Source organism: Saimiri boliviensis, chromosome 13 (assembly GCF_048565385.1).
Source record: "Saimiri boliviensis isolate mSaiBol1 chromosome 13, mSaiBol1.pri, whole genome shotgun sequence".
NCBI lineage: Eukaryota > Metazoa > Chordata > Mammalia > Primates > Cebidae > Saimiri > Saimiri boliviensis.
In genome coordinates this window covers 9071844-9143932 of record NC_133461.1, presented here as the reverse complement: position 1 = coordinate 9143932, position 72089 = coordinate 9071844, and the positions used below count along the sequence as shown (strand labels likewise).

At 38.0% G+C, this 72089-nt stretch overlaps 1 protein-coding gene across 1 annotated transcript; it reads right to left on the bottom strand.

Moving 5' to 3' along the window:
• Window positions 1-34166: 34166 nt before the first annotated feature.
• Window positions 34167-50392, bottom strand: LOC104651057 (Gilles de la Tourette syndrome chromosome region, candidate 1). Its single transcript, XM_074384225.1, is given in 4 exon segments — window positions 34167-34263; window positions 34265-34288; window positions 43203-43381; window positions 50291-50392. Coding segments are annotated over 4 exon segments (402 nt in total).
• Between the last annotated feature and the right edge of the window lie 21697 nt (window positions 50393-72089).

The window sequence follows — 72089 nt, the reverse complement described above, 5'->3', positions numbered from 1 at the left end:
CAGGCCTTTGATCGATTTTTGAATTAATTTTAGTACGTGGTTTACATTAAGAGTTCAGTTTCATTCTTTTGCATGTGGATATACAGTTTTTTCAACACTATTTATTGAAGAGACTGTTCTTTTTCCATTGAATGGTCTTGGCACTCTTGTTAAAAATCATTGACCATAGATATGAGGATTTATTTCTGTGCACTCTATTTTATTCCACTGGTCTATTTGTCTGCTTTGTGCCAGTACTGCACTATTGTGATTATGGTATTTTTGTAGTAAGTTTTGAAATCACTATATAAGGGACCTCAAACTTTGCTTTTTTTTTTTTTTCATTATTCTTATTATTTTTTTTTTATTGAGACAGGATCTTATTCTGTTGGTCAGGCTGGAGTGTGGTGGTGCAATCACACAGCTAACTGCACCCTTGACCTCCTGGGCTCAAGTGATCCTCCTGCTTCAGCCTCCCAAGTAGGTAAGACTGCAAGTGTGTGCTATCACACTCAGCTATTTTTATTTTTTGTTTTTTGTAGACATAAGGTCTCCTTATGTTGCCCAGGCTGGTCTTGAACTCCTGGGACCAAGTGATTCTCTCACCTCAGCCTCTCAAAGTGCAGGGGTTACAGGCCATGCCTGGCTGATCTTTTCCAATATTGCTTTGACCATTGCATGCCCCTTGAGAGTCCATATTAAAGGTAGATTTTTCTATTTCTATAAAAATGTCATTTGGATTTTGAGTAAAATTCTTTTTTAAAATGAGTATTTACATATGGGATGATTTGGCAGAAAGAAGTTAAACATTTTGACTTTTATATTCCTTATAATGATAGATCATAAGATGTTCCCAATCTCAATAAAAAACATCAGTATTTACAATTTTCCTCATCCAGAGACAAAAAATAAATATTTTAGTTCATGGCTTTTGTCTCCAACTGTGTCTGGGGAGACAGAATAGTGAGTAGTCAAAGAACTTAGAAGTCTTCTGAAGTTCTTTGCACTTGTTTATTTCCATGCATCCTCCAAATTCTGGCTAAATGTGGGTAATAAATGAAAGTATGAATAGCCAGCAGCCCGACAGTGTTGGGGAAAGTACTTAACCTGAGAGACCTGGATGTATTTACTTTTCTTTTAATTTGTTTCATTTTGTCTTCTTAAACTGTGGAATTAAATATGGTTTTTGTTTCAATACACTGAACCATGAATTTACATGAAATTGTTGATAGAGATTCCTAAAAGTTTTCTCAAATATCCACTGTAAAGATTGAGGAGAAAGGGATCGGGAGAGTCCACAGGAGCCGAAAATCTGTCCTTGTTGATATAGATCTCTCCATTTTCTTTCCCCCTCCTATTTGTAAACATTTAATCTTGAATTTGTTTTGGATAATTTTTCATAAACTGTTAGCACTAAAAGGCATCTCGGTATGTGTTTAATCTACCTATCTTAATTATTTTAAATATAAAACAGGCACATGAATTTCAGTATTATTCTGTTCTGAGAGAAGAGAAATATCACAGTTCCTCGATATTTCAAATCAAATTTACAGTGTTCCTTTTGTGCTAGTCCATATTATTTGTGTTTTCTGTATGTCAACCCTGTCTTTCTGTTTATGATACAAGGTTCTGAGGGGTGTGAGCTATGGTCCTTCGGGACCTCAGGTCCCTTTGCACTGAGTGCTTAGTGAATTTTACCGTTCAGCTGACTCCTAGAGTAATGAAATTTAATTAATGTATAATGGAAAAGTACCCTCTGCATTAATTGAATGTGGCTTTTAAATGATTTTGACCTCTGGGGAAAGGACACAAAATAGAGTTTTCTTGTCTTCTAATCCTGATGTAGTTGTGTTAGTCTGTTCTCACACTGCTGATAAAGATATATCCAAGACTGGGTAATTTATAAAAGATGTTTAATGGACTCACAGTTCCACATGGCTGGGGGAGACTTCATAATCATGGTGGATGGTGAAGGAGAATAAAAGTCATGTCTTACATAGTGGCAGGCAAAGAGAGCATATGTAGGGGGACTCCCTTTATAAAATCATCAGATCTTGTGAGTCGTATTCACCATCCTGAGAACAGCATGGGAAAGACCTGCCCCATGATTCAATTACCACATACTAGGTCTCTCCTACAGCACATGGGAATATTGGGAGCTACAATTCAAGATGAGATTTGGGTGGGGACACAGCCAAACCGTATCAGTAGTTAACACCTATTACACTCAGAAAGACACTTGGACATTTTACTCATTACTGAGCTTTTGAACTGAAATTGTGGCACATATGAACTCATATTCTTTTTTTGAGATTGTGATTCTCTCTGTTGTCCAGGCTGGAGCGCAGCGGCTCGATTATAGCTCTCTGCAGCCTTGAGCTCCTGGGCTCAAGCAATCCTACTACCTTAGTACCCTGAGTAGCTAGAACTATAGGTGCTTGCCACCATGTCCAGGTTTTTTTTTTTTTTTTTTTTTTTTTGGTAGAGATGAGGTCTAGCTATCTTGCCTAGGTTGGTCTCAAACTCTTGACCTCAAGCAGCCCTCCCACCTTGGTCTCCCAAAGTGCTGGGATTACTGGTGTGAGTTGCCACGCCTGGCCTGGAATTATTTCTTATGGACGTGCTTTATTATTGAATGATTTGATTAAAACATTTAACATTTTTTTTTTTTTTTTTGAGACAGGGTCTTGCTCTGTTGCTAGGCTGGAGTACCGTGGCATGACCTTGGCTCACTGCAGTCTCTGCTTCCCAGGTTTAAGCAATTCCCCTGCCTTATCCTGAGTAGCTGAGACTACAGGCATGCACAACCATGCCCAGCTAATTTTTTGTATTTTAATAGAGACTGTGTTTCACCATATTGGCTGGGATGGTCTCGATGTCCTGATCTCCTGACCTTGTGATCCACCTGCCTCAGCCTCCTGAAGTCTTGGGATTACAGACCTGGGCCACTGCACCCAGCCATCAGATTTTTTTTTAAAGGTTTATTGTTCCCAGGAAATATTTGCAATCCAAAAGGTAAAATTCCAATGACAAATCAAACTTCCACGGCATAGTGAACTAAGATTATATATACTTCATCTCTACTGCACAGCATGTAAATACTAGATACTGACTGAAAATGTAAGTAGCTATGCTAAAAACTAAAAGAAACCTCCCTAAACAAAACCTGAATTTCTGTATAGTCATTTAGAGATGAGCAGCAGCTTCTATCCCATGTATAGGATAAAAGAAAAATCATATGATTTTTCAACAAATTCATAAAAAGCATTTGACAAAATCTTCTTTGTAATAAAAATACTATCAAAGTAGGGTTAGAAGGGAATTTCTTCTATTAGATAAAAGGCAGCTATTAAAAATATCAGCTAATATTAGCATTGATGGTGAAATATTACTTTCAGGTAAATTGAGCACAAGGTATTGATATTTACCCTCCTCCCTTTGGGGAGAGTATTAACATTGTCCAGGAGATCTCAGCCAGTAAAGTTAAGAAAGAAAAAGAAATAAACAGCATTAATGCCAGGGAGGAAGAAGTAAAAATATTTTCATTCATAGATGACATGATTGTGTCCATAAAAAAATCCAAAGAAATAAAGAAAAAATATTACTAGAGCAAACAGGTAAATTTAATGAGGTTTAAAATAGAAGCTCAATATACAAAATCAATTTGTTTTTCTATGAAGAGAGGGAAACAAAATTTCAAAATACTATTTCCGTTAGAATAAAAACAAAATACACTAAAGAATGAATTTAATGAAATAATGTGCATGACTTCTGCAATAAAAACCATATTACAATAAAAATTAAAATTTAAATAAATTTAGACATACAACATGTTACATGTTTATGAGTCAGAATCCTTAGTATAATGTTAGGACATGGTCTCTGCTTAAATTTGTCTACATATATAATGTAATTCCAGTCAAAATCTCAGCACATTTTTGTTTTTGAAGGAGAAATTGTTAAGCTGATTCTAAAATATATGAAAATACAAAAGAGCTGGCAGAAACATAATGATCTTGAAAAAGAACAAAGTTAGAGAAATTCTAGTACTTAATTTCAAGATAGTAAGGCTAGTTAAATAGATCAATAGAACAGAATAGAGTCCAAAAACAGACTCTCACTAGTGTGACCAATTAATTTTTGAAAAGTTACCAAAGGAATCCAGTGGAGATAAGAATATTTTCAATAATAGGCCTAAAATAAATAGAAAACTATATGGAAAAGAGATGACTTTTACAGTGTACACTAAAATTATTTGAGATTCATTTTAGACCAAATTTCAAATGTGAATCTCATATCTTGTAGGGGAAGACATAGATCATATATTTATATCTTTGGGGTGCCAAAAAAAAAAAAAAAAGGAAAGGAAAAGAAAAAGAAAAGTAGGTGCCAGATGGCCAAATGGAACAGCTCTGGAGTTCAGTTCCCAGAGAGAACAATGCAGAGGGTGAGTGATCACCACATTTCAAAATTAGTTTTTACTGCCCACAGACCAGGAGATTCCTGGGCTGAAAAAAGTCCCATGAGTTTCCAGCATGGCTGTTTCAGCTGATGCTTTGGGCCTCTGCGTAAACACTCACACAAATCTGGGTGGCCGTTTCAACTGGCACCTGGAATGCCTCGGAGACAGACCCACCCATTCAACTGAAAATAAAAATGGGGGGCTGAAACAGGGAGCCAGGTGATCTGGCTCAGCAGGTTTCACCCCAACAAAGACCAGCAATCTGAAATGCTCTGGATTGAGAGTTTTGCAGCAAGCACAGCTGGACCCAGGATGGTTCAGCTGAGTGTGGGGAAGGGAGTCAGCCACTACTGAGGCAGGCCACCACTACTGAGGCAGTCAACCATTACTGAGGCATTCAGCCATTACTGACGCAATCTGCCATTACTGAAGCAGACCACCATTACTGAGGCAGACCACCATTACTGAGGCAGTTCTAAGGGTACCTCTGTAAACAAAACCACAGGGAAGTTCACACAGCAGCTGGTCAGAGCCCATGCTGGCAGACTGTGACTAGACTGCCTTCTTGCTGGGCAGGGCATCTCTGAAAAAAGGCAGCAGCATGTCAGAAATCTATAAATAAAACTCCATTTTCCCAGGACAGACCACTTGGGGGAAAAAGGTGGTTATGAGTTCCACTGTGGCAGATTTAAACATACCTGCCCAGCAGCTCTGAACAGAGCAATGGAGTCCCCAGCTCAGCACTTGAGCTCCTATAAGGGACAGACTGTTTCCTCAAGCAGCTCCCTTACCCTATATATCCAAAGAGACACTTGATAAAGGAAATCTGAGGCTGCCATCTGGTGGGTACCCTTCTGGGATGAAGATAACAGAAGAAGAAACCAGCAGCAACCCTTACTGTTCTGCAGCCACCTCAGGTGATCCCCAGGCAAGCAGTATCTGGTGTGGACATCCAGCAGTCCTACAGCAGAGGGGCCTATTAGAAGGAAAACTAAAACAGAAAGAAATAACTTCAACGTCAACAAAAAATGACCTCCACTCAGGGACCCCATCTGAAAGTCATCAACTACAAAGACCACAGGTACATAAATCCACAAAGATAGGAAGAAACCAGTGCAAAAAGGATGAAAACATCAAAAACCAGAATGCCTCTCCTTCTCCAGGGGATCACAACTCCTCTCCAGCAAGGAAACAAAGCTGGATGGAAAATTTGTCTGAAGAATTTACAGAAACAGGCTTCAGAAGGTGAGTAATAACAAACTTCTCAGCGCTAAAAGGACATGTTCTAACTCAATGCAAAGAAGCTAAGAACCTTGAAAAAAGGTTAGACAAAATGCTAACAAGAAAAAACAGCTTAGAGAAGAATATAAATGACTTGATGGAGCTGAAGAACACAACATGATAACTTTGCAAAGCATACACAAGTTTCAATAGCTGAATTGGCCAAGCAGAAGAAAGGATATCAGAGATTGAAGATCAATTTAATGAAATAAAATGAGAAGGCAAGATTAGAGAACAAAAAGAGTGAAAAGAAATTAACAAAGCCTACAAGAAATATGGGATTATATGAAAAGATCTAATCTACTTTTGATAGGTGTACCTGAATGTGATGGAGAGAATGAATCCAAGCTGGAAAACACTCTTCAGGATATCCAGAAAACTTCCCCAACCTAGCAAGGCAGGCTACCATTCAAGTCCAGGAAATACAGAGAATGCTACAAAGATATTCCTCAAGAAGAGCAACCCCAAGGCACATAATTATCAGATTCACCAGGGTTGAAATGAAGGAAAAAATGCTAAAGGCAGCCAGAGAGAAAGGTCGGGTTACCTACAAAGAGAAGCCCATCAGACTCACAGCAGATCTCTTGGCAGAAACCCTACATGTCAGAAGACAGTGGGGGCCAATGTTCAACATCCCTAAAGAAAAGAACTTTCAACCTAGAATTTCACATCCAGCCAAACTAAGCTTCATAAGCGAAGGAGAAATAAAATGCTTTATGAACAAGCAATTGCTGAGAGATTTCATCACCACCATGCCTGCCTTACAAGAGCTCCTGAAAGAAGCACTAAATATAGAAAGGAACAACCAGTACCAGCCACTCCAAAAACGTACCAAATGTTAAAGACCATCAACACAGTGAAAACTGTGTCAACTAACGGTCAAAAAAACCAGCTAGCTTCAAAATGGCAGGATCAGCTTCACACATAACAATATTAACTTTAAATGTAAATGGGCTAAATGCCCCAATCAAAAGACAACAGACTGGCAAATTGGATAAAAAGTCAAAACCTATTGGTGTGCTATATTCAGGAAACCTGTCTCATGTGCAGGGACACACATAGGCTTAAAACAAAGGGATAGAGGAAGATTTCCAAGCAAATGGAGAAAAAAAAAAAAAAAAAAAAAAAGCAGGGTTGCAATCCTAGTCTCTGATAAAATAGACTTTAAATGAAAAAGATCAAAAGAGACAAAGAAGGGCATTACATAATGGTAAAAGGATCAATGCAACAAGAAGAGGTAACAATCCTAAATATATATGCACCAAATATAAGAGCACCCAGATACATAAAGCAAGTTCTTAATGACCTACAAAGAGACTTAGACTCCCACACAACAATAGTGGGAGACTTTAACACTCCGCTGTCAATATTAGACAGATCAACAAGACCGAAAATTGACAAGGATATCCAGGACTTGAACATAGATCTGGACCAAGCAAGTCTAATAGACATCTACAGAACTCTCCACCCCAAATGCATGGAATGTACATTCTTCTCAGCACCACATCACACCTACTCTAAAATTGACCACAATAAGTGGAAGTAAATCACTCCTCAGCAAATGCAAAAGAATGGAAATCATAACAGTCTGTCAGACCACAGTGCAACCAAATTAGAACTCAGGATTGAAAAAAAAACTCAGAACCGCACAACTTCATGGAAACTGAACAACTGGCTCTTGAATGTTGACTGGATAAACAATGAAATGAAGGCAGAAATAAAGATGTTCTTCAAAACCTGTGAGAATGAATACACAACATATCAGAATCTCTGGGACACATTTAAAGCAGTGGCTAGAGGGAAATTTATAGCAATAAATGCCCACATGAGAAGCAAGGAAAGATCTAAAATCATTACCCTATCATCAAAATTGAAAGAGCTAGAGGAGCAAGATCAAAAAAACTCAAAAGCTAGCAGAAGACAAAAAAATAACTAAGATCAGAGCAGAACTGAAGAGACAGAGACACAAAAAAACTTTCAAAAAAATCAATAAATCCAGGACCTGGTGTTTTGAAAAGACCAATACAATAGACCACTAGCCAGATTAATAAAAAAGAAAAGAGAAGACTCAAATAGATGCAATAAAAAATGACAAAGGGGATATCTCCACTGATTCCACAGAAATACTAACTACCATCAGAGATTACTACAAACAACTCTATGTACACAAGCCAGTAAACCTGGAAGAATTGGATAAATTCCTGGATACTTTCACCCTCCTAAGCCTAAACCAGGAAGAAGTCAAAACACTGAATAGACCAATAATAAGGGCTGCAATTGAGGCAGCAATTAATATAGTACTAACCAAAAAAGCCCAGGTCCAGATGGGTTCACAGCCAAATTCTACCAGACATACAAAGAGGAGCTGGTACCACTCCTTCTGAAACAATTCCAAGCAATCCAAAAAGAGGGAATCCTTCCCAAATCATTTTATGAGACCAGCATCATCCTGATACCAAAACCCGGCAGAGATTCAACAGGAAAAGAAAACTTCAGGCCAATATCCATGATGAATATTGAAGCAAAAATCTTCACTAAAATACTGCTAAACTGATTGCAACAACATGTCAAAAAGCTTATTCATCAAGATCAAGTAGGCTTCACCCTGAGGATGCAAGGCTGGCTTGACATACGCAAATCTGTAAGTGTAATCCACCACATAAACACAACCAAACACAAAAACCATGTGATCATCTCAATAGATGCAGAGAAGTCCTTTGACAAAATTCAATAGCCCTGTATGCTAAAAACTCTCAACAAATTTGGTATCGATGGAGTGTATCTCAAAATAATAAAAGCTATTTATGACAGACCTACAGCCAATATCATACTGAATGGGAATATCATACTTCAAAGGGAAGCATTCCCTTTGAAATCTGGCACTAGACAAGGATGCCCTCTCTCTCCACTCCTATTCAATATAATATTGGAAGTTCTAGCCAGAGCAATCAGTCAAGAAAAAGAAATAAAGGATATTCAATTAGGAAAGGAGGAAGTCACATTGTCTCTATTTGCAGACATGATTATATATTTAGAAGACCCCATCGTCTCAGCCCAAAATCTCCTGAAACTGATAAGCAACTTCAGCAAAGTCTGAGGATACAAAATCAATGTGCAGAAATCACAAGCATTCCTATACACCAATAACAGACTAAAAGAGAACCAAATCAAGAACGAACTCCATTCACAATTGCTACAAAGAGAATAAAATACCTAGGAATACAGCTAACAAAGGTTGTAAAGGACCTCTTCAAGGAGAACTACAAACCACTGCTCAAGGAAATAAGAGAGGACACAAAGAGATAGAAAAACATTCCATGTTCATGGTTAGAAAGAATCAATATTGTGAAAATGGCCATACTGCCCAAAGTAGTTTATAGATTCAACACTATCCCCATCAAGCTACCTATGACCCTCTTCACAGAGCTGGAGAAAACCACTTTAAACTTTACACGGAACCAAAAGAGAGTCCGCATAGCCAAGAGAATCCTAAGCAAAAAGAACAAAGCTGGAGGCATCACCCTACCTGACTTCAAACTATATTACAAGGCTATAGTATCAAAACAGCATGGTACTGGTACCAAAACAGAGATATAGACCAATGGAACAGAACAGAGGTCTCGGAGGCAACACCACACATCTACAACCATCTGATCTTTGACAAACCTCACAAAAACAAACAATGGGGAAAGGATTCCCTATTTAATAAACTGTGTTGGGAAAACTGGCTAACCATGTGTAGAAAGTACCAACTGGATACCTTCCTGACACCTTACACTAAAATTAACTCCAGATGGATTAAAGACTTAAACATAAGACCTAACACCATAAAAACCCTAGAACAAAACCTAGGCAAAACCATTCAGAACATAGGCATAGGCAAGGAATTCATGACTAAAACACCAAAAGCAATGGCAACAAAATCCAAAATAGACAATTGAGTTAGGTGGATTCTAAATCCAGTGACTGAAGTCCTTATGAGAAGGCTATGTGATGACACAGAGAATAAATTTCTATTGTTTTAAGCCACCCAGTTTCTGGTATTTTCTTATGACAGTGCTAGGAAAGCAATACAACCTGGTTCCTGGATTCAGTGGGAAAATGGAGACAGTACTAATAATAATATGGCTAACTAAATATTCAGTAACGAGGCATTATGATGACTCATGTATTTCCCCTATTAGGGCCCAGGTTAGTCACAGAATCCATAGTAGGAGCAAGACTGGAGGCTGAGGTTAAGCAGATTTAGCTGAGGGAGCTGCAGGAAATTTGGAGGCAAGGAATCCGGCAGGTTCAGTTCTAACACTGTTGCTCACACTCACATGGATCCACTGAGTAATAAAATGTACAAACAATTGTCATTATTTATTGGCATGCATCCATATCTCTGCTCTCAACTCCTATTCCTCATTAGGACAAGAAGCTGTCCAACATGCCTAAATAAACAGTGTCATCCCTTGAGTAGAATGTGCTTGGTACTATGCAGAGTTAACCTCATGTAAAATAATTAGATAGCAGGCTTTCTGTTCCACAATTATATAGCTTTTATCCTGATCTACATTAAATTGAAATCCCATAACCATCCTAAGTGTTTTAAGAATCTACAGTTTCCTTTAAACAATTAATGATTGTGAAAATTACAGTTTTTCCCTTTCAGTTCCCCTAGGAACACCAAATGGTACTCTGAATGTCATTAATATAATACGCAAATGATCTGTTTGTCTCCTGCTTCTCCTTTTGGGGTAACCTTGTCAATCAGCCTGTTTGCACTAATGAGCTATCTGATGAAAGCTAGCCCAGCTGCTGAGAAGGTCACCAAAAATCTCGACCTTCCTTTTCTTGCTTAGGCCGACATGTGAATATTTGATGGAAAAGGAAAGAGCTTTGATTGACGTTTATGTAAAGTCACCTGAGTGTTAATAAAGTACTGGCAGAGATCTTGCTGGGCTATTTCCTCAAACACAAAGAGCATCTATGCTTTTCAAATGGGCTCACTGTTCTGTCTATTTAAGGGGTATTATTAGATATGATTTCAGGGTGTTCTTGAAGGGGAAATGAGAAGGCATACTAGATAATAATGGCTGTGTGTAACTATATTTAATTTTTAGAAACATTATTGCAGCATAATATGAAACCTTACTATATATCTGTATTTTTCTTGGTGATTTTCTATTTATATGCTTGTGTTCTGAGAAACTTTCAATTTGTTTAGGGAAAAAAGAAATGGTATTTATTATAACTAATTTACTAAATGAAGGAGACAGAAAAACTTTCTTGAAATATCTCTCAAAAATTCTTAACCATGCAAATAAGAAAAACAAAAAACATGGGGCATTTGGATGGTCATTTGAAATTTTTAAGGGATTTTTTTTCCTATAAGAATTATTGTGGATAGAAAACTTCCTACGAGAAGGACCTTGTTGTGAAACAGAATTAACAGTGACCTTGTATGTCTGACATGAATAATGCACTCTAATAGTTGCTGTACGTGAATGAAAAATAAAAAGAAGATTTATGTTTACTTCATCTATGTGTTGTACAGTTTAATGTTATGTGCATTCATCTAACTGGTACATTTGATTTTGTGTTTTTAGCCGATATAAAAACTCCCACTTGAGATGTGGGCTTGGGTTAAGAATGCTGTACTATTGACCCTCCAGTAGGCTAAATTGATACTAGTCATCCCATCTATCTCTCAATAGATTTTTTTGATTGGTTTCAGGCAGAATCAGGGACACTGGCAACTGGTTGAAATGTAAAACTTATTTAACCTAATAACCTTGTGTATATGGATTTAGTGGAGTAAAATATCTTAGTTTTCTCAAGATCAGTTTCTCTGCAAGTGAACTAATTATTTCTTTTTTAAATTATACTTTAAGTTCTGGGGTACATGTGCAGAACGTGCAAGTTTGTTACATTACACATGCCATGGTGGTTTGCTGTAGCCTTCACTCCGTCATCTACACTGGTTATTTCTCCTAATGCTATCCTTCCCCTAGCTCCCTATCCACCAACAGGCCTTGCTCGTTGTGTGATGTTCCCCTCCCTGTGTCCATGTGTTCTCATTGTTCAACTCCCACTTAGGAGTGAGAACATGCAGTGTTTGGTTTTCTGTTATTGTGTTAGTTTGCTGAGAATGTTGGTTGCCAGCTTCATTCATGTCCCTACAAAGGGCATGAACTCATCATGTTTTATGGCTGCATAGTATTCCATGGTGTATATGTGCCACATTTTCTTTTCTTTTTTCTTTTTTATATTATACTTTAAGTTCTGGGGTACAGGTGCAGATTGTGCAGGTTTGTTACATAGGTATACACCTGCCATGGTGGTGGTTTGCTGCATCCGTTGCCCTGTCATCTACATTAGGTATTTCTCCTAATGATATCCCTCCTCAATATCCCCACCCACTGCTATTCCTTCCCTAAACCCCCAACCCCCAGGCCCAGGTATGTGATGTTCCCCTCTCTGTGTCCATGTGTTCTCATTGTTCAACACCCACTTATGAGTTAGAACACATGGTGTTTTGTTTTCTGTTCTTGGGTCAGTTTGCTGAGAATGATGTTTTCCAGCTTCATGCCCTTGCAAAGGACATGAACTCATCCTTTTTTATGGCTGCATAGTATTCCATAGTGTATATGTGCCACATTTTCTTCATTCAGTCTATCATTGATGGACATTTGGGTTGAGTCCAAGTCTTTGCTAGAACAGTGCCACAATAAACATATGTGTGCATGTGTCTTTATAATAGAATGATTTATAATCGATTGGATATGTACCCAGTAATGGGATTGCTGGGTCAAATGGAATTTCTATTTCCAGGTCCTGAGGAATCGCCACACTGTCTTCCACAATGGTTGAACTAATTACACTCCCAACAACAGTGTAAAAGCATTCCTATTTATCCACATCCTGTCCAGCATCAGTTGTTTCCTGACTTTTTAATGATCACCATTCTACCTGGAGTGAAATGGTATCTCATTGTGGTTTTAATTTATATTTCTCTAATGACCAGTGATGATGGGCTTTTTTTTCATATGTTTGTTGGCTGCATAAATGTCTTATTTTAGAAGTGTCTGTTCATATTCTTCTCCCACTTTTTGATGGGGTTGTTTTTGTCTTGTAAATTTGTTTGTTATTTGTAGATTCTGGATATTAGCCCTTTGTCACATGGGTAGATTGCAAAAATTTTCTCCCATTCTGTAGGTTGCTTGATGAACTAATTATTTCATTCATTCCCTATGATGTGGATTCCTGTTCTCAATATTTGCCCACTGTTGTTAATGGCTTTACTATTCTTCTATGCTCACAATGTTTGAACCTTACAACCAGTAGCAATCTCATAGATTCATTCTTAAAAGTGTACTCCAAATCCAACATTGTTTTTCCTCTTCTTACTATGGAGAACCTAATTCAGTCTGTGGCATCTCCTACCTGGATGACTCCAAAGACTTCTTACCAGTCCTTCCTGTAAGTGTACACATCACTTTCTACACTCATCCCAATGCCATTGTAATCATCCAAAGGTGTTTTCATCATGATTGTCTTTCCCTGAGAGCCTTCAGAAACTCCTACTAAATAGGCTTAACTTCTGCTTAGACTTCAAGATCCCCCTGTAAATTGTCTTCATGTTCTCACTTCCACTACTGTGATATCTTTACTTTAGTGTGTGTCTGTTCATGATGTCTTTCAAACCTCATGTCCTTCTACTGTTGCCGGTCTTTGCTCCTGTGATCACCTGGGCTGGGAGATCCTCTTCATTCCTCTCCCTGAGTTCCACCTCCTCTGACAAACCCTTCCTCAAGTCTGTGGTCCATATTGATCTCTCTTTTCTCTTTTTCTTCATACTTTCTGACTTTTTTGAATAATTATGTTGCCCTACTAATTTGACATTAGGAACAAAAAGAAATGAATTAACCATAATACATGACTGACTTATGACATCCTTTCATCATTGATCCATACATGGCTATCTTTTATTTGTATACTTGGTTATTTTTATTTTACTATTATTTTTTTTTGAGACAGATTTTTGCTCTTGTTGCCCAGGCTGGAGTGCAATGGCATGATCTTGGCTTTCCTCAACCTCTGCCTCCCGGGTTCAAGTGATTCTCCTGCCTCAGCCTTCTGAGTAGCTGGGTTTATAGATATGTGCCACCATGCCTGGCAAGTTTTGTATTTTTAGTAGAGATGGGATTTCTCCATGTTGGTCAGGCTGATCTCAAACTCCTAACAGGTGATCTGCCCACCTCTGCCTCCCAAAGTGCTGGGATTATAGGTGTGAGCCATCGCACCAGGCCTGGTTATTTTAAAAATTGTAAAACAAAATCTTCATCTTATCTCTGAATATTTTAGATCCTCATACATGACAATATCGTTTTCCATCTCTTCTTCCTACCTTTGCCTGCCCAAAGAAACCATCATTCTGATTCCTACATTTATCTGTTTTTCTTCTCTTTTTGACATTTTTATTGCAGCTAGATGTTTTCCTAAATATTATGTTTATATATTTTAGTTATCTTTAATTAAAAGGGTTTGAGTGTTGTATGTAATTTTGGAAACTTTCATAAAGTTATAGTTTATGGCTAAGTTTCAACTATATTGTTTCATAATGTTTTGACTTGATTGTTTGTGCTACTCTATAATATTCCACAATTTATTCATCTCCTTTCCCAGTTGATGAACATTTGGGTTGCTTTTGAGTTTTGCTGGTGGGCATCATTCTGCTGTGACCAGCCTTGTACTTGTCTCCTGTTTTCCATGTAAAAGAATTTCTCAGGTATAAAGGTAGGAATGAATGGCTAGGTCACTGAATAGAAGGTTATGTCAGAATATTTTCTAAAGTGATTGTCAATTTGTGTTGCCAGAAACAGTACGTAAGAAATTCTGGACATGCGCCATGGCTCATGCCTGTAACCCCAGCATTTTGGGAGGCAGAGGCAGGCAGATCACAGGGTCAAGAGATCAAGACTATTCTGGCCAAAATAGTGAAACCCTATCTCTACTAAAAATACAAAAATTAGCTGGGCGTGGTGGTGCGCGCCTGTAGTCCCAGGTACTCACGAGACTGAGGCAGGAGAATGGCTTGAACCCAGGAGGCAGAGGTGGCAATGAGCCAAGATCTTCCCACTGTACTCCAGCCTGGTGACAGAATGAGACTCCATAAAAAAAAAAAAAAAAAAAAAAAAAAAAAAAAAAAAAAGAAAGAAAGAAAAAAAGAAATTAATCATGTGGGCATATATCCCCTCAAATATTTGATATATTTGATATTGTAAATTGTCTTAAAGTGTCCGCAGTTGCATACAATTTTAATTGTGGTCTTGATTTGTTTTTCTTGGATTTCTAATGATGAACATCCCTTCACATGCTTGGTGGCCATAGGTGTTTTCTCTTCTGTGAAATGTTAGTTCAGGTAGTTTGTTTATTATTTATTTCTTTTGGGTTATTTGGAATCTTCTGATTTATTCGTGTTATTATGATATAAATTATTTATTCATATGTAATTATTTATTAATTGTTCATTTTGTGAATATAGTATCCCAGTTTACCACACTTTTATCTTTAAAAGTGTCTTTGGTTAAACAAAATTACCACTTTTAATATAAGCAAATTTATTAATTTTTTAAATCAATTATGTATCTTAACCAATATTTTCCTATGAAGTTATAAATATTTTCTAGTTTTTAATATGACTTAAAGTAAGAATCATATTTAATCTTTTCCTTATAAATCACCATTTTATCCAGCTCCATTGATTGAGCAGGCTGTTCTTTCATTCAGACATGTTACTTCTGTTATGTTCCAAAATCCCATTTCTGTGGAACTCTGTAATTTTTCATCTTTTTCATTGATACATTTGTGCATCTCTGCATTAGTATTACATGGCCTTATTTACTACAGTTTCATAAGAAGTCCTGATAACTTGTAGGATATACTACTCCCTGCATTTGTTTTTCAAAAGTATACTTTTTATAATGGGCCCTTTACAGTTTCTACATGAATGTGTGTGTATGTATATATATGTATGTATATATACAGACATACTCATACTACACACACACACACACACACACACACACACACACAGTCATGTCCTGCTTAATGACAGAGATATGTTCTGAGAAGTGTGTCCTTAGGTGATGTCATTGCTGAGTGAGCATCCTGAAGTGCACTTAACACAAACCTAGATAGCATAGCCTGCTACAAACCTAGACTATATGTTTTAGCTTATTGCTTCTAGGCTACACACCTGTACAGCATGTTACTGTACTGAATGCTGGTAGGTGATTGTAACACAATGGTATATATTTGATCTGGTTTGGTTCTGTGTCCCCACACAAACCTCATTTGGAACTGTAATCCCCAGGTGTCAAGGGAGGGACCTGGAGGTAGGTGATTGGATCATGGGGGAGGACTTTCCCCATGCTGTTCCTCGTGATAGTGAATGAGTTCTCATGGGACCTGATGGTTTAAAAGTATGGCCCCTCCCTGCTTACTCTCTTACTCTCCTATTGCCATGTAAGCCCTTCACCTTCTGCCATGATGGTAAGTTTCCTGATAGCTTTCCAGCCATGTGGAGCTGTAACTTTTTTCTTTATAAATTACCCAATCTCAGGTCATTCTTTATAGCAGTGTGAGAATGGACTAATATAGTATTTGTGTATCTAGACAGAAAACATACAATAAAAATAAGGTATAAAAGATTAAAAAATGGTACACCTGTATAGGGCATTTACCATAAATGCAGGACTGGAGGTTGCTCTGGGTGTCAGTGAGTGTGTAGTGAGAGAATCTAAAGGCCTAGAACATGACTGCACACTTCTATAGTTTATAAACACTATATGGTTGGGCTACGTTAAATTTATTTAAAACAGAATATTTGTTCTACAATGTTATAATGGCTACACAATCACCAGGTGATAGGAATTTTTCAGCTCTGTTATTATCTCATGGGGCCCTATTGTAAATGCAGTACATAATTGACCTAAATGTCATTATTAGGCACATGACTCTGTATGCGTATGTGTTTATTTTTGTATACATTAGGATAAAGTCAGTATCTAGAACTTTGATTAGAATTGCTTTTTTGATTAGAATTACTTTGACTATAATAAATAGTTTGATGATAATCAACAGTTTGTGCAATAATTCTAGTGATTTATGATATCTCTGTATTTATTTAAGGCTTTTAAAAATATCTCTCTCATAAAATTGTATTATTTTGCCATGTAGGCTACTTGTATATTTTTTTGTTAGATTCATTCTTATATTCTCTGATACTACTGTATGTGGAATACTCTCTTTAATTGCATTACACCAGTTTTTTTTTTTTTTAACTTCAAGTTCAGAAGTACACATGCAAGTTTGTTACATAGATAAGCTTGAGTCATGGGATTTTGTTGTAGAGATTATTTCATCACCAAGGTATTGAGCCTAGTATCCTTTAGTTGTTTCTTTGGACCCTCTTCTTCCTCCCATCCTCCAACCCCGGAAAGGCCCCAGTGTGTGTTGTTCCCCTCTGTGTCCATGTGTTCTCATCATTTAACTCCCACTTAATCATGAGGTCAAGAGATCGAGACCATCCTGGTCAACATGATGAAATCCTGTCTCTACTAAAAATACAAAAAATTAGCTGGGCATGGTGGTGCGTGCCTGTAGTCCCAGCTACTCAGGAGGCTGAGGCAGGAGAATTGCCTGAACCCAGGAGGCAGAGGTTGCGGTGAGCCGAGATCGCACCATTGCACTCTAGCCTGGGTAACAAGAGTGAAACTCCGTCTCAAAAAACAAAACAAAACAAAACAAAACAAACAAAACAAAACAAAACAAAACAAAACAAAACAAAACAAAACATTTAACTCCCACTTAGACATGAGAATATACAGTATTTGGTTTTCTGTTCCTCTGTTAGTTTGCCAGGGATAATGGCCTCCAGCTCCATCCATGTTCCTCCAGCTCCATCCATGTTCCTCCAGCTCCATCCATGACCCTGCAAAGGACATGATCTCATTCCTTTTTAAGTAATGAGTTTTATTTTGCCCTTCCAATGCCCTAGTCTTTTCTTTTTCTGGTCCCTTTGTTCTGGGTATGATCACCAATAAGAAGTTGAATAGAAGTGGAGACAGTGGGTATCCTTGACTTGTGCCTGATTTTATAAGAAATGCTTTAAACATTTCTTTTTTAGTCCAGATTTTTTGAATAGGTAATCTTTGTCAGGTTAATGAATTTACTTTACATACCCAACTTATTAACAGCTTTTTATCATGAATGGATGTTGGATTATATCAAATTCTTTTTTGTTACCTACCGCATGTAGTATTATTGTGGAAAAATTTGAACTCAATCTCATTCTTTTATATGTGAGCTCTTCTTTTCTGTAGATTTTAGAATTTGTTTTTCTTTTATAATGTATATAGTTTCAATTAAAAAAAAATCTCTTCTCTTTAGCATTCTTGGTGCCCTTTCAATCTGAGGTCTTTCATTCTCCTCTCCTCCCCCAACTGGGAAATTTATCTTCATTATTTCTTCAAGTGTCTTTTCACCTTCATTAGATTTTTGTCTCTTTCTTAGATTCATATCATCTAGATGTTATTTTTACTTTTCAGATTTTTAAAAATTTTCTTTGAAATGTCATGTCTTTTTACTTTTATTTGAACTTCTTATACTTTACTTCTTCCTTTTGGGAGGTTTCCTATATCTCTGGTTTTCCTGTTTATTAACTCATTCTTCAGCTATATCATTTTGGTAATTCTATAGTCACATATTACCTTAATAATGGCATGTATATAAAATCACTCTCAGTGTGATAAAATAATAAGCATTTATTTTTCAGTCATGAGTTTCTGGGTCAGCTGGATGGCTCTGCTCCAGGTGCCCCTCATTTATTCCTGGGGCTAGTCGCCTACCCGGGGATATATTCTTCTCATGTTGATAGAAAAGACCAAGAACATAAGTTTCACCATGCAAGCATATTTTGAGCCTTGCATTGTGTCTGAAAACATCATACTAGCCGAAACAAGTCTTGTGTGGAGCCACAAGACATGGAGATTTTGTATCTCTTACTTCAGTGATTACATTTCTCATACATAATGTTTCTCCTTGGCTCTCTTTCATCATTTTTATTCTTTCATATTGATAATATTCTTTCACATCTATCTAATTTTTATATTATGTTAAAGTTTTGTTTACCTATTATAATATTGTTGCCTGTTGGAATGTGCATTTTCAGTATGATGCTTTTCTTATGTGATGGTTGTGTTTTCAATTGTCATGTTACTTTGTTTTGTGACAAAGCCCTACTTTATATCAGCTCCAAAGAGCTTTGGGGTAGGGAGTTAATGAACTTTAGAGTGGAGACCCAAGCAGAGCAGACAAAGCCAGTCAATCTTTAGATTGTGATTCACCAGCCCTGAAGGTTTAGTGGGGGAATAGGATGACAGAGAAGTGACCAGTTAATCTGACCTGCTTTCCTTAGCCCTGCACTCACCCTTGACTCTTGTACTGCTCTGACTTTAATCCTTATGGATATTAATCACTTAAATGACAGACGTAAGGCAGCACATCCACCCTGGTGATACTAATGAACAGTGAGAGCTGAGAACCACTGCCTTAGAGATTCTGTACAGCTTCTGACTTGGAATTCTGCTGATCTCTTTTTCCCTTGCTTGTCCTCTGTGAGGATTGTGTTGTACTGGGAATGACCTCAGGTTGTGTATCCTGTGCATTCAAAGACTTAGGGTAGGTGACTCTTAAAAATATGATTTCTCTAAAAATAATTTTTCTATATCATCAATAACATATATATGTGGAGTGGCATTTCTCCCACTAGAATGATAATGAATAGTGTTGAGATATTATTCAATACAATATGCTAAATAAATAAATTTGAAAGCCGTTTAGTGTCAACTGTAGGTTTGTGTATTTAGGATTCAATGGACTTCACCTCTACCACTGGTTGAGGTCCTACTGCAGTTGGAAATGATTTACAGTGACTCATAATGCTATAAATCAGTTTAGTCTCTAAATATAAGGAATCTAGTGAGTAGTGGAGGGAACCTTTTTATATTCTTTTTCCAGCTTCTTCATTGTAATACCAAATGTCATTGTAAAACAAATGAAATGCCATTCTAAAATATTTATTAACTTCTTAAAATGAAATACCAATTGTGCTTCAGGAGAAAGTTTCATAAAATCTTTTAGACACCACTAAAATGATCCTGCCTTTTTGTGCTTGCTGATCATGTAAATCTTGGCTTTGCTGTAAAACATGAGAATAATAATTGACATATTAAATACATGTATCAAAATTATGGGTAGTGTGTACAATTATAGCAGAAATACTGTGTGTTCAAGTCACAGGAAGTCCAGGCTTTGACTTGGAACTCGGAGCCTCATGCAGGGGCAGCTTTCCAAGAATGCTTTTCTTCTGACGACCTGGACACATAGCATTGGTCTGTAGAGAAAGGCTCCAACACTAATCCTTGTTGGTTCTATTAACAGATAAAACATTGAATTGTTTAATGAGGATTTTCTGAATTTGACTGGCAAAACTGCTTTTGTATACAAAAACTTTATCAATCTACTCAGTACTATTAACTGAACATTAAAACATGTGGCAAGGAAGCACAAACATGCAGATGAAGCCACTGTCCTCAGGTAGGTCATATTAATTTCAATCACTGAGAAAAGAGCTCCGTGGTAGTGAAAGCTGATATATAGAGGATGTCCTGTATCAGAAAGACAGTGCGACCTAAGTCCAGCATGTTTCCCTGATCAGATCATTTTTATGTTATAATGCCCAATTGACATAGAGTACATCTATGGTATACTGCAAGTGTTCATAAAGCAGCCCAGCATAGCGCAGCAGGCTGTTCAGGGAAAGCAGAAATGGGCTGGGAAAGGATATGTATGTGTAATTTCTATGAAGACATTTTTTAAATGGAGGATTTTTCTGCCAGAGTCCAGTCAGAAAAGTGGACACCATGTTATGCACTTCAAACAGAGGATACTTAAGATGGGGAAGTCCCAAAAGTGTTGGATGAACCAAAGATTAAAACAGGGCAGTCAATGTCACCCAGAAATAAATATCAGTTCATAGGGCAAAAGGGAAGAAAGTGGTTTTACCAGAATTCAAAAGCACACTTGTTGTATTGCCTGTGCCACGTGATGTACTGAGAATGGCTGGCTAGTGTCAGAACCTATAAGGTCCCAGATTCAGGGAAAAGGTGCTGTGTGGCCAGTGATAACTGTGGAGAGACTACTGCTCATGCTAGGATTGCAGAGAGATGCAAACACTTCAGAGATACTGTCGGAGAAGGGAGGTGGGGAGAATGAGCATAAACAGAGGCTTCTTCATTCCTTCAGCCTTTGGGTATTCTACTAGTTCCAAGAAATGGCAAAATTCACAGCAAGCTAACAGGCAAGGGAGTCTGGGAAATGGTTTTCAGACTTCTAGTGCTAGTGTCATAGAGCCAATTATGTGAGTGCATATGTGTTTGAAAGATAACAGGTACATATTGAAACAACCTACCTTTTTGGGCACTGAGAATGTATACACAGCCTTCTATTCATAAGACAATTTTCATCTTTTACCAATAAAAATATCCTTTTCCTAACAAGGTGCAACTATTCTTCATACAGATGATCTAACTTCTGTCTAGGCCAAAGAGGTGGATTAAATGGAGATGTAAAATTAATGATCAGTACTGCCTCTTTCAAGTCTTTATGGCATTTTAATGGTATGACTAAATTTATAAGTTTTTCCAAGGGCATAATACTGCTTTTGTTTTACTATTTGGTAGCAGACAATGTGGTGATATCTCAGGGCCATCCATTTGTTCCTTCTTAGCTTAGGTCAGGTAACCAAGGTGAGGGTTCTGGCAGCTGCTAAGTGTGTATTACCCCGACACCTTCAGCAACTATACACTTTCTCCCTGGGATAGGTCTGTGGACCTATTTTGAGAAAGACTGGGCCAAAACTCCATTATTATCTAAACTCTACAAGTTTCCCCTGTGACAATAAACGGCCATTAGTTTCCCTAGAGATTAGTGTCAGTGCAGAGCAAGTGCTTAGTAAATTCTAAAATCTGGGCTGTTCTATCTATGCAGTATATAACCACTCAAGAAGATGACACAGGTCCCTTTGAGGAAGCTCATAAGAAGGATTCATAATGGACACCAGTGACAGTGTAGTAGGATTCAATCTCAAAAGGAGTCAGCCTCCCCTCCAATAAAAGGATTCTGCCTCTGTCAGATGGTCTTGTTCTGATACTGGGTAAGAGACTGTGACTTTCTGTTGTCCTGACTCCAGTTAGTTTCTGCTCACCAGACTGATTATCTAATTACATAGGCCAGGTAATGACCCAGTAGGCAGCTCATCTCTCTTTTTCCCAGTCTATTGGGTACCACCAAAGATCCCTGTGAGTTGTGAAAGAAATCAAATATGTTACCACCAAATGTACTTCTTTGACATCTTTTGAGGTGGTTATTTGTTGAGCCAGCAAACAGAAGTGTCTCTGAAAAGCTGTCTTTCTTGGGGAGCGTGGCATCTGTAGAGACTCTGCATTGATGCAGCCAGATCTTGCCTTGTACAGATATTGGAAAGATTAATTGAGATGAGTCTGACACTTTTAAAGGTCGGAAAGAAATATTTACCATCCTTTCTGTCTGAGAGCTGCTACTGTGAGGTTACATTTATGTAACAAGACCATAGCCAGACTTCCTCTTCTATTTCTCCCATAGTTTGTTTTGGCATAATCAAAGCCCCAATTCTCTCTGTAACCTCAAAATGCTATATAGGGTGAAGGGGAGGTTTTCCTTTGGCCCCTATGGCTGAAACATTTGCATTGCCCTTCTGGTTCTGTGGTCTGCTAGGTACCCACCTCTCAAATCTGGACTACAACTTATTATTTAATTTTTAGCATGATCCTCAGCCCTAAATGCACTCTGACTATAAGATGTGAAGTTTTTTTATTTGTTTGTTTTAGAGCTGCCCTAAACAAAAAACCAAATGAAAACCCTTACATCTTCACTGCTGTAGACATTCTTTGATTTTTCTGACCATGACTTGAACTGGGGATTTAACCTCTAACTGTATCCTTTTCTTTGCCTTTATCTCCAATGCATTGAGAAGTAACTTCCCTATGCTGCAGCCCTTTGAATCATCAGTACTAAAAGTTACAGTTAAATGAAGTGGCCACTTGCTTTCTACAAAGCCTTGCCTTTAGTAGAATTTTGATCTCAAGCTACCAGAGGTGATTAAGTCATTATAATGCCACCTCAAGTCTCAGTTTACTAGATACCTATTTTCTACTGCTAATAAGGAAGTCATTCCCTGCAAGCTTGAACAGGCCAGCAGATCAATACTGAAATTCAGTTTTGAGTGATTGTTACTTGGGATCACTACTGGTACTGAGTACTATATATGTCAGGGTCCTTTAAAGGAAGTAAAAACCTAGATATTCTACAAAGGGTGCGTAATCAAGGAAATAGCTTTAAAAACATCAGAGGACAGGGGTGGCACCAAGATGGCCAAGAGAAGGCAATACCAGAATGCAGCTCCCAGTGAATGAGACGCAGAGGGCTAGAGGACTTCACCATTCCAAATGAGGTGCCTGGTTCATTTCAGTGGGACTGATAAGGCACTGAAAATAGCCCAGGAAAGGAGCCGCAGGGCGAGTGAGGCAAACCAAGACAGGGTGGGGTGCATCCCCACCTGGAATGTGCAGCCCACTCGGAGGGTCAGGGGGCTTCACCCCCTTGGTGCTCTGATTGGGATCCTGTGCTTACCTCATCCCTCCTGCAACCTACGGTCCACAACAGCCCTGCCAAACTGAGGGACGCCCTGGGTAGTCAATGCAAATCTGAGCTGGGGCTCCCACTGGATGCAGCAAGTTGTTGCAGGGACCTGGGCAGAAGTTTGGACTAACGCAAGTGGACAGACTGTCCCACAGAAAGAGGCAGAGTTGAAAGCAGGGAAACAGGCCATAAGGCTGGCAGGCTCCACCTCCACAGAACTCAAGACTGAAGCCCTTGCTAGAGAGCTTGGCAGCAAATACACCAGTTTGACCCCAACCAGGCAGATCAAGCTTGGGGAAGGAGAGACACTGTTGGGAAGGTGGGGCTAATCTCACCTGCAAACAAACTCCAGGAAAGGACCACCCACCCAGCAACCTGACTGAACCCGAGAGAGCCCAGCAACGTCCTCTACAGGCCAAAAAAGATACAGCTCCAACAGAGACTCCTCCCAAAATCACCAACCTCAAAGATCAAAGGGAGATAAATCCATGAAGATGGGGGAAAAAAACCAGTGCAAAAAGGATGAGACCATCAAAGAACAGTTCTCCTCCCAGGGACAACTCCTCACCATCAAGGGAACAAAAAAAGACAGAGAATGAATTTGATGAATTGACAGAAGCAGGCTTTAGAAGGTGGGCAATAACAAACTTCTCTGACTTAAAAGACCATGTTCTAAGACAATGCAAAGAAACTAAGAATCTTGGAAAAAGGTTAGATGAAATGCTAACTAGAACAACCAGCTTAGAGAAGAACGTAAATGACCTGATGGAGCTGGAAAACACAGCATGAGAACTTCGCGAGGCATACACAAGTTTCAACAGTCGAAACGATCAGGCAGAAGAAAGGATATCAGAGATAGAAGATCAAATCAATGAAACAAAATGAGATGGCAAGATTCGAGAAAAAAGAGTGAACAAAAATGAACAAAGCCTCTGTGGACTATGGGATTATGCGAAAAGACCTAATCTATGTTTGATCAGCATACCTGAATATAATGGGGAAAACAAATCCAAGTTGGAAAACACTCTTCAAGATATTATCCAAAAGAACTTACCCAACTTAGGAAAGGAGGAAGTGAAATTGTCTCTATTTGCAGACGGCATGATTGTATATTTAGAAGACCCTATCATCTCAGCTCAAATCTCCTTAAACTGATAAGCAACTTTAGCAAAGTCTCAGGATACAAAATCAATGTGCAGAAATCACACTCATTTCTATACATCAATAACAGACTTAAAGAGAGCCAAATCAAGAACGAACTGCCATTCACAATTGCTACAAAGAGAATAAAATACCTAGGAATACAACTAACAAAGGATGTAGATCTCTTCAAGGAAAACTACAAAGCACTGATCAAGAAAATGAGAGAGGACACAAACAGATGGAAAAACATTCCATGCTCATGGTTGAGAAGAATCAGTACTACCCAAAGTAATTTATAGATTGAATGCTATTCCCATCAAGCTACCATTGACCTTCTTCACATAACTGGAGAAAACCACTTTAAAATTTATATGGAACCAAAAGAGGGCCTGCATGGCCAAGACAATCCTAAGCAAAAAGAACAAAGCTGAAGGTATCACTCTAGACCAATGGAACAGAACAGAGGCCACGGATGCAATGCCACACATCTACAACTATCTGATATTTGACAAACCAGATAAAGACAAGCAACGGGGAAAGTATCCCTGTTTAATAAATGGTGTTGGGAAAACTGGCTAGCCATATGCAGGAAGGTGAAACTGGACCCCTTCCTTATGCCTTATACGAAAATTAATTCCAGATGGATTAAAGTTTTAAACATAAGAACTAACACCATAAAGACCCTAGAAGAAAACCTAGGCAACACCATTCAGGACACAGGCGTAGGAAAGGACTTCATGACTAAAACACCAAAAGCAATGGCAACAAAAGCCAAAATAGACAAATGGGATCTAATTAAACTTAATATCTTTTGCACGGCAAAAGAAACAATCATTAGAGTAAACCAGCAACCAACAGAATGGGAAAAAATTTTTGCAATCTACCCATCTGACAAAGGAGTACTATCTAGGATCTACAAAGAACTAAAGCAGATTTACAAGAAAAAAACAAACCCATTCAAAATTGGGTGAAGGATATGAACAGACTGTTTTCAAAAGAAGACAAATATGAGGCCAATAAACATGAAAAAATACTCATCATCACTGGTCATTAGAAAAATGCAAATAAAAACCACATTGAGATACCATCTCACACCAGTTAGAATGGTGATCATTAAAAAAATCTGAAGACTACAGATGCTGGAGAGGATGTGGAGAAATAGGAACACTTTTACACTGTTGGTGGGAGTGTTAAGTTAGTTCAACCATTGTGGAAGACAGTGTGGCGATTCCTCAAGGACCTAAAAATAGAAATTCCATTTGACCCAGCAATCCCATTACTGGATATATACCCAAAAGATTATAAATCATTCTGTTATAAGGACACATGCACACATATGTTCACTGAGGCTCTGTTTACCATAGCAAAGACCTGGAACCAACCCAAATGCCTGTCGGTGATAGACTGGACAGGGCAAATGTGGCTCAAATACACCATGGAATACTATGCAGCCATAAAAAACGATGAGTTCGTCTCCTTTGTAGAGACATGGATAAACCTACAAACTGTCATTCTCAGCAAACTGACACAAGAACAGAAAACCAAACACTGCATGTTTTCACTCATAGGTGGATGTTGAACAATGAGAACACTTGGGCAGAGAGAAGGGAACAGCACTCACAGGGCTAGGTTGGGGGGTGAGGGGAGGGGAGGGAAGGAGAGGGACAGTGCGGGGGCAAGGAGGATGGGGAGGGATAACACTGGGAGAAATGCCTGATGTAGGTGATGGGGGCGGGGGGCGGGGATGGAGACAGCAAATCACCGTGGCATGTGTGAACCTATGCAACAATCCTATAGGATGCAGGATGTGCACATACACCCCAGAGCCCAAATACAAGAAAAAAAAATTAGAGGAGTTAAAAGAGCAGAAAGTGGGTAGCAAGAGCTTGGTATCATCAGGAAGCTGCTACTGCCCACGGATCTCAGGAGGAAAAGGGAGGAGCTAGTGTTATCAGAATCCAAAGCATATGTGCTGCATGCTGCAAGGAGTCCCAAATGGTTGTGAAACTTGCAAGAAGGAGCCCCTGACCACAGGGACACCTTAGCCAGGGCTGGAACCATAGAGGAGGGGCCTCAGAGGAGTTCCAGAAACACTGCAACTTCCAGAGACCCCACCAGAGGCACAGGCAGGCAGAAAGAAGGAGAGAGGGAAGGAAGGAGAAAGGACAAAGATATTGCTCATCTGCTAGCCTTTTGTTTTTGTGCTGCTGCCTCCTATCCAACAGGAGGCCAGATCACGAGGATACCTGGGAAATACTTATGGCTTTCTGGCTCCAGTCTTACTAAGCAGAGAACTGATATGTAGGTGTGAGCTAAGAGATCAGTAAAAACTGGTACAGAGAGATTTATATTGGCAAATGAACAAACAAACAAAAGGTATGAAGATATCCCTATTTGCCATCATGCCTGAAAATATCCATTATTTGTGTTCTAACCCCAGAATAATTTCTTAGAGCATTTTTGGTGGAATTATAATGACATAAAGAATACAGAGGAATAATAATTCAAAGATATATACATATATATCAAATATATGATAGACATAGATGATAGAAATATGTATGTACAACTGCAACAAGCTATGAGGGATCATTTTCCAAATGGTCACATTTTAAATCATTTAGATGCGTATTGCCATGACCACAATGACTGAAGGAACAGGAAATCTTCCTTTATAACTTTTACTCTCTTTTGACCATTACATGTTAGATGTCCAGAAAATGTAGAAGAGTTCTCTACACTCAGACCTTATATGGCATTAAGAACCCATTCAGTCCTTCCCAGTCATCCTCTGCTGACTGGTGTGATTAGAAGCTGGATAATGATCAAGATCACAAGGGAGCCTGTGGGAGGAATAGCATACATTTATGCACACACAAGCATAATGACATCGGACACAGAAGAGACCTGGCAACCAGGGCGCACAGTTCTAAAGACCAACGGTACAGACTTTTTGCTTTAAAAAAAAAATGGAGAAGATCCTTCTAAGAAAGAATTCCCCCTGAGAAAAACAATTCACAGCTTTCGAGGTGAGAAAGTCATGTATCACTGGAGCAGTGTGGAGCCCTGATTGATGAGGTAGTCATCCCAAATCATTCTGAGGAAATCATGTACTTTGGAGATAATGTACATTGCACATCCATACAGACCTTTGCAGATTGCAGATCATTGCCACTCAAATCAGCTGTTTTATGGCTTACAACAATCTCATGGTGTACACATTAGAACTCCCTTTTGCAAGATGCGAGCTGTTAAAGAGACTATGTTCATGTCCCAGATCACAGAATGAGAGGATTGAGTATTTACATTTGGTCTTCTGACACAGGCCCATCATGCCAGTGTTCATCTGTTCTGCTGATGATATCTGTGTCTTTGTGCCTTCCTCTGCTGAGAAGGTCAACCTGTCTTACTGCTCTGCCATGACTACTGCCCAGCTTCCTCACCGATCTCTTCACCTTCAGCTGTGACACCTCCAGTGGTCCGGATAGGGGAAAAATGACTTGATCGTATTACCCACTTGTGTCTGTTGCCTCCAGAAAAAAGGCCCACTCCTTGGTGTGGCTGATACAGGGGTGCATGTCTGTCCCTATGGGGATTTCTAACCTGTCTGCACTCCCTGCCTCTAACAATATGAATGGGCCCTTCCTCCTTGCAAGTACCACATGCTCTTCCTTGCCTCCCTGTTGGGGATGCCTCTGCCCCCCACCGCCTCCCCACTGTTTGCCTGGGACATTGGGCTCATTTGATCAGTGTCCATTCAAGGGCTAGTTCTTCTTTGCCATTTCCCTGAAACTCCTATTGGCAGAGTTTGGGCACTGCTTATCAGTGCCACAGCACTTCTCAGAATGACTTGCTCTGTGTTCCTGCCTCTGAATCTTGTTGAAACTCCTTAACTAACTGTATGATACAAGGAAATAACAATGATGATGAGGACTGCCATTTATGAGGACGGTCATTTGTTTATACCAATGACGGTGAGGACTGTGTTTAAATGTTATGCATGTTGTGTGTCTGAAACTGTTCTCTCTGTTTCGCTTGTATCCAGCCATTTAATTCCCTCAAGGCCTCAAGAGGAAGATAATATTATTACTCTCATTATATGAGTTGTTTCATTCCATCATCAGAACCGCCTGGCCTATGGCATAGGTACTATTATTCTCTATGTGGAATGGAAGAGGAAACGTGGGCAGAGAGGTGAATTACTTGCCCAAGGTGACATAGCTGCTGAATGGTGGAGCTGGGCTTGGAACACTTCCTTTAGAATCACAGCCTGCAGAGGTTCTGGTATATTTATTTTCAGGTCTCTAGCACCTACTCGGTAAATGGTTGCTGATTTGAATGCAGTATAAATTAGAATGGAATATTTATGACAACTGTGCATAATGGGAGACTTTCTCAAGTTAGGATTGGAGAAGTAAGAAGACTCTGTTAAGACAAAACATACGTTCAGACGCAGCCAGGATCTGTTTCAGGACATCCACACATGAAACTTTTAAATTCTTGCATTGGTATTTGTTAAACTTCTAGTTCCTGGTAATAAAAAGACAGGTTTTACTGGAAGGATCGTTTGATCTCTCTCAGGAATGGAGTGGCAGCAGTTTATGCTCCAGTCTCTGAAGTGCTGCCTTTAATTTATGACAGAATTAGAATTGCTTTCTTGTTAAGGCAACCTCTGTGCTCAGTGTTCTCTATAAAAGACCCTACTTTGAGAGTGAAGTCTTGATTTCAAGGTCAGGAAGGGGAGATATGGAATGTCAGGGCATATAATTCACATGTAAAATTTCATAGAAACTGGAATATCTCTGCCACCTATGAACCCTAGTGATTTTGATTTAGAATGAATACAGTGAAAAATATAGCCTGATCCTTTGTGAAACTGATATTTTATTGCTTCTATTTTGACTAATTTTCTGGTTGTACTATTTTCCTGAGGGCCATAGAAAAATAACACATTTGGGAAGCTAATCATTTGGATATGTTGTTCTGTTAAGAATGACAGCCTCATTCTTTTTTTCTAGAAAATCTATGTGATAGAATGATAAAGATACATTCCTAGAATTGGGTGAAGGATGAGTTGTCAAGAAGGATTTGATTTTCAAATACACTGAGGTGATGACTGAGACTAAATCAAGGATGTATTTTCTTAAAGTGTCAGAGAAGACTGTTAGATTGATGATTGGATTTGGGGGAACATGCTCAGATAGAGAATGGGACATGGAATAAGGTCAGTGTGTAAATGTGGAGAAGGAAGCAATTGTGTTTTTGAAGCGGGAAGACTAAGTTGGTGTGTTACACATCAGCCAAGGGAAGCTCTTTGGCAAGGAGAGGGTGGTAAACAGTTTGATATGCCAAAAATATTAAGAAGGATGAGGATAGAAAAACAACATCATTTGATTTGGTGAAAAGTAGGTCATTCCCTTATTTCCCAGGGCATTGTAGTGGGAAAGTCACTTTCCGCTTCTCTCCAGGTAAGCACTGAGGGGCATTTATGATTTAGCCATTATGACTTAACCTTTTCCAGGGAAATTTCAAAAATAGAAAACATATGATTCATCTAGAGAACACAATGAATAATGTAGTAAGTAAGCATGCTATAATCAATGTAGTGTCATTGCACTGTTTTCATCAGGGATTTGATGCTTTCCTCATCTAAAGAAGAGGTAAAAATGAATCAAGCTAGGAAAGTCACTTTTACACACATGTCGATAATCCCATCAAAAGAGATTGATGAGAAATAAATATGGCGGCATAGTTCAATTTTGTAGACAGAAAAGTCACCAAGTATCTTTCCCTATTGATTATACTTGCAGGTAGAAGAGGCCCAGACACACCAATGGAGAATTTTACCATACACACACACACACACACACACACACACACACACAAATCTCAAAGTACTTTGTACTAAAAGCACAAGTAACTAGCTTACATTAAAACAATCAGTTGAATAAATCAGTGTCTCCAGTCTGCATCATATTGAAAACCGTATTTTGGCTTCTTCAAGGGAATAATAAAAGAAACAGCTCCTTGTGTTCCTCTCCAGAGTATTCCCAGCTAATGAGCTGCTGGAGGCCTTTGTTGGAAGTTAAAAAGCCCGTCTTCAGTGGAGGCAGGCTGTGCTGCACCTTGTTGTGACTGAGCACTCATGTCTGAGTCATTCATTCTGTGGCCACAGCTCTGGAAACTGCTTACCCTGTGGCCTTATTCATGTCATCCAATTTCCAATTCATATCAAGTTTATTTAGCTCTCATTCTCTCTCCTTGAACTAAAGCTACAAACAATCTACATCTTTACTTGTTAACATGATAGTTATTAATGAAGATGAAGAATGTATCATCAAAATCACATTGTGGATGCTTCATGAGGCAATAAAAAGTGGAGAAAAATTTTCTCAAATGGACAACTTGATAATCCTATAGAACTTTTCTTTTTAAGAAATAATTGGAATACATCTGAATAGCAAATAATTGTCCTATTAAAAAGCACAGCTGGCTAAAGACAAAAAAGCAAACAATATAAGGGATTCATGGGAAAATTAACATTGAATATTGAATTTCCTGAACTTTATTTCTAAACCACTTGACATGCTGTTTTTCTTTGGTCTCCTTGTTTCCTACCTGGGGTTAGTCTTTTCACTGTGTGTGGTGGTTCTCTTTTAATCTTGCAGTTCATCAGTTCTGGGGAAATTTGAATTTTATAATTATTATAGGCTGGGACAAAATTCAAAAGTAGGCCAAAAGTAAGAACCTTTCTAATTTTCTCCTTGGGCTCAAGCAATTCTCCCACCTCAGCCTCACAAGTATTTGAGACTACAGGCACTTGCCACTATGCCTGGTTAATTTTTTTTAATAGAGATGGGGTCTCTCTATGTTGTCCAGGCTAGTGTTGACTTCCTGGCCTCAAGTGATCCTCCAGCTTCAGTCTCCTGAGTTGCCAGGATTACAGATGTGAGCCACTGTGCCCGGCTCTCTATTTTTTTTTTTTAATTGTCTACTTCCAGTGTCTCCTTACTCCAAGAACTATATGTTCTCTTGATCTTCTTTGGCTGCACAAGGACCCAATGTTAACAGTTCACCCGGTGCTCTCCCCTTTAGTGTTCTGAACTCTGAAAATTTACAAACAGGCTGTCTCCTAAAAACGCCTGTCCAGTTCCTGCTTTGCTGAGTGATAGCAAGTCAATACTTTTTAAATTGGTTCAGCATGAATCATACTAAGTCAGACATATGCCCATTTTAGAAAACGCATTGTAGAGAATGACACCTTAAGCTAAAAGAATGATTTTAGTTAAAGAAAACCCAGGCCTCTTGGCCATGGGAATAAACGAAGTCTTAGTACTCCAAATCAGAGCACATCACATTTACTTGCAAGTGGCTACCCCATTATGAAGCCCCTTGTGGACAAATGTGAGAGTTTGTATAAGATGGGTTGCTTAGCCTTTTATCTTTTTGTGACCCCTAAGTGGAATATAATAGCATTTTGGCTCCTATTACTGGCGAAGTGGTCAATGTTTGCTCCAGGAAGTTGAACATTTCAATGATAAACATTCCAACAGTTGAATTATAAATTGGTAGCCTGCCTAGTGTGGTTGATAGTGCCAGCTGGCTTATCTTGAGCCCATGACATTTGACTGTCTTTTGCCTTCCTTTGAACAAGTTATCTCTTAGCCATCTGTCTTATAAAGTGAAAATAAATAGCAGTGATTCAATCTTGCATTGTAATATATTGTTTTTCTCAGCATGTCATCATCAAACTCGTGAATGATATATGGATAAACAGCATAAACGCAGGGCATGGTGTCTGATAGGATCTTTAAGATGTTAAACTTAGAAGTGATTTATGGAGACTGAATAGTAAATTGTATTAACTTTTCATTGTTCAGCACCTTAAATATCCTCTTGGCTAACAAGTGAAGTGGTTTCTGTTCATTATACCTGAATTTTCCTCCGTAGTCCCAGAGCTTGCTTTGAAGGAGAACAGAAGCCCTGTGCAGGTGAAGGGAGATGAATTGAATAGCAAGGCAAGAGCAGATTGTGGGATGGGAGATTTCATTGGGTTGCTCATTTACTTGTTCTATACAGTTGCTCTTACTGAAGACAAAATGAAAGGGCATTCCTGTGTCAGATAACCATGCTTGAGATTCACGTTTCAGGCAGGAAGCAATGGATATATGTCCCTGAAATCAATTCAATGTGATTATTTGCTAAGTTTTCATGAATACTAAAAAGAAAAGGTTGGCTGACATAAAAAATGCAATGCAATGGTTCCCTCAGGGGCTGGGCACTGGTGAGGTCTGCATTATTGCTTTTTGATCTTCCATTTATCCTTTTCTGAATATGAATAAAATATACTTTGAGATTTAGTTTAAAATTAAGGAAAATTAATGATCCCCTTTGAAAATCAATCTTTGCTGTGCTATTAGTCTTTAAGAAAGTTAAGAAACCTTTCAAACTTTAATTAGGAGTCTACCATTCCCTCTCTCTTTCTCACTCTTATATTGTATGGATTTTTCCAGGGGGAGACATTCTGATATTCCTTGGCCATTGTTGTCAGCATGCACTCTGTAGATATGGTTCAGTAGGTGACTACAATGCCAAGACAGGTGTATTTCAACCCTCTAATTTTACGTGGAGAGTTAACCTTGCTGTGTGGACCTCAAGGTAAGCACTCAGATAAGAGGAGATCTAATGTGTGCTGGGTACGTCTTTCCAAAACCTGATGTTGTTTTATCATTTTGCAAAGTAGCAGCAACTTGAGTGGTTCCCTAACCACTATTTCTGTAAATGTTGTATAGTGGACAGTTAATGGAAGAAATGTACAACAAAGGTCTTTTGTATGTATACAAGATCATAATAGAACATGTTTCTAGGTGGAAATATATTTACATTTGTATCTTCAGGTACTTTTATTAAAAACAACTTACTGATTATACGTCAGGAAAACTTTCATCTCCCTGCATTGGTGAGGAATTACGGCGATCCAGCCCCTTGTGAATGATGTTATGAATGAGCTGTGTAATTGACCAGACAGAAGTGTATAGTGATGGCATGGATTATAGAACAGTCAAGTATGACATTCTCATATTCGTATTTAGTATTCTTATTTAATTGGCTGTGTAGTTGATTGGGATGATTAACGTAGCTCTGCATTATAGCCATGGGTGATGTCATTTAGGGAAGAATCTGAACAAAAGAACCCTGTGACTTCATCGGCTAGTACTAAACAGTTCTAGGATCTTTGCTGGTCTTAGGGGCATTGGTGGCAGAGCACTTGTGGTTTCCAAAGGTCAGGTTTAAAATGTGTGGCTCGGCCTTGGACAGCAAGGCGACCAGGAATTAGTAACTTAAGCTTGGGTTTTTTTCATTAGTAAAGTAGAGATATTAACGTGTGCCAACTTAGGTTTAAACACAACACTTAAATTTGCGTCATTGCAAGAATGAAATGAGTATATGAAATAGCTGTAGAGCACTGTGTAAAGGAGTTATGTTTATTCATTAGTACATAATACCACTATCAATAGAGACGGTAATGATGTCTTTCTATCTTGATTTGTCTCTCTTCGTTGGTACTGAGGGATGGGGCCAAACTTGCAGTGAATGAGTTATTCACTGTTTCTTACCTGGATTTTGAAGATCCTAAATATAGAATATTGTTTAGAAACAATAACATTTTCTCTGGGTCTAATAATTTTTTTACGTGAATGTACTTATATCACTGAAGGGAAGTTATTGCCAGTCCTGAACATTCTAGAAAGAAGGCCAGTAAAACTCAGTCATTAAGAAAGTTTTGAAAACCTTTCCCTGCAGCTATCAGAAGGCAGTGATGAGCCAGTCAAGTATGACATATAAATATACTTTGAGTATATAAACCAATTTGGCTTATCATTGCCTTCTGAAATATAACATGTGTATGTCATTTCTGCCTTTGGTCCTAACAGTTATCATTTCTTCTTTTATTTTGTATAGAATGTCTTCCCACTCTAGTCTTTCCTTTGTTGAGAACCTAAGTAAATCCCACTTTTTCTAAGACTTTTCTGATTACCTTGGCTGTCCAGAAAAAGGTCTTTGGTGAATGTGTAATTTACTGATCTCTATTGTTATTTACCACAACGTGTATATTATTTACCTTTTAAAGTCAATTGTGAATTCTTTGGGGGAAGAAACATGCATTGTACTCAACTGTAAGAAAATAATACTGGAACTTTATGATGACAGGATGATTAAATGAATAAGAAAGGCTACTTTAGTAAGAACTATTTGGGAGCAAACAAAGTTAGCTGCCCAGAGAGTTTACAACATTTATTTGATGGGAAATGTTTTCAGAATAAACTTAAAGCTTGATGAATTTGAGATTAAGAAGGCAACGTTTTGACAGGAAAGCACTAACGTATGACCAAAAGTGTTTAAAGGAAGAAGACAAAAATTCAAGTTTCATATTTAGAAAAGGAAAAATTGAGGGTAAAATTAGACTCATTAGGAGAAGTCTGGTGGGTCTCTTTTAGTTGTCTTGCCATCTATAGTCAATGCAACATAACTGTGGTATTTTTCTCATAGAAAAATGAATGTATTGCCTGTATCTCTTGGAAACTGCATCCTGCTCTTTCTTTACAAATGAATCTTCTTCCTATACCAAAATGTTCTCCTTTTTTATGGCAGCATTTGAAGTGATTGTCTGAAGTCCTGGGAAAGAAATAAACGCACAATTGTTGCATTATTTTATTTCATATTTAAATAGGTAGTCATTTTCTTATTTTCTTACCTCTTCTAACCAAAGTCAAAACACACAGAATGTTGAATGTACAGTTTTTGAAAAGAACAGTTGCTATTAAGATTAGCAGCTTCTATTCTGAATATTCTTAACAGGACTAGTTCTTGCTTAGCATGTGTCCTTACTCTTCCTAGTTTTTCAGATAATACCAAGATAATTTGCTTATTCATGATAGAGATGTGTTACATAAAAATGAAGTTACTGATATTGTCCATTCTCTGTCCTTTTAATATTATCTTACTGGTTTAGGTTGATTTGTGATTTTCTTTCTCAGTGGAATTTTCCATTATACTGCATTTAGAAACAGCATGGTTTCTTAAACTCTAGTTAACAATGCTCACTGCTCATGGCCGCTTGTCTTCAGGCCATAAGGAAGATGCAAATTGACTGCATAGACCATGAAATGGTCTTCAATCATATTGGCTTTTGTAGGCTCACCGTTTTAAGAATTCTTATTGGCAAAATTTGATAAAATGAAAGGATTCTTACTTTTAGAGTCTTTCTGGCTACTTAACTCAGCTTTGGCATGCTGCATTGGTAACAACTCACTTGCATTTATAATTTAAATGTAGTGAAATAGGAAGCAGACTTTCAAATATCTGAATGTGGTTTTTCAAACAAACTCTTCATCCCCAAAACCTTGGGTATGTGATCATCCTGGCCTACCTTCATCAAGAATCCTATGAAGCTGATTTAGCCAGAATCCCCATTACACCTGATGTTTTCTCTCAGTAATTTTCCATCCACTGATGTCACCCTTCTCCTTGGCTATAAATCCCTACTTGTCCTTGCTATATTTGAAATTGAACCTGGTTTTCTTTCTCCTTTGTAATTGTTCCTGAATAAAATTTGTGTTCACAACTTCAACCTTAACCTCTGTCCAGTTCTGGCTTTCCTTGCCAGGCAATATTTCTATTTCTAGGATCTCTACATAGTGTATAAACTGAACCAACAATTGTGGGGTTTTTTTTTGTACTTTTTCCCCCCCATCCATGAAAAAAAATAAGAACTTTATACCTGAATTTTCTTTGAGAATAAGTGTAGTATTGATAGGGCTTGTAGTATAAGGCAGAGGGATAGTAAGGGAGAGGAAAGAGAGAATGGTGAGCGAGAATTTATATTGCAGTGATGATTAATTTGTTGTATTTGGGAAATGTAATTATTTGCTAGATATCAGTCAAATTATTTCCTATACATTTTTTAATCTTTTGCAGTGAAATCTAAATATTTCGTGGTGAGAGAAGACTGGAAGCTATAAATGCCATGGCATTAGGGGTCCAGTTTATTTTGGGTCATTTTTACATCCTTAGCATCCATCCCAGCAGCAGATAGATACAGAGCAGGTGATACACAAATATTTCTCTCTTTTTTTTTGCAAATATTTCTTGATTAAGCAAATGAATAAAAATGAAATGAAGTTTCTATTCTACAAGTAATTTTTTTTCTTAAAGCTCGTTAAACTGAACTCTTGAAAAGGAGACTAATTCAAACACTTAGTTATTTCTACTATTGTTTTAAGTGAAAAAAAAAAAAACACAAACAAGTATATAACTGAGCACCAAAGAAAAGAGCTAACATCTTAAGTAAACCTGCAAAGGAGTTGATACTGGCTTGCATCCATGGTGATATTTCTAACACCTTGTTTGACTGTTCCACACAATTTTATTTTACTGGTAGCATTTTACTAAAGAAATGGAGACAAACTTACATTAATAGAACACGTCTCTGAGCTTGATGAAAGCATGTTAACTAGACAGATAACAGCAACTTCTAGGAATTTAGTTGCTTCCTAACTCCTGCATAATAGAGACCTAAAGGTGAAAGTGAGAGTTTTATTTAATTATGCTCAGAGTAATTATCACAGCCTTACCCAGGGATACAGAATGATCACTTTCTTCATTCTATCATTGCTTTAACTTAACAGATACCATTATTTTTCTGGCCTGTAAAAAATAGTTTATTCTTTTCATCTTTATATCTAGATTGGTGCTACCCACTAGAATTTTCGGTGCTGAAAGGTATGTTATAATATCTCTATTATCCAACACTGTGGCCATAAGCCATGTGTGGCTTTTGAGCCTTTGACATGTGGCCAGTGCAACTGAGGAACTTGATTTTTAACTTAATTAGAATTTAAATTTAAATAGCCGTATTGGCTAGTGGCTCCCATATTGGGCAGGGTAACTCCAGACTGTAGCACCAGTGTTCTGTGGTGGTATCTGGCTTTGGGCCAGATAGCATCAGGGTTTGAACCCAGTCCTGCTATAATATTTACAAGTCATGGGAATTTTGCCACATTTCAAGGGATGACTTCACTCATACACACCCACCCACACCCCCACACCCCCCCACACACACCTCTGCAGCTTAAGTAGACTTATGAAGGAGTCAATGTCTAAATTACGTGTCTATACGAGTTACTGATATATGTTAGACCATGAATAATAATTATAGTTTGTTAGGGAATTACTTTGGACCAAACATTGTGCTGAACACCCTCTGTAGTTTAGTGTTAAGCAAAGTGACTAAGGCAGCATGTGATGAAGCCCAGGGCTCAGTCTAAAACCTATGGGTTTGTGTATCATATATACGGGGTAATAATATATATTGTATATAATATATTATAAAATATATTTAGATACATTTATAATCTATTTTAAATATGTATAATATATAATTATATATAACATACAGCATAATATGTAAATATATATATATATGTTACCCCAACTTTGCCTTTTAGCTTCCTGTGTGTGGGAAGAATGGCTTATCCTTCTTTCTTGGCAGAGCATTTTGAATTTAACAGGAGCTCAATATATGTGGATTTATCATTGGCTTATTTTGTACAGAAGGCATTGATGAATAAGAAGGAAGACAGCATGTTGGGGGTGGCACTTCACTCCCTAGAGTGTATCAGTGCAACAGTGTCTCCTTTTCACTTGCTTCAGAAGCTCAGAGAACCCGAGAGCACTGTGTGATAGGCTGCTTTACAGAGAGGTATTGGAAGATTAGAACCTAGACCTCAGTGCCTCCTGCAATGAGTCATAGCAACTTGGCCAGAGACCAGTATGTAGATCTTATCCAAGAAAAGCCTCAGGACATATTTCAGAGTATCAACTTGCAAAAAAACCCCATTTCCAAGTGCTAACATTATTGTAGGTTGTCTTTTGCTACATGATTTTATTCTTACTTTGTTAAAAACCAAAATAAATTTTTGGTTATTTTTCTTGTCACCCTTTGATTCCTGGAATAATAATAGCAGGGCCCTGAATAACAGAATGAGGCCAAAAGACTCTGACAGTTGCAGCAGAATGGGGAAATTGGTTATGCTCACTCAGAAGTGATTGATGCTTCTCCATCTCATGTGTTGCCAGGAGGCATGAGCATAGTTTAATGATAAGCTCTGCCGAGGTAGGCAGGGAGCTCATATGGACTGTGATTCTAGCCATTGGCTCTACCTTAGCATGGGCTCCCTGTTAAGTGGGGACACCAATATTGACACTAGACAACACACAAAGTGTGAGGATAATGTAAGACAGATAGGACTGTTTCTTGCAGATGGTAGGTAAGTCTTTGACTCTGCATCAGGAAGGAATGAGCTTGGCCATAAGAACTCGTAACAGCTGCTATTCTGGGCCCTGGTCAGCTCTTTAGGCTCAGATAGAAACCCCCACACATGTCTAGCTGAATAAGAACACTCTCTTTGATAGTAACAATTTTAGAAGGGGCAAATAGAACCATATTTGGGTTCCATGTTTACCTTAGTTCTCAATGACATAATACTGATCTGAATGCTGGATGCTCTACTAGCATGAGAATAAAAAGGGAGACTCTTCTGGTGCCGACAACAAAGTGTGACTGTAAAGACTGGCCATTCCTCAGTAGGCATGCGGCTCTGCTCTCAAAGTTGCATCAGTAAGAATGGCCCAAGATCAATTTCTCTGAAAACCTAGTCATTATTTTTTGGCAGGCATTCTCTAAATATAATTGGCTTATCACAAAAATTCTATGTAGCAGGTTAACTCATTTAGTTACTTGGGATTACATTTTTAATTCAATTTATCTTGGAGGTAGACCAAGTAGTTACCTTCATTAAAATTAGATATCCTTCGACTGCAATCTGGAAAGAAGTTTTAAATGGTTTAAATAGGCAGTTTATAACACCTGCTTTAAAAATTCTCTAGTAGAAAATACTCATGTATAAGGTCGATAATGCAAAACTTTGAGATCTTTTGTTTAAGTGGATCTGATACTGCTGTTGAGATACATGACCTTTTCTGCCAACCTTTCCTTTACATACCTGATGGGTAAGTTTCAGAGCTTCCTATTAAAGCATAAATCCATAAATTTTATTAAGGTATTAAAATCTTGCCTTTTTCTTTGTTTAGGCACAAAATAAATCAATCTGTCTTTAATTAGTGGTGTAGATTATCTGCAAATGCTTTCCAAAGAGTTAACTCTTAGCTGTAGGATATCTTAGCTTAGGTATCAGTTGAACATATTTCTTCAAGATGAAGTTTTAAGTGCATGTGATAATTTATTCTTGTTGTTCTAAATTTTGGAACTCTTGGATCAAGTTAGACCACTATAAAATCACATATTTAGAGAATCAGATAATAGTTTTGGCCTATTTTTTTTCTTTTCTTTTCTTTTCTTTTTTTTTTTTTTTGCAAACAAGAGTCTGGCTCTATTCCCCAGGCTGAAGTATAATGGCATGATCTCAGCTTGCTGCAACCTCTGCCTCCTGGGTTCAAACAATTCTTATGCCTCAGCCTCCCCAGTAGCTGTGATTACAGGTGCCAGCCACCACACCTGGCTAATTTTTGTATTTGTAGATATCATAAATGGGATTACTTTCTTGATTTCTTTTTCAGATTGTTCACTAGTGGCATAGAGAAATGATGCTGATTGTTTTGTGCTGACTTTGTATCCTGCAACTTTACTGATTTGTTAATCAATTCTAATAGGTTTTTGGTGGAATCTTTGGGTTTTTCCAAATGCAAGATCATATCATCTGCTAACAAGGATCATTTGACATCTTCCTTTCCAGTTTGGATTCCTTTTATTTCTTTCTCTTGTCTGATTACTGTAGCTAAAACTTCTAGTACTATGTTGAATAACAGTGGTGGAAACGGGCATCCTTGTCATGTTTCAGATATTAGAGCAAACGTTTTCAGTTTTCCCCCATCCAGTATGATACTAGCTATGGGTCTGTCATCTGTAACTTTTATTTTGTTGAGGTATCTTTCTTCTATACACAGTTTTTTGAGGGTTTTCCATCATTAGTTTTTTAAGTCGTTACTTCCCAAACTCTGCTCTGCAGAGTCCTTTTCTAAGCAGACCAGTAAGTGACACATGGAAAAAGCTTGCTGGCCCCTTTATATAGTAACCATCACATTGATGGCTATGTGTAGTTGAACAGTTAAGAAGAAACAAACATTCACTTTATTTAAATCCTGAATTTGCAAATATTTCTTACATCATGTGTGTGGTATGTGGGACATGATAATTAATGTCTGGCCGAACAGCATCAGTCAGATACCAGTTTGTGAAATACTGCTGCAATCTCATGATTTTCCTCTTTACTTTGCTTTGGTTGCCAAGAGGCTCAGAGAGAGATTTGGAAAATTTTAGACTTACATTCCCCAGCCTGTGACCTGGACTAGGTAGCCATAGATGTGTTGGAAAAATTTCAAATTCCACTTCATCCCACCTGCTTTGTGAACTGTTCCTGCTGGGTCCCTGTCCCCATGAGAATGCACGGTGGAGTCATGATTCCTCTTTCTCAGCAATCACCATAGCAAGCTCTGCTTAGATTTTCTCATTTATCTTAACTACTTATCTCTTTCTATTCTGGGTATTTTACTGACTTACATTTTACTTTCAGTTCAGTTCTTCCAATGACCTGCAGTGAATACAGATCCATAGACTTATCAGCCAATCTCACATTTACTTGTTTCTAAAGCTTTAATATCCAGTCTCTTCCAATTAGCCTGATTCAATGGATCTTCAACCCATACTTTATATTGTAATATCATCTTTTTATGACTTTTATTTATATCATCTTATTTTCCTTCCTTCATTTTTTTCTTCAAATTTCCAACTTATTTATCATCCCATTTTCTTATACATATCTCTGAAATCTGGCTCAAGTCCTTCATGTAATGAGATGATGGTACAAATAACAAATTAAGTATTTTTCATAATTAATTGAAAATAAATAGGTTGTTTCCTTTCTAATACCTGAAAGGATATAGTCAGATGGAGGTGGGGATGACATCATGGCTGGGATATGAGTGGTAGAGTCACCTGATCATTTTGGAGCCTGGGAGGTATTAAGCAAAGCTGGATAAGCAGGAGGCTCTTTGAGGCCCTCAACACGATGGAGTCAAACAGTATTTCCTGGTCTGACTGACCTTAGCAGAAGTCTTAGCTTTGTGCCTGATCAGATGTGTCTTCTGGGTCACAGCCGTGCAAGAGAAACCTTGGCCATGCTGGCCTTGGCATCTCAGGATAAGGTGTCAGCTCCCTCCCAAGTGTGTGATTTGCAATCCTCACTTTGCAGCAGCATGCAGGCTCAAGCACCTGCCAGCACATGCCACCATAGTGTGTCCCCTTACTGCTCTCAGGCGCACTCACAGCACTGACTCCAGCTACTCTGCAAAAATTTTGGGAGAAATTACTTGTGTGCTTACTTCATTGGTCAAAATTCTTTTCCAATTGAAATCGAGTGACCTACAATTGTCTTTTTTGCTTCCTGTATATTCTGGAGTGACACAATAGAGTGCATTGAGAACAAATGTTTAATTATTGAACAGGGCCCTGCCCCTGAACTGTCTGACTGAAAGAAATACCACAGACATATTTCTGACCCTGATGCCTCGAACTTTGTTTTATGCCTTGATTTGTCAACATCCATTGGTCTTTTTCAAAACTGAAGTAGAGAATTTCATAAAAATTTTATTTGTCTTGCATTGGAATGAACACACCTCATTTATCTGATTGAAGTTGTCTTCTTTTCCCAGTTTTATTCCTCCTAACACCACTACCAAGTCAACACTTTGGCACTTTGGAAACATCTCTCTTTTACATAAGTTACAGCATAAAACCCTTTAATGACTCCTGTTACCTATAGGTTAAAATCTAAGCACATTATTATTTTTGGATTTCCAGTTCTCCAAAGTTTGGGTCCAGTTTTTATTTTTAGTCTTATTTGTGATTAGTACTCCTTTCACAAACATTTGCTCCAATCACACTAACTTTCTTATTTGCTGCTTTAAGTTTTTACCTTGAATGTGTTCCAAAACAGGTCTTTAATGTACATAAATAATACAAATAGTAGTATAAGTCGTAGAAATAATGGTGAGCACATTGAAGTGTTTGCATCATGTACTTTTTTTCCTCTTTCAACTATTTGTCATTTGTCTTCTTTCTGCACGTTTCTTCACCTACCCTAACATCACATCAGGGTCCTCTCAGCTCCCTTTTCTCTGTTGTGCCTTCTGGACCACAGTGGCTAGAAATAAACTGTCTTTCCTGAGCTTCTTTGATTCTTACTGTCCAATCATTGGTGACCACATTTTGGGCAACTTCTGCAACCAGGTGCCCTTTGTGTGTGTGTGTGTGTGTGTGTGTGTGTGTGTGTGTGTGTGTTTAGAAGGTTCTCAGCTTTTAAGAGTGACTTATGTACATTCTTTAATGTGAATGGCACCTACCTCAAACCTTTTGTGGGATGTGTTGATTATATATAGAAAATTAAATTCTGATGTACTTAATACATACCTGGGCACACATGCGTAAATAGGACCCATAAACAAGAGGAACAAAAACACTTACGTGCAAATGGCGGGTAGTGACTCCTACCCGCCTGTCAGCAAAGCCACTGAGAAGATTTCTGTGTTCTGTCTCCTCCCTCTTCCTCCTCTTACTTGCAGGCCTCCATTTTGATGGGTGGTTCTGATCTGACAAAGTAAAACGGGGACTGTGAACTGAGTTGCGTTAATATAGTTCTAATTGAAAGTAGTCCAAGTTTAACATTGAATTTATTGTCTAACATTTAGTTATAAAATTTTGTGTTGATGAATTTGCTTTTTAAAAACAATAATTGTGAGACGTAAACAAAAATTTAGAGGAGATTCATACTTACTCTTATGCTTTTTTTCCGGATGTTTTGGCTCAGTCCTTCAAGCAATATGCTAATGATAATAGTAAAATCAATGGGGATAACTTAGGCATGCAAACACGAAAGCTTTACTCTATTAGATAACTTGATAATTCACATTCAGATTAAAATGAAGATAAATGTGCCGTCATCTAATTTAATGGTTTGGCTTGTTATTTTCTCTGAAAAGAGGCTGTGTGATTCTTTCTGAGGTCAGCTGGGGATTTCTTGGAAAGGTAGAGGGAGACCTGGCTCAGAGTATAATGCAGACCTCCCGGGAACTGGCTGCGGCAGGGAGATGCCTCTCCCTCAGGCTGCAGCTACACCTGCATTTGGGAGAAATGCAGATCTTGCTTTGGAATTTAACCTACTTGCAGTTTGTGGAAAATATCCAAATGGAATTACGAAAGCATTACCTAATTATAACAACACATTCATTTTCCGTGACCATCTTTGGTTTTGACTTGTTTGAATTTTTTTATTTAAAGAAGGTTGGTAGGTGGCAATTTTTGTCTGCCGTGTGTGGTGTGTATGCATGTGATACTGACCTAGCTAAAAATATTTGCATGTGCCCACAGGCCATTGATAAAATAAGAGTCAGCATAGAAACAAATCAATTTATGCTATGCAAGGATCCCCTTTTCTTTGTACAGATAGAATGGTTGAATCAGGATGTATGATATTCCGGTGCTTTTCTGAATTTTACAGCACCACCTGCAGCCTGTCTTTGGGCACCTGAAAACCTTTCAGAAGCAGCAATCTCTGTGTGTGATGTCCTGCACCCTGCTGGATTCATGCTGCGATGTTATACATTGTCTCAGAGGAGGAGACCAATAGAGTTTAGACAGTGGCTCAGTTTTGCTCTGGAATATGGGGGGAAAGAGCCTACAAAAATTTGTATACAATCTGTATTATTTTGTAATTGTGGAATTATTACTATTTTTCATTTAAGTCACTCATTTAGTGCACTTTATAATTACCTAAATGAGAGTGAGTGTTTGGGGACGTTGGGACTCCTGGAGCTTTTTCTTGGAGGATGACAATTTTAATTTTTTTCCGTCCTTTTAGACTTCAAAATTATCCTGAAAGTAATTGAGAAGCCAATTCCGAATTCTGGAGCTAACTGCCGTAGATATTACATGAAAATCAATGGATAATCCCCATATGTTTTATATGTCATAACTATTTTATTAACCTTTGTGGAAGATTCCAGTTTTCTTTGAATCTCTAACAGGCCTATTTACATGTTTTTTAAGGAAAAGAAAACAGATTTGTAGTGTGAAATCTGGTGTAGGAAGTGCTGATAATAATTAAAGAGGAGGCCAGGCGCAGTGGCTCACACCTGTAATCCCAGCACTTTGGGAGGCCCAGGCAGGTGGATCACTTGAAGTCAGGAGTTGGAGACCAGCCTGGCCAATGTGGCGAAACCTCATCTTTACTAAAAATACAAAAATTAGCCTGGTGTGGTGGCATACACCCGTAATCCCAGATACTTGGGAGACAGAGACAGAATTGCTTGTACCTGGGAGGCGGAGGTTGCAGTGAGCCGAGATCGTACCCCTGCACTCCAGCCTGGGAGACACAGTGAGACTCCCTCTCCAAAAAAAAAAAAAAAAAAAAAAGGAGGTAATGATACACGCATAATAGAACATACACATGTATAGAAATACACACACACTGGGATTTTAAAAGTAGTCTTGAGCGAAGGAGGATGACCTTGTCATGGCTGTTCTCACAGAGAGTCCCATGGGAGAGAGCCAGAGTGCTTTGCTATGTGCTGGCATGAGGAGAGAGATGGAGAGATTATACGTACACTGTATACAATCAATAGGAAGGAGTTGAGAGCACAGCCATGTGGACACACTGAATTTTCTTCCTTAGATAGGCTGTGCTAAGTGTGCTAATTTGGGTTTCTAAAGTTTTCTCTCTCTTAAGTATCAAGTAAACTTGGCATAATAAGGCTTGATTAAACAGGGAGGCTAGAGGAAATATGCATTCCATCTTTCAAGAAGAGTCCACAAACCGAACCTTACTTTGCACACTACTCTAGTACTTGTCCAGGTACTTGTTGCCCCTCAAAACAAGTATTTGCTGTTAGGGGAATCTTAAATCATGGGCTGGTGTTTCCCTTTGGAGGGACTTGTATTTGGGTAACACTGCCCTCTGCCCCTCATCCTGGACATTCCTCCAGGAGAAGGAGGCATGTCCCTTCCCTAACTGATGAGAAGGAAGAATGGGCCGTGCTTGGCTCAGTCCTGCTGGCTTCATTTTTCTCTGTCCCCCAGGGTCATCTGCCTGTCCATAGTATGTATTCTCATCTGCTCTTTGGAGCCCAAATCTTTACCTTTACTAATGACTAGCTGTGTAATCTTGAAGAAGTGTCTCAAATTTTTGGTGTCTCACTTTTTTGTTTTCTAGCTTGAAAATAGATGTGTTAATAGATCGCCTCCTTGGATATTGCATGGAAGAGTCTTTAATTAGTTGAAGATAAGGAAGACTTTTGTAGAGATAAACAGATTAAGCACAGCATACACTATTTCTCACCTCCAGAGATGGAACCAATACATCCATGAATATGTGTCTTGTTGAAGGGGTGATATTAAAGGATAGGAGTGTTGCACATACCAAAAGATGTCTGTTCCTAATGGACACTTGATAAATGTTTGTAGGATGAAGCCCTAATTGAAAGAAGGAAGGTATATTTTGAAATGTCTCCAGATGATTCTGCTAAGTACTTCTTTTCCTCTCCTTCTACAACACACACGTGTGCTCGCACATGCACACACACACACACACACACACACACACACCACATTTGTGCATATAAGCACATCACCTATTGAGAGTCATTGTGACACATATACTTTCTAAAGACAGCAGGCTGGCAATTTCTTTTCCCTCTTGACAAGCACTGTTAAGAATATACTTATTTTATACTATTTTTAAAAGTCATATTTGCAAACCACTACATTTTCTAAATTATATTCGACAGCTTACACTACTTGCTTTATGATCCAAATATAGTATATTTAATAGATAGCGATGTCCTTCACAATCACTATTGAGTCATAAGGCCCTGAAGGGAAGATTGGCTCATGGGGGTCGCTCTGTCATACAGGTAAAGCAAAAGCTGGGACATGACCTTTGATTTCCTCCTTCTGTTGTAATAATAGATTTTTTTAAAAATTCAAACTCAAAATCTAAGCTGTCTTCCATGATATATTCACTAATAGAATATATTATAGCTAGATACATGTAAATATAGGTCTTTAGAATATCTTCATCTAAAATAATTATTTGCAGGCAACATATCTGTTATTTAGGTTCAATTGGAGAAGCCTGAATTACAGCTTAACAAGGCATCTAGTCACTCATTACTAATTTTCTTTACTTGCTTTTTAATTCAGTTTTGAAAATACACACAATATTAGATATTTCCTCCTTGGATGTTATATGGAATGGAGAAATAATACCCTTTAGTAGTTGAGAAATGTGGAGGATTTAAGAGGGTTAAGCTCAAAGCAATATAAGCAAGGAGTACACAGGCTTGGGTAAAAAAACAAGTAGGTTATTTATATGTGGCTTATAATTAGATCATATAGTTTGATATCTGTAAAAAGTAATGCTCAGATATGTGGTAAAGTAGGGAAAATAAATACAGTTTACTCAATCCATTTCTCTTAGATGGAAAGCTAGTGACATATATTCTTTTTTTAGTCCAGGGATAAACATAATACTTGGCCCCATAATTATCTCCATTTCTAGTGTGTTCTCTGTGCTGCAGGCATAATAGTAGGTGACTGGAAAGCACTGGCTAATTTTATTCACAAAAATTTCATGTGGTAATAATATATTGGCTCTGGTTTATTAAATAGAAGAAAAAATAAGCATTTGATAAACTGGAAAGCATGATCTCTTTAACAGAAAATGAACTTTATTAAACATTTTGCTGTGCTGGTCTATGACATTTGAGAAGAAAATTTTACAAAGATTTTGGAAATCCCCAAATCTACATATATGTCTTTCCATAAAGTACATGTACAGTGATTTTGTGAACAGCAAAACTCATTTGGAAAGCACATGCTGAAGGATGGGCTTGGTTAACCCACTGAGTGCCCACTCATGTTCCCATACTCACATATACACTCATAGAGGTGCGACTCCAGGTAGTACATGTGACAGATCAGAAATGTGAGAAGACAAGGGGGCTCATGAACCGCTGAAGTTACAGATATTCAGTTAATGAAGGCATGTGTCCAATCTATTTGCACACTTGTTTGCGTGTATTTGAATAATGTTGCATATACAGATTTGTATCTGGCATTTCCCCTTCTATGCATTTCCATGTCATTAGAAGAATTAAAATTCCTCTGTCACAGAGAAAAATAAAAACTATTTGTAAAGTTGACTAGATATTTTATGTTAATAATGATTAATTTTTCAGTATAATAACATTATCATATTCTGAAAGTTTTATCTTGGAAGCACACATGCTGAGGAATTTATAGATATAATAATATGTCAGGATTTTACTTTAAAATATATACTTGAGAGAGGCAAAGTAAGTAGGAGTATGAATGAAGTAAGTCTGGTACTGTGTTAATAATTGTTGAAGCTAGCTGATAGAAACTATGGAATTTATTCTATTCTCTGTATTTTGCAAATATGCAAACATTTCCATGATTAAAACTTAAAGTTCTTTTTTAATAAATTTAATTTCTAGCGGCTTTTTGATGGTGAAAATAAGGATATATTTATGTAATCATTTATATTATACAGTTTGGGGATATTTTATAATTTTTTTTATTTTCAAGATCATATGAGAAATGGTAATCCACATTTCTCTGTGCATAAAACTTTACCAACATTTAAAATTATTTTGGGGGGAGAATTTTGGTAGTATAATATTACTGCACCAGGCCAGGTGCAGTGGCTCACACCTGTAATCCCAGCACTTTGGGAGGCTGAAGCGGGTGGATTACTTGAGGCCAGCAGTTTGAGACCAGCCTGGCCAACATGGAAAAACCCCCATCTCTACTAAAAAATGCAAAAATTAGCTGGACATGGTAGCACATGCCTGTAGTCCCAGCTACTTGGGAGGCTGAGGCACGAGAATTGCTTGAACCCGGGATGTGGAGGTTGCAGTGGGCTGAGATTGTGCCATTGCACTCCAGGCTGGGTGACAGAGTGAGAGTCTGTTTAAAAAAAAATTACTGCACCAATGAGTGTAATGATTTAAAAGTGATAATATACTTTTCCAGTTGTTTCCCAAGTGATATAATTGTTTCCCAAATAGACTGGATATATTTTCTAATATTATGAGAATGCCAGAGCCACCTCTTGTTATTACTATTGCCCATCACCATTTAAAAACATGTCTTAAATTGATAGATCATTTTATTATAGATATTAGAATAGATAATTCTTGAATTACGAAAAACTTATGCTAGTTGTAGAAAATTTGGAAAGTGCAAAAACATCCCAACACTAAAAGAAAAACCAGTGTTGAAGTGCGAATCTTTCCTAACAATCTTTTTTGAAAATATTTTGAACTATTCTCTGCTGTTCAGTTATAATGATAGCTGGAGGCATTATACAACTTTATTTTGTAACATACTTTTTCCAGTACAGATGTGAAAATTTTCACATCTATTATTTAGTACTGCAATGTCAAATAAAGTTAGTTAGAGGGAAGCTTCAGAAAAGAAGATAAATTTGTAAAAGACCATAGTCCCTGTGATGAAAAGTCGTAGGACATGTTTCTATGTGGCAGTAGTTAGAAAGAAAATGTAGGAAGAACGTCAGGGTTTCTGAGTCAGCTTCCAGATGCATGTCTTCACTTTCTCTTCATTATATCCAAATGAAGGTCTTGTTTGAAATTTACAGATAGAGAAGCTAAGGAATTGCAGATACAAGATTCTTCAGAAAGTGGTCATAGCCTCCTGATGTTGCTCCTGGGCTGTGCCCCTTCCCTCCCTCCTGTTTTGGCTTCTTGCCAGCCTGGGTGTTCCTGGTCCCTACAAAGCTTGCACTTTCCTGAGTCATTACTGTGCAATCTGTTGATCCTTCTTCTTGAGATACTGTTTTCTTCCATTTTTTTTTAAACTGTAAAGTTAATGCATACTCTTGGGAAAAAAAGAATTGTAACAGAATTAAAGATTATAATTAAAACGTAGTTTCATTTATACACAGTTTTATATACCACTTTGTCTTAACACTATGAACACATTTTCTGTGTCCTTAGAATGGTTGTAAATACCATTATTGTGGTCACAAGGGGTGTAGCCACATTCTAAGAGTGCATCACTGTTGACTTAATGCTCCACTGGATCCTCTAATTAGGCCTCAGCCTTGGCTGACCTGTGCTCCTGCCTAAAGGTGACCAGCTTCCACCTCAGGTCAGACTCTCCCCTTGGCTGCCTCCTAGAGCCAGTCTAACTAGCCACGCACCCTGAGTTTCTGTTGTTGTTGTTTTTTATGTGTTTATACATTATTTCAAGGTTTGGATAAAATAATTAACTATGGTTGCAGCCTGTCTCCCCAAATAATGAGGCTGGAAGTCACAATCTGAAACTATGAATGAATTAATTCCCTGTCGGGGGAAAATTGAGTAATTAGGAAAAAAGACCTTGGAAGAGCTCAGAAGATTCATTTCCTCTTCTCCCTTTCTCTGATGAACAAACTGTTTCAGGCAAGAGATCTTACATACCTCTGCAGCCTCTCTGAGATGTCCCTCACGGCCACAGGGGCGCACCCGGCAAAGGGCCTAACTTGGGAAGCTGTGGCCAGGATGGTATACCTCACTTTGCATTGCTTCTCAGCCCTCCCTTCTTTGCTATTTTCATCATCTTCTTGCCGTGAGTTTGCACTTCCTTAAACAAAATAGCAGCATTTTTACTCATTGCCTCAGACCAGGCTTTTTAGGGAACCTGAGCTCAGGCAAAGACCTAGATGCAGAGGGAGGTAAAATGTTCCAGGAAGGAGACACAGAATGTACAAAAGCTTTGTGGGGTGAGGGAGCATGAGAGGGTAAAAGTAATGGAAGGTTGAAATGAAAAAAAAAAAAAAAGTAAATGTGAAATGTGATAGAGAAAGGAAGAGGAGGGGTGTGTGATATAAACTAGCTGGGGACAAAACCCCAGAAGGTGGTATGGACCCTGGAAGCAGTCTGGTCTTGATTCTGAGGGCAACAGCAATGTGCTATAGGGCCTTAGGGAGGATGGCAGTGGGACGGAGATGGGATAGTGTAATTAGTCCATTTTCACACTGTAAAGAACTACCTGAGATTGGGTAATTTATAAAGAGAAGAGGTTTAGTTGACTCACAGTTCTGCATGGCTGGTGAGGCCTCAGGAAACTTACAATTATGGTAAAAGGGGAAGGAAGGATGTCTTACATGGGTGGCAGGTGAGGCATCATGTGAAGGAGGAACAGTCAAACACTTATAAAACCATCAGGTCTCATGAGAGCTCACTTACTATCATGAGCACATCACGGAGGACTGCTCCCATGATCCAGTAACCTCCTTCCCTTGACACTTGGGGATTACAGGTCCCTTCCTCAACATGTAGGGGTTTACAATTTGAGATGATTTTTGGGTGGGAACACAGAGCCAAACCATATCAGGGTAGTGCCACTGGATTTGAATTTTGAAAGGACCACTCTGGTTATGCAGGGAAGAATAAGTTGTATGAAAGAGGTTTGCAGTGTGGTTATTGCTTGATCAGTTGGGAAGTGATATGTTAGTGGAGAAAGATGACCTTAGCTTGGTACTGCGGGAATAATGGAGATGGAGAAAAATGGGGGATATTTGGGAGGCAAAATGGATAAGATTGATAAAGGTTAGATATGTAATCCAGGGCAGTGGAGGAGTCTTAGATAACTTCTAGTTCTCTATATTGAGTTATTTATTGGATGCTGGTGGCATTCACAGAGGTAGCTAACACTGGGAGAAGAAGTGGTTGAGCGAAGATCAAAAATTTAGTTTTGGAACTCCTATGTCCTATGAACAGTGTGATATTCAAGTCCTACCTCAGAGAAGAGATCTAGGCAGAGGTCAAATGTTTGTGAGGTACCTGGTCTAACTACTCTCTGAAGTTCCCTGAAGCTGGGAGAGTGAACAGATGGTAAGGAGAGGCAAGCTGGCCTTGCCTTCCTGGGATTTTATGTGTTCAGATGACTGAGAGTACTGTATGGATTGGATTTAGCCTTCTGCACAGTACATCTGAGTGAAAGAAGAATTGCCTGCCCTGCAACCCCTGCCCCAGATCTGAAGCTGAATTACATACTAATGAGCACATGCCTGGTCCAAATTAGGTCTAGAATGCATATGTCTAATGTGGGCCTTTTGACTAATATTCAGTCTTTCCTGAATATTAGTGGGCCATTTTATTTTTCAAATAATTGGAGTCATGCTGTAATTTTTCCAGTGAAATTCCAGTCACTATGTCTGGTGTCTCTGCCCTTGATCACACTGATTTATAGACGTTATCTTCTTCATTTGTAAAGCATTTGTTGTGTTTATTATGAGTGAGATATTAAGTAGGGCACAATATAAATATGACATGGATCTTGCTCATTCATTTTCAGCAAGATAAGAGATTATATTGTCCTTCTTCACACTGACTTATGGAAGAGCCATATACAGAAATCCAGCTTCTACACTTTCTGCAAAGAGATGGGTATGGCTGACCATTTTCCTGTAAGTTGTATACTCCATATTTCTGAACTTGGTTAGTTATACCAACTTATAAGATGACATTTTTGAGGATAGGTATAGGTCACTGATTATGTTTAAAACTGAAATGTTATCTAGTCTATAGAAATTTTCTCAGACTCTTGCAAATTGTTTGCTAATAGCTTGCTTTTCCATGTGATTCAGATTTTGTCTTTATATAGATGTGGGTTGGAAAGTGAGATGTGGTGTATCATAATCAGATACATATCACTGGGAGGCTATCTTAAAGCTTCATTCTCTGTCACTTTTATATATTTTGGTGCTGATATAATCAGTAGGATTTCATATTCTAGAGAGTAAATTTGCTAAATGACATGAACCAAGACGGTACATTATTAATGTATTCTTTAGTATTTAGAATCTTAAACATCAGCAGGACATGGGAAGTTATTCCTGACTTGACAGTCATTTTTTGGCCTCTTCAATAGGTAGCTTTGGCTCTTGCTTTCTGGGCTTTCAGGAGTGAAGGCTCATGTGGACAGTGACAGTGATATTTTTGTTCTTTTTTGTATGTTAATTATCAATACCTATATTTTCATTTATGCTTCATTATTTTTTGCAGCTATTTTAATAGCCACAGCATTCTTTAAAAATTTTTTTCTTTATTTAGCCATGAGTGTCAGCATTAATTAAATCAATATTGAGTAAAGGGATATGGAAATATTCTATACAATTTTTTTACAGCCTCTCTACTGTTTTCTTCAGAATTTTGTGGCATAGAAGAATTTCCTTTCACTAATGGAGTTTTATCCTTTGAAAATATGAAGGACTGCTGTTTTAGCAAGTCAAAATGTGACCTGGGAATGATCAATGGTTTTGATTTGCCATCTTGTATTACTGGTTAAAAAATGGAAAATTGGAGAGATGCATGTATTTTTTTAATTAGTTAATTACATTTGGATAGTCTCATAATAGTGAATCATTTTGCTGGAAGTGATATAGTAGTATTCATTCCCTTTATCCTAGATTGCATTTAGGTCTTTGAAATATTGCTCCCCATGTGAACTGAATTTTGGGGGGTGAAGTTTCTTCTAAAAGTTATCTGCCTTACTTATTTGCAAAGCATTTGCTGAATGTTTATTATAAGTGAGGCACTAGGTAGGGAAAAACACGGATAAAATGTGAGTCCTCCCCATTGGTTTATCAGCAAGATAAGGTATTGCAGGCTTCCTCTAACAGCAAATTTGGTGGATATTTACAGTGAGTGAACCTGATCACAGTACGCTGCTTTAGCAAGCCTGGTGAGAGAACTGATCCACAAATTATGTAATGTAAGGGATAGCTAAAAGCCATGATATCAATTTTAATAAGTAGTAGAGATAAAGTATTAATTGCGTTAACAAAGTAACATTAGTTGTATTTCAATCCATATGGATCTTGGTTTGCAGAGGCCCTGTATAAATAACTGGAATTAGAATTCTTAAACTTCTGGAATTAGAACTCTTACTGGTCTATAAACTGAATCAACTGGAACTCCTCCTTCAAAATCTACTGAGAATTTTGGAGTGTTCATTTAAGATGAAAGAAAGGCAAGAATTAAAAGAAAATTGATTATCTATGTAGCTGGTAGTTACGTGTTTTAGATACATTTTCTATTTATATTGTGAGTTGGTGGCATTGTCTCCATCTCAGGTGACGAAACTGAGGCTTAGGGTGGCCAAGTACTCTTGTTATAACTTGGGTGAATTTGAGAGTGACCCATGTTGGCAGGGAAGGGTGGCAGTTCTCAGAGTCAGGGAGGTGCACTGGACAGAGAATCCTCTGTGTCCAACATTGTGTTCTACATTGTACAGGGATGTAATAAACACAAATAAAATACAGTGCAGTCTAAAAATGAACTTGTTACAGTTCCCTCCCAGCCTCATCTTCCACTGTATTTCATATATTCATTGAATATCATCTACTTGTCTTCTATCCTAGAAACAAGCATCATGATCACCATCATATCTAGCTACTATTTTATTTATTCAATACCCAACAGGTGAGAATATATAACAGACATGTTATATATTACATCATTTAATATTTAAAACTACTACTACTGAGCATTCTTATTTATTCCTATTTCATATTGGATGAAACTCAGGTTTAGGAAGGAAAAATCACTTGCTCAAAACCTCAATTAGTGAACAGAAAGACCATGACTCAGACTCAGGTATACCTCATCCAAAGCCCAGGCCTTGTATGATGCAGTAATCGGTTCCTATCTGGTCAAAAGTTTATGTCACTTGAGCTCCTAAATATCTTTCTTTCTGGACTTTTTCCCCCTATTTTTTTTCTTTTTTTTTTTTTTTGAGATGCAGTCTCACTCTGTTGCCCAGGCTGAAGTGCAGTGGTGCGATCTCAGCGCACTGCAGCCTCTGCCTACTGGGCTCAAACGATTTTCCTGCTTCAGCCTCACAATTAGCTGAGACTACAGGCATGTGCCACCACTCCAGCTACTTTCTGTATTTTTAGTAGAGTTGGGGTTTTACTATGTTGGCCAGGATTGTCTCCAACTTTTGACCTCAGGTGATCTGCCTGCCTTTAATCTTCAAGGTGCTGGGATTAAAGGTGGGAGTCACCAGACCTGACCTTCCCCCTATTTTTATTGCAGCTGCCTTGTCCTACATTATCTGTTCCTTGGTGGAATAAGCGTTCTAACTCCGGGTCTTCCTACATGTCTGCGGCTCACCTTTTGCCATTTCCCACTCAGAACCCTCAGGTGGCATCATATTAGGGGGCATTCTGAGCTAATGATTCCGGCAAGGAAAATGCGTGTCTGAATAAAGTTATAGAATAGTTTAAGACATTTTACTCAATTGGATTGATTTATATTTTATACATGTAAAATCTTACATGATTTCATTATGCAAATTAAAGCAATGCTAAATAAAAACAAAAGAAGTAACGCTCGGCAACATTTTTGTGGCAAGTGGAAATACGCTGAGTGTAGAATGAGAAAATATTTGATATAAACCCTACTATTACAAAGTGTGTCATGCTTGTTCATTATGGGTAAGGATCTTATGCATGTACGAGTTGACTGATTTAAGGCAGGCAGTTATTGCTGGTCCATTGGCTGCCCACCCAATGTTTATGCTACAATTCTTTCTTGCTAACAAAATTCCAGTTTTGTTCACGTGGCAAAGTGTTTTAATTTGGTAGATAAATCATGATGAGCCTTATGTGATGATAGTAATTCTAGTTCCCTTTGACGGCAATTGTTCTAGGGTGCCATATGACCCAGCTCTGGGCACTGATCTATGAAGTGAAGTCCTCTGGGCTTCTCTATAAAAATATTTCTTCTTGAGAGAAATATCATAATTCTGTAATGAGAAAATCTGTTCTTTTGACTGCCCCTTTGCTTCCTGTGTTGGGAATGATGGCCGGAGCTATGGCAGCTGTCTTGTGACAATGAGGATTCAAGCCTGAGGACAAAGCCAACACCCTGAAACAGAAGGTTGAAGGAGCCTAGGTTTGATGGCCTTGAACCATTGAATCAACTCTGTGACTGCCAATCAAATGACTCCTTTTTAGCAAATTATAAATATTCTTATGCACATAATCACCATTAATCAAGTTTTTTATTTCTGTTAAAATTTAATATTTCTATTCTAATTAGGTACACATAAGGCATCTTTTAACCCTGAGAAGCATATTATATTTTATTCCATCTTCCTCCGAAGTTAGTTTTCATACTTGGCTTTGTTAGCAAATTCCAGAAGATTGTCAACATCAAAAAATTTATATTTAATTTTGGGCATTACCAATTGCTGCTTAGTAATAGAATGTGGTTTTAGGTATATACTAAAAGTAAATACAAAGTTTCTTTTCTGTGAGTCAGTAAACAGTGCATGTTTGGAAGACTTCTACCTATCACTGGCAACAGCTAGCATGATTTCTTTTCTGTAAGAGTGATGGGTCATTATTCTTATTTTCCCCTTTTTCTTTTAGGTAGCTGATAATGGAAATATACAATTCAAAAACTTGCAAAGGTTATATTCAGAATTGATTCACATGTATTGAAAAGGATTGTGTTTTTGGGAATATTTTAGTCTAAAAATTGTGGACAATAATATTGCATCGCCCTTTGGACTACTTGAATAATATTCAAGCCATACTTGTGCAAACCCCATTTAAAAGTGTAATTTGAGAACTTATACTTCTCATTACAAATAATTTTTAAATGCCACATTTCTGATGAAACCTCACAAAAATATTGATTATAGTTCCTTCCAAATTTTACCTGGAGCGGACATTGAGAAGAAATTTCAGAATATGAATTTATCTGGACATATAGTTGTGTTAGTTAGGGAGTTTGAGACTGCAGTGAGCCATGATCACACTACTGCCCTCCAGGCTTGGCAACAGAATGAGACCCTATCTCAAAGAAAAAATAAAATCTTAGACTTCTTTGTGAGGTATGTTTTAGACAAGGCTAACATTTAACCGGTAGACTTTGAGTAAAGTGGATTACTCTTTATAAAGCAGACAAGCCTCATATAAACAGCTAAAGGCCTTAGTAGAACAAAGACTGATTTCCCTCAAAGAAAAGAAGGAATTCGGACAGCAGATGGCCTTCAGGCTCAAACTGCATTATCAACTCTTCCTGGGCCTCCAGCTGCCAGTCTACTCTGCATATTTTAGACCTGCCAACCTCCAAAATTGCAAACCAATTTTCTTAAAAAAGAACAAAATTTATATATAGACATACAGATGCACAGAAACACACACACACACACACACACACACACACACACACACACACACACCTACCTTTTGGTTCTGTTTCTACTAGTTAAATGTCTCAAACTCCTGGGTTCAGGCAATCCTCCTGCCTCAACCTGAGTAGCTGGGACCACAGGCATGGACCACTATGCCCAGATAATTTTTAATTTTGCTTTTTTTTGTAAAGATGGAGGCTTGCCATGTTGCAGAGGCTGGTCTTGAATCCTGTGCTCAAGGAATCCTCTCACCTCAGCCTCCCAAAGTGCTGGGATTACAGGTATGAACTGTCACGCCTGGCCTTGGATAATTTTTGACCAATTATCTGGGTACTAAGGCTGAGACAAGTTGACACATAAAATCAAACATCACAATATTGAGCACTGAATTAATAATGTAGCATATCAAAATGTAAGATATGCCAGAAATGACATTATTAGTCTTACGTTACTTATTGTGATGAATTTTAGAGCAAAGCAATTTTTTCCAACTACTACTGTATGAGTAGCATATGTGGTTAAAAAATACATAGAAAAATATCTGAATTTTTCTCAAGTCTTGAAGATCACAATAAAGCTGATGATGGCTTTGCAGCTGAATAAAATTCTTTGATTAATGAATTAATTTAGAAAAAAACTGATTGGAGCATGAGCTGGTAAAATGCCAGCTATGCTGGCTTTGCAATAGGGATTTCTGGTGGGAAGTCAAAGGAAGGAAACAAGTTCTTCTTTCTGGAATGTATTAGATCATTTTTACCAGGTTTTATCTTTGAAAATTCTGTTTAGTGATCCAGGTTGAGAGTCCATTGCAAGTAATGTAGTTAATTAAAAACTGTTGTTTATTAGTAGATTGTTCAGATTGCAATGTTAGGATCCTGAATGACAAATAGAACAATGATGCCATTTGGTGTCATTGAATTTTGAATTTTAAAATTTCAGATTATGAGGATTATCCCACTGGACCTGCAATATTTTTTAAATGAAGCTATTTTTCCACTGTATTGGGGAATTTCTTCTGAAGATGCTTTCAGTGTTCTAACTTACTCATTTTTAGAGTAGAGATGATGAATATATTTTATCCCATGTGTTATAAATCAAAAGATAACTCCTTAAGAAGAATATTCTGATTTATTTAGCCATTCCCTTTAAGTAATAGTTTAACCAATGGTACTTAGAACGTTTGTATTCTTCAAGAGTCTTAGAAATAAATCATCAATGTGATTGACACACTCCTCCGTGGCTAGTTTACTGGCTCAGTGAAAATTGGTTCTGCTTTTTTAGACAGTCAAGAAGGGCAGGCACTATTTAAAAAAAAAACTGCAGCCCTGCTATATACTACTGTGGCTGATATAACAGTTTTCCCATGAGCAGGATTCGCTGACACACAGCTCTCTACCCTCATGTTTGCTTGTGGTTGATAAGACAACATCTGCACAGCTGAGCCGTGTTCTAGGAGGAGATATTAACACGGACTCCTCCAGAACAAATGTTCACCCAGGCTTGTGACAACCAAGTGTGGACTGTGGATAAGACTATGAGGGAACTAGGTGGCAGAACTATTCCAGGATCCTTGCTTTTGGTCCATCCATTCTATGCACTGGCTTTTTTCTTTTGTAAAGATCTAATGTTTATATATACATACATACATACATACATACGTACATATATATATATTTAATTTGATGAACCACACACATACACACACACACACATATATATTTAATTTGGTGAACCACAAAGCTTGGCTCAGGGGACTTGGAATAGACTGCTTATACATTATTGAAATTAGCTCATGGAAAACATGTTGCAATCTTGTCAAATGGAAATATGCTTGCCCAGATTTGTGACCTGAAGTTGCTCTGGTTTCAGAACACAAGGGAAAAAGTACCAAATGCTTCAAACTTCCAAAAATGATAATTTTCAAAAGAGCTTAGCAAATTGGCAAATACATGTCGAGCTTCAAATGTGCTGAAACTGAAACTGATGGGCAAAAGCCCTTCAGCATCCATGTATAAGCTCCAGCCCAGCTAACAAAATCACAACACCAAATGTCTCATCCCTCAGTGAAGATCTCAAAGAACACCCGGCTTGACAATGGTTGAAAGGGAGAAAAACACAGCTCAGGTGGGGAAGGTGAAATCCGGGGAATGAATCCATGACCTTGTGTGCTCTGGCCAAGAAGGAAGCTTATGCACTCACCTCAGAGATGCCCAGTTTTTGTCAATATCCCAGAGAAGTTTACTTTTTAAAAATTAATGTTTGATTCATTTGATATAGTTAACTTCTAGAAAATCTTTTTTAGGATTTGATGAGGAGGTAAAATGGTGTGCTCTGGTGGGCTTTGGGTATTATCTTGTTATTTTAATTTGTATGTAATTGGGAAGTTGCTCTGTGCCCCTATGGAAATAAAGCAGTAGAAATGGCTCAATAGTGCATGTCAGCTGTCTCTTCTCTCTTTCTTTTGTGATGCATAGAATAGAAAACTCATAGCTAGCAAAAGCAGATTATATGATTATGTGTGTGTTGGTGTTATGTGATTCTAAATCTGCTATCCCTTTGTTTCATTTTGGGTTTGCAGTATTTGCATTATTTGTGCAATTTCAATTAACATTAAAAGAAGGCAGGAGATATTTCTGTTTATCTAAAGGTTCATGGGTGAAGAGTGATTCTAAAACCTCATCTGACAGGCAGGCCTCTTTCAAATACAGTAACTCTTCTTCCACCAGTTCATTTCCCCTGCATACACACTCTCCCTGTGAACCACACCAAAATAGGAATACATCATATTTTGTCCCATTTCTTTGTCTTTCAATACTTTATTGCTTTTCTTTGGATATGCCCCCACCCTCATACTTCTTAAAAGAAATTTCCTATTTATCTTTAAGACTGAATTCAAATAGCACCTCCTCTAAGATGGCTTCCAAGGATGCATAAACGCATTTAACCTTCCCTTCATCTGTGCTAACTACTATTAGAAGACTTGACTGGCCAGGCAAGGTGGCTCACGCCTATAATCCTAGCACTTTGGGAGGCTGAGGTGGGTGGATTGCCTGAGCTCATGAGTTTGAGACCAGCCTGGGCAATATGGCAAAACCCCGTCTCTACTAAAATACAAAAAATTAGCCAGGCATGGCAGAGTGCATCTGTAATCCCAGCTACTTGGGAGGCTGAGGCAGGAGAATTGCTAGAACTTGGGAGATAAGGGTTGCCATGAGTCAAGATGGTGCCACTGTACTCCATCCTGGGTGACAGAGGGAGACTCTGTCTCTAAAAAAAAGAGAATACTTATAGGTTTTCAAAAATACACAAAAATTAAGAAAATATATGCTTCTTATAAAAGGTGAAGTAGCATAGATAAGAGTAAAATTTCTGTGATCACTACTTTCCATTCTTCCATTCCATACTCTTTGGATTAACCACTGTTCTCAATGTGGGAATATCCCACCAGGCCAATTCCATTTCTATACACATATACATGCCCCCACATAAAATGGACAGAAATGACATAACGGTGCATGTGTTGTTCTACAAATTAATGATTGTGCATGTGACTTGTCTATTAGCCTGTAGGAGAGAGTCACTCACCCCATCAGATGGTGAAGTCCTTTAGTTTAAAGATGATTTGTGCTTGAGTCCATAAGTACTCATATGCATGTGTGATTACCTGTGTGCCCTATATGTGTTCACATATGTGAATTCATATGTGTGTGAATTCATGTGTGTGCATTTCATTATTTTATTCCCCATGTCTTCTCCATCCTCACCTCCCAGCAGTACCTAGCCAATGACCATTGCCTAGTCAATATTTTAACATAAGTCTATTGTAGAGATAACTAGTATTATGTATTCATGTTGCTCCTTCATGACTATAAGAAGAGTTAATAGAATCAACCCAAAATTTAAGATTGAGATATTTAATGTGACCAATGAGATATTTAATGTGCTTAATCTCAGGCAAATGACATATGAGTACTGGAGTCTCAGTAGGTGACCTTCCTCATATGTTAGATAGAAAGGAATTTCCACAGCACTATTTCAATCAAATTACAACAAAAAACAATTATTTTAATTGTCTGCCAAATAGTTTCCCAATTCAGATGATATGGTCTGATCACAAAGTGATAAATCCACTTAATATGAATGTTTTCCTTAAGATAAAAGAGATAAAAAAATTGTCTTTCTTTGACGAATAGTTGGACAACAGTGGAGTGGAGTTTATTAAGGCCAAATAAAAATAGATTGATGACACGAATTGTTTTTTCTTATTTTATTTTTCTTATTTTTAGAAAGCATATTGTGAATTATACTCTAAAAATTAGCTCAAGTTGTCCTGGAGAAGAGGGTAGCAGGCAACTAATCATAAATATTAACCACTCCAGGATTGTCTAAATGACAGTCTTTTCTCTCAAGTGCTAGAAATGCCTCTGGCAAAGAGAAAAAAATGCCTCAGCGGCAAATTTTCTTTCAAAGAAAGGCAAAAACAAACTTTCCATGACTAGTCTTGTTCTTCACGTTATTTAATGGATTTCTTGGATACCCAACTCTCAAGGACCTCCAGTTACTTCTAATCTGAATGCAAGCAGCATTGAATAACACCTGAGTTTTCTTACTAGGGCTACGTCTCAGACCAGTGGGAAATCAAACGGCTCCTCACGTCTTGCTAGGGGTGTGGGTTCTCTACTTGAAAAGCGTATGATTTTATATCAAAAAGCATCAATTTAAATCTCAATTTTGCCACTTACAAATCTATCATCTGCACCGAAAAGGATGAAAATCTTCCTTTGTTAAACTGGAAGTGTTGGTGCTTTTACTACAAGTAAATCCACAGAACCACCCTGTTCAAAGAACAGTCAACTCCTCTGTGACTTGTCATATATTCCCATGCATCAAGTAAGGCCCATTCTCCACATTAAACAAAATGCTGAACTAATTAGAATAGCAAGAGTTTTATTTTTCTCACTTACTTATTCTTTATTCATTTTGTCTTACTACGTATGAAAAAGTATCTGCTGCAATTTAGAAAAAACTTTTGAAATCAAATAACATAGTATCTCAAGAGAGCCAAGAAGGCTAACAATCTATACTTTCAAAGCACTAGCTCAGTTGAAGTTTAAAATAACCCTTTGAAGACAGCAGAACTAGTTATCATTTTAGCATTTTGCAGGTGAGGAAACTGAGGCCTAAAATTTTTAGCTGCTTGTCCAAAGTCAGAGGCTAATGGGTGTAGCCAGTGTTGCTTTGAGAGAGCAGAATGTCTTCTTGCTTCGACAATCTGTGTGTCAGGATCAGTTTTGACTCTGCTATAATTACCATCAGTCCAGTAAAAAATTTGTGTTTGATGGGTTAATAGTGATAATTGTTTAATATCACACTGGGAGCTGGTCGATTCCTAAACATTAGTTGGTGCACTGTCAGGAGCCACATGCTAACTTTCATCTTACCATTAAAAAAAATTATAAAAACACCTAACAGATCTGTCAAGAAACCAAATATAGATGATTTCCGATTAAGCTTGTAACTGCTTTTGGTTGATTCTTAAATTTTAAATCAGTTGTAGATAGAGGTAAATTTGGTGTTAATCAACTCTGTTGCTCACATTTCATTAATTTGGTCTACTTTTCTTTCAAGATTAATTTATATGACTAATTATCAAAAAAGAATAATAAATAAAACCTATTGAAGTATATTTGTTTATAGGATATTTCATGACCCACTTGGCTATAAAAATTACTATTTGCCACAAATTAAGCTTGTAACTGTTCTTAGTTAATTCTTAATTTCTTCTCTCCAAGAAGAAAATTGAAATAATTGAATCAGATACATCACAATCTATCTTGGCAGGACATACAAAAATTATCAGAACACATCCATTTTTCTACTAGTTCTGGATTTATGTTGTTTTTGCTTTCTGATAACTGACTCCTTGCTTATAAAATGTTAGAGAAAGTTCTCATTAAACTTCAAAAGAAACTTTTCAGAAATAAATAACCCTATCCACTTCACTGCAGTCTTGGGAAACAGATTGCTTTGCAGGTCTAGGCTGTTATACTGTACACTAAATTTGAGAATTTGGAACAGCTATTAGAATGCATTTGTGTAGTTATGATGCCTGTGGAGTCTAGATATTTCCATAAAATTACAACAAAAAAACCGAGAGGCCGGGACATTCCTTCAGTTGCTCCCACTTTCTCAGATAGATCAGGGTTCAGGCAGGAAGGACACAGCAAAGTCACAGGTAAGGCAGTAGAGTTTCATAAAAGGATAATTTATAATGCAGGAAAAGCCAACAAGCACTGGTGAAGCAAGAGTGGGTAGTCTACCATCAGGAAGCGGCCTGACAGGTGAAGAAGGGAACATAGCTGGACCCCTGAAGGAGAGCTGTGGCCAGGAGCCCAGGTACTAGACCCCATACTGCGTGGCCTAAGAGACCTCACTTGCTTATTTCTGGCTCCTACTGACACCTCCCACTGGCCAAGCCCTATCAGAAGCCAGAGGGTGACAGCATCCCTTGCAGCCCATAAAGGTCAGACTCCTAGGGGACAGCACAAGGCAGAGAAGGGCAGAGAGTAAGTAGGTATAGAGGGGCCACAGGAAAATATCCAGGACCAACCTTCAGCGAGAGCACCCAGCAGTGAGAAATGTCCCCACACAGGTTTGGGAAAGGTGTGAGGAGAAGGACAAAAAACACAGCCAGTAGTGACCATGTGAACATAGTGGGAAGACTAGGTCATACTTTATCTAGTTTTGCATTAAGATGATGTGTTATAGAATTCATAGAAATTATTATTCTTGTTTCACAGATAACTGAAGTGCAGTAAAATGAAATAAATTGCTAAATACAAGAAAGAGAAAAGAAATTGTCCTTCCTTTGAAGAATAGTTGGACAACTGAAAGACACTAGTAGAGGGGAGTTTATTGAGGCCAAAAAATAGATTGGTATTATTTATTTATTATTTATTTGTTTATCTCCTCCCTTAAAGCAACACTGGCTATATTCATTAGCTTCTGACTTTGGCCAAGCAACTAAAATTTTTAGGCCTTAGTTACCTCACCTGCGAAATGGTAAAATGATAACTAGTTTAGCTGTCTTCAAAGGGTTATTATAAACTTTAACTGAGCTAGTGCTTTGAAAGTATAGATTGTTAACCTTCTTCACTCTCTTGAAATACTATGTTATTTGATTTCAAAAGTTTTTTTTCTAAATCACAGCAGATACTTTTTCAGATGCAATGACAAAAAATGAATAAAGAATAATTAAGTGAAAAAAACCTGTTAATCTAGTTAGTTCAGCATTTTGTTTAATGTGGAGAATGGGCCTTACTTGATGCAGGGAATATATGACAAGTCACAGAGGAGTTGACTGTTATTTGAACAGGGTGGTTCTGTGGATTTAATTGCAGCAAAAGCACCAATATTTCCAGTTTAACAAAGGAAATTTTTCATCCTTTTTGGTACAGATGACAGATTTGTGTGATCTTCCTTTCTTAATGTAGTTGAGTGGCCACAGTATAGTGAGAAAGTATCTAAATTTGCAACCTCTCTCTCTATTTCAATGTTTTATTATGTTTAAGAATATATATTTCAAAATAATAGTATACTCAAAAGATTATAGAGTTTTAAGTGAGACAAATGTGAGTTAGAATTTTAAACTGCCTTTTACTACGTTTGTGACAGGAAAAATTTGTTGCTCTTTTACAGCTTTGCTTAAAGATGTGTTTTAAGAGTTAAGTAAAATCATGTTGATAAAATACTTGGCATAGGGCCTGGCATTCATTTGTACTTCTTCAATTCTGCAGTTACCCATCTACTACTGATCTGAGACGGTGATTAAATTCATTGATAGTATTTTGACACATATGAAGCTTTTTACCTCTAATTTAGAATGCAGTCAAGTATCACTGGTCTGTTAACTACTATTTGTAGCTTTGTTGAGATATAACTGACACAAATTATAAATATTTAAGGTATGTAATTTGATGTTTTAACATACATCTTCATTGTGAAATAATTACCACAGTCAAGCTAATTAATATATCTATCGCCTCACATAGCTACCTGTTTTTTTGTTTTTGTGGTGAGAACACCTGAGATTTATTCTCTTATCAAATTTCAAGTGTACAGTACACTAGCATTAACTGTGGTCACCATGTTGTCCATTAAATCTCAAAGCTTAGTCATCTTGAATAGCTCAAATTTTATACCTTTAGACCAACATCTCTCCATTTCCCCCTCCTCCTCCTTCCCCAACTCTGACAAGCACCATATTACTCTCTGTTTCTATGAGTTTAACTATGTTAGATTCCAGATACAAGTGAGGTCGTGTATTATTTGTCTTTCTATGTCTGTTGTTTCACTTAGCATACTGTTCTCCAGGTTCATCCATGTTGTTGCAAATGTCAGGAATTTCTTTTTATAAAGGCTGAATAATATCCCCTTTGTATTTATATATCTCCCACGTTTTCTTTATCCATTCATCTTTGATGAACATAGGTTGATTCTGTATCTTGGCTATTGTAATTAATGCTTCAAAGGACATCAAAGTGCAGATGTTTCTCCAATATGCTGATTTTATTATCTTTTGATAAATACTCAGAAGTGGGATTGATGGGTCAAATGGCAGTTCTATTTTTTATTTTTTGAAGAATCTCTATACTTTTAAAATTAATGGCTGTGTCAATTTACATTCCCACCAGTAGTATATGAGAGTTCCCCATTTCTCTACATTTTCACCAACACTTGCTACCTCTTGGGTTTTTGATAATAGCCATTCTAATAGTGTGAGGTAATATCTTATTGTGGTTTTGATTTGTATTTTTCTGATGCTTAGTGATGTTCAGCACCTTTTCATATATATGTTAGTTTGTTGTATGTCTTCTTTTGAGAAATATGCATTCAGGTCTTTTGCCCGTTTTTAAATCAGGTGATTTTTTTTTTTTGCTATGGAGTTAAGCTTCTTATATATTTTCGATATTTACCTCTTATCAGATATACAAATATATAATACGATGTATATACATGTATACATACATATGTATATGTATGTGTGTGTACATATATACATTATATACATAGTATATCCATATATAGACACACAATAATTTGGAAATATTCTTATTCTTTTTTTATAGTTTTTTTTTATTGCATTTTAGGTTTTGGGGTACATGTGAAGAACATGCAAGATTGTTGTATAGGTACACACATGGCAGTGCGGTTTTCTGCCTTCTGTCCCCTCGCCTGTATCTGTCATTTCTCCCCATGCTATCTCTTCCCACCTCCTCACCCCCCGTCCCTCCCGCATTTCCCCACAACAGACCCCAGTGTGTAGTGCTCCCCTCCCTGTGTCCATGTGTTCTCATTGATCAACACCCGCCTATGAGTGAGAACATGCAGTGTTTGATTTTCTGCTCTTATGTCAGTTTGCTGAGAATGATGGTTTCCAGGTTCATCCATGTCCCTACAAAGGACGTGAACTCATCGTTTTTGATGGCTGCGTAATATTCCATGGTGTATATGTACCACATTTTCCCTATCCAGTCTATCATCATTGGGCATTTGGGTTGGTTCCAGGTCTTTGCTATTGTGAACAGTGCTGCAATGAACATTCGTGTGCATGTGTCCTTATAGTAGAATGATTTATAATCCTTTGGATATATACCCAGTAATGGGATTGCTGGGTCAAATGGGATTTCTATTTTTAGGTCATTGAGGAATCGCCACACTGCCTTCCACAATGGTTGAATTAATTTACATTCCCACCAACAGTGTAAATGTGTTCCTATTTCTCCACATCCTCTCCAGCATCTTAATGATCGCCATTCTAACTGGTGTGAGATGGTATCTCAATGTGGTTTTGATTTGCATTTCTCTAGGAAATATTCTTATTCTGTAGGCTGCCTTTTCACTCTGTTCACTTTTCATTTGCTTTGCAGAAGAATTTTAGTTTGATTCAATCACTCTTAATTTTTGCTTTTGTGGCCTGTGCTTTTAATCAATCTAAAAAAAAAAAAAAAAGGTCACGGAGCTTTTCCCCTGTGTTTTCTCCTAGTAGTTTTACAGTTTAAGTTCTTGTATTTAAGTCTTGAGTTTATTTTCAGTAAATTTTTTGCATATGGTGTGAGGAAAGGGTCCCATTTCATTGTTCTGTGTGTGAATATTCAGTTTTCCCAGAATCACTTATTGAAAGATCTGTTCTTTCCTGTTGTGTGTTTTTGCTACTCTTGTTGAAAATCAGTTGGCTGTAAATGCATAGATTTATTTCTGGGCTCTCTATTATGTTCCATTTGTTTATGTGTCTGATTTTATGCTAATACCATACTGTCTTATTACAGCTTTGTATTATATTTTGAAGTCAGGTAGTATGATGTCTTCAGCCTTGTCCTTCTTGATCAAGATTTCTTTGACTATTTGGGGGTCTTCTGTGGTTCTACATAGACCTTTTAATTGATTTGTTTATTTCTGAGAAAAATTCAGTTGGACTTTTGATAGGGATTTCATTAAATCTGTAGAGTTCTTTGGTTAGTATGGACATTTTAACAATATTAATTCTTTCAGTTCATGAACATGGGATTATTTTCCATTTTGCTGTGTCTTCTGTAATTTTCTTCATCAACGTATTCTATTTTCCAGTGTACAATGCTTTTAACTCCATGGTTAAATTTATTCCTAAATATTTTATTGCTATTTCAGATGGTGTTATTTAAAAATTTTTCTTTTCAGATAATTTTCTATTTGTACATAAAGTTTCCACTGATTTTTTTGTATGTTGATTTTATATTCTGCAACTTTACTGAATTTATTAAGACAATAAGTTTTTTTGTTATCTTTAGAGACTTAGAATCTTCTCTGTATATGATCATGTCATCTCATCTGTAAATAGAGATAATTTTACTTTTTCCTTTCCAATTTAATCACCTGTTAATATTTTTCTCCCTCCCTTCCTCCCTCCCTCTCTCCTTCCCTCCCTCCCTCCCTTCCTTCCTTCCTTCCTCATGCCGTCCCTCCCTCCTCCTCTTCCTCCTCCTCCTTTTTGTTAAAAGATGAGGTCTTGCTCTGTTTCCCAGGCTGCAATGCAGTGGCACAATTATAGCTCATTTCAGACTCAAGCTCCTGGACTCAAGTGATCTTTTCACCTCAGCCTCCTAAGGAGCTGGGACTATTAATAATACAAAAGAACTTTAAATTACTAATACTAAATAATTTTAAATTTTTTTCTTGCTTATTTGCTTTGGTTAATAGAAGTGGTGAGAGGGGACATCCTTCTTTCATTCAAATCTTAGAGGAGAAGCTTTCAGTATTTTTCCATTGATTTCTTCAATTCCAGGATGTCTGCTCAGTTTTAGTTTGTGGTTTCTATTTCTTTATTAAGAAATATTTTGTTAATATTTGTTAACATTTTATTCTTGTATTGCTTTGCTTACTTTATTTAGTTTTTACCCTGTAGTTCATTGAGCTTGTTTAAGCTTGTTATTTTGATTTATGTCTCAGGCAGTTTGTAGGTGTTCATTTTCTTGGAGTTAACTACTGGAGCTTTACTAGTTTCCTTTGGTTGTGTTATTAGTGCCAGTGGTGGCCCATCTGGAGTGGCTGCTGCTATGACAGTGACTGCAGTGGCAGAGGTGTAATGGGGCTGTGTGCTCCATGGAGCAGGCAGGAGTCCTGTTCTCCTGGGTGCACCTGCAGCTGCCCAAGTTGCAGCTGTGGCCTGCACCTCCTTGTACACTTGGGGGCTGGGAGCAGACAGAGCCCTGCCCTCCCAGGTGCAGGCTCAGCTATAAAATCAGGCATCTTTGCACTCTCAGGGTCCTGGGAAGGGCCCCACTTTCCCTGCAGGCTAAGAGGTGTCTGCTGCCTTGCCTCTCCTAGCTCCTGGATCCTTCTCTGATCTCAGAGCAAGATTGGAGCTGAGCCCAGGTGCTGTTACAACCTAGTTAGGTATGCACATGCTTAGGGCAGTGCTGACACAGCAGCCTCTGCTGCCTCAACCCCCTTCTGACTTTGGACACTAAGGGGCCTGGGAGGGAGGCTAAACAGGGACTAAGGGCAGTTCAATGCTGGCCTGTAGGCACCCCTTTTCATGAACAGCCTGGTCTCCATGAATAGGGGCAGGAGGCAGACAGGTGCCTGGGTAGACAGGGGCAGGTTCTCAATGAAGCCCCACCTTCAAGCTGGGTAGGCCCTGAAGCCTGGGCTTCCAGTCCCACAGACAGGAATAGGAATTTGTGGTGCTTTTTCCAGGCCCATCCATGGCAGCCCATGGACCAATTGACATGTACTTCCTCATTCCCTGAGGCACATAAACACACTGGACTCAGCCAGACTTGAGGAGATGATGGGATGACTAGCTGTAGAGAGAAGCTACCATCTCCAGGATCTCTTTTCTGCTAAGAGCTGAGCAGATGTTGGGACAACCAGCTGGGTAAAGTAGTTACCCACTCCAGGGTCTCTTATCTGCTGTGAGCTGAACACTCCACAGCCACTCTGCCTGTGGAGAGAAGCTACCTAATTCAGGTCTCCTCTGAGCTGCTCTGTCACTCAATAAAGCTCCTCTTTATCTTGCTCACCTTCCACTTGTCTGCATACCTCATTCTTCCTGGGCACAGGACAAGAACTTGGGAGCCACCACATGGCAGGTCTAAAAGAGTTATCACACAGACTAAAACATGCCCCTTGCTCACCACATTGCAGATGACAAGAAGGAGAGAAGAGAGAAGAGCTGCAGCCTTCCAGAGAGCTCAGACCTAGGAGCTCTCAGAGCCTGCAGTTCCTGGTACCTCAAAGCTTCCAGGTGTCACTCCATTCCCTGGTGCTACCTGTGGAAGCTGCTTGTGGTCTGCCTGGACCAGTTGCAGGTTTGTAAGGAGCTGGAACCTGTGCTGGCACCTGGATCTTCCTGCCCAGCCATAGCCAGCATGCCTGGCTATGTAGTGGTTGAACCACAAGTGGGGCTGAAGCCAAATCCACAGGGGAGTGGGCTGCTTTTGAATCTATAGCCAGGACTACTGATAGCAGACCTATCACCAGGGCATGGTCCAGCCCTTTCAAAGTGGTCTTTCTTACTCTTGGGCTCCATCAGGTTTTTACAGCCTCCTACCTGGATCCCAAGGCTCCCACAATAGCACTTTGGTCCATGGGTCACTGGAGAATTGTTGTTTCTGTAGATGGATGATGGCTGGAGACTTCCAGTTTTTCCATCATTGTCTCTCTAATTATTCTTTAAAAATGCCAAGAGGTGGAGGCTTTGTTGTCTGTATTGTTTTGCTCTCTTAATTGCTCTGATAATGAATAGGATGAAAATAATAAACTTCATTGGAACCAGAGCTAAGGACAGTTTGGTCTATGTCATATGACTTGCAATGTGGAGTTCACAGCATTGTTCATGAAAATAAAAAACAAATAAGATCAAGGCTACCACTAAATTCAGCTATCACACTTAGAGCTCATTCTATTGAGGGAACTTTTATGTAATAGACAGAGCACCTTCAATAAGCTTGGAGTATGATCTCTACTCCTTGCACTAGGTGAATATCATCTTTCTCAATGAGTATTCTAGAAACAGAATTTGAATTACAGGGGAATCCTTAAAGGGCACCATGAATTTAAGGTTGTATATGCTTTCAACTTAGTTCCCAGGTAAACAATGCCCACACCCAGTGTTGTTCAGTTGAATCAGGAAGAGTGTTTAACATTTGTCTTTGAACTCAGCCTCGTCATGTGGACTCTCTGTCCCTGCTGAGGCTTCAGCTACATCAATGATTGTGAACCCCCCAGATGCCCTTTTCAATCACCTGGTCTCATTCTATTTGTTTTACAGTGGACAGCATAGTTCACAAAGTTAAATGACCCAACTCTATTCATTTGACTGTTCTGGGATTAGATTCTGGTCACGGCCCTGGGCTTCTAACTGCTTAGGTTTTTAATTCAGACCTTGTACTAAGCTGATAGTGCAATTCCTAGAATATTTTATAACATTTCCATCTAAGAATGAAAATCCTCCATTTCCAGTGAGGTCAATGCCTTTAGTATTCATTGCTTAGCTCTAAACTTGTATGTAAATCAGAGATTTAAAAAATCCTTTTTAAAATAGCGATCTGGAAGACTCCATGCTTCTAAAATTTGTCCATGAATCCTCCTCTTTATATTTCTTCGAAGCAGGTAATATAAAGAGGAAAAATATGTATGTAAATTTTACACTGTGATATTCCCTGTTGCACAGTTTCTCCAATTTAAAATGACTTGATCCATGAGAGAAAGGATAGCTAACATTTCATTTGTGCCTTTTCTCACATTATAGAGTAGATACAAAAAGAATGTCGTAATAAGAACATCCATGAGAGTGAAGCTGACTTAATTTTAAAAACCTTACATAAACCTCGAATTTTCCAGGAGACAGGGAGTCACAAAAAGGCAGTACGGTTTTGAAGAACAAAAATCCAATGGCCTAATAAAGGTATAAAGAAAAATAAGAAAATATTAACTACGTTTCTTCATCTTTGAAGTAACCAGGTTGGATGTTAGATCAGGTTATATCTCTAATGTAATGTAATTTTACACTTCTTTGTTCACCACCAACAATATATGTCATAAAAATGTCTAGTCGAGAGGCATCTTAAAGAACCACTCAAAATAAGGTATAGAACTTTAGGTTTAACTACCATGAATTCCATAAATAACTGTCAAAACCTATACACAGGTGATCTCTATAATAAATTGAGAACTGAGAATTGTTTTTGATGAAAGTTTTGTGAGTCTCTGTAGCCTCAGGGTTCTGTACCCATGAATTGAAGGACTTTCTGACTTCACATAATGCTGGAGCAATAACTTTAGAGGAGGCAAAATCCATTCAAAATAAGCTCTCTGCAAATACCACAACCTGCATTTTCAACCTGTGGGCTGTCACACACACATGACTGGGCCTTGTAGTCTATGCCACCAGGAAAATGTGGCACCTGTGTGGCACACACCTTCAGTTTATATGAACCTGAGTCAGAGATGAGCATGCACACCAAGACATGCAATGGAAACGGCGTGTGGCACCGCTGGGCTCTCACCCACCCCACATATGGGACT